The 60,948-nt window shown below is 48.0% G+C and overlaps 4 protein-coding genes across 5 annotated transcripts; all 4 read right to left on the bottom strand.

Moving 5' to 3' along the window:
• Positions 1-439: 439 nt before the first annotated feature.
• On the bottom strand, positions 440-7,087 carry LOC144496847 (zinc-binding protein A33-like). The gene is made up of 6 exons (XM_078217413.1): positions 6,641-7,087; positions 6,129-6,224; positions 4,438-4,671; positions 3,199-3,221; positions 2,996-3,114; positions 440-2,007 (listed from the first exon to the last, which is right to left on the bottom strand). The coding sequence occupies exons 1-6, from the start codon at positions 7,034-7,036 to the stop codon at positions 1,475-1,477; spliced, it is 1,401 nt and encodes a 466-aa protein (XP_078073539.1). The 5' UTR covers positions 7,037-7,087; the 3' UTR covers positions 440-1,474.
• Positions 7,088-11,533: 4,446 nt separating this feature from the next.
• Positions 11,534-22,832, bottom strand: LOC144496846 (zinc-binding protein A33-like). The gene is made up of 5 exons (XM_078217412.1): positions 22,672-22,832; positions 17,598-17,831; positions 16,067-16,089; positions 15,864-15,982; positions 11,534-14,511 (listed from the first exon to the last, which is right to left on the bottom strand). Exons 1-5 carry the CDS (start codon positions 22,726-22,728, stop codon positions 13,979-13,981), a joined length of 966 nt encoding a protein of 321 aa, XP_078073538.1. The 5' UTR covers positions 22,729-22,832; the 3' UTR covers positions 11,534-13,978.
• Positions 22,833-26,785: 3,953 nt separating this feature from the next.
• On the bottom strand, positions 26,786-35,771 carry LOC144496844 (zinc-binding protein A33-like). The gene is made up of 6 exons (XM_078217411.1): positions 35,105-35,771; positions 34,631-34,726; positions 32,927-33,160; positions 31,700-31,722; positions 31,497-31,615; positions 26,786-29,531 (listed from the first exon to the last, which is right to left on the bottom strand). The coding sequence occupies exons 1-6, from the start codon at positions 35,498-35,500 to the stop codon at positions 28,996-28,998; spliced, it is 1,404 nt and encodes a 467-aa protein (XP_078073537.1). The 5' UTR covers positions 35,501-35,771; the 3' UTR covers positions 26,786-28,995.
• A 4,398-nt stretch (positions 35,772-40,169) lies between these two features.
• On the bottom strand, positions 40,170-48,410 carry LOC144496843 (zinc-binding protein A33-like). Of its 2 annotated transcripts, XR_013498448.1 has the most exons (7): positions 47,959-48,410; positions 47,466-47,561; positions 46,243-46,476; positions 44,712-44,734; positions 44,509-44,627; positions 41,921-43,156; positions 40,170-41,682 (listed from the first exon to the last, which is right to left on the bottom strand). XR_013498448.1 is itself a non-coding variant. In XM_078217410.1 (6 exons), the coding sequence occupies exons 1-6, from the start codon at positions 48,352-48,354 to the stop codon at positions 42,624-42,626; spliced, it is 1,401 nt and encodes a 466-aa protein (XP_078073536.1). In that variant the 5' UTR covers positions 48,355-48,410; the 3' UTR covers positions 40,170-42,623. The 2 variants fall into 2 exon arrangements, 1 of the variants encoding a protein (XP_078073536.1); XM_078217410.1 differs by having other exon boundaries at positions 40,170-43,156.
• Between the last annotated feature and the right edge of the window lie 12,538 nt (positions 48,411-60,948).

The raw sequence follows: 60,948 nt of genomic DNA, 5'->3' as shown, positions 1-60,948 counted from the left end.
CAGGTCTCCCCTCAGCCTCTGCCGCTCCAGAGAAAACAATCCGAGTTCGTCCAGCCTCTCCTTACAGCTTCTTCCCTCTAATCCAGGCAGCATCCTGGGAATTTCTACAGAAACTGCGGGGTATGTTTGGTAGTTCCTATATGTAACTGTCTTAGATCATTATAGTCCTGTTTGTGTCTATGTGTCTTTTCTTTATTGGAATAATCTTTAGTAAGTGTTATACTACAACTGGTCTGGTTACTTTCTCACTGGGTCTCCATAAGACCATAAGACCATAAGACATAGGAGCGGAAGTAAGGCCATTCGGCCCATCGAGTCCACTCCACCATTCAATCACACGAGGTTCCTCACACCGTTCTCATCAACAAGATTATACACAACCGTAAACCGTGTTCCAGATTGGCACACTCTCGCAGTTAACATCAGCCAGGTCCATGATAACAGTTTAGAAATAAAATATTTATTCAAGGGCGCAAACAAAATAAAGATTCACAATGAATTGTTTGAGAGTAGGGCACAGTTTCCACAATTCAGAAAATTATGCTTCATTCTATTCTTGTTCAGTGCTTCTGGGTCCCTTTAGATTGGGATAGGGACAGTGAGATGGTGAGAGAATCTGAGTTAAAATGACAGAATAACACAAAGGGACTTGGGAGTCCTTGTTCAAGATTCTCTTAAGGTTAGCATGCAGGTTCAGTCGACAGGTAGGAAGGCAAATGCAATGTTAGCATTCATGTCGAGAGGGCTAGAATACAAGAGCAGGGATGTACTTCTGAGGCTGGATAAGGCTCTGGTCAGACCCCATTTGGAATATTGTGAGCAGTTTTGGTTCTCGTATCTAAGGAAGGATGTGCTGACCTTGGAAAGGGTCCAGAGGAGGTTCACAAGAATGACCCCTGGAATGAAGAGCTTGTCATATGAAGAATGGTTGAGGACTCTGGGTCTGTACTCATTGGAGTTTCGAAGGATGAGTGGGAATCTTATTGAAACTTCAGAATACTGCGAGGCCTGGATAGAGTGGACATGGAGGATGTTTCCGCCAGTAGGAAAAACTAGAGCCAGAGGGCACAACCTCAGACTAAAGGGACGATCCTTTAAAACTGAGATGAGGAGGAATTTCTTCAGCCAGAGAGTGGTGAATCTGTGGAACTCTTTGCTGCAGAAGGCTGTGGAGGCCAGGTCACAGAGATAGATAGGTTCTTGATGAATAAGGGGATCAGGGGTTATCGGGAAAAGGCAGGAGAATGGGGATGAGAAAAATATCAGCCATGATTGAATGGCGGAGCAGACTCGGTGGGCCAAGTGGTCTAATTCTGCTCTGATGCCTCATGGTCTTGTGGTCTAATAAACTGCTAATTCAAACACACTCACCCCCTGACAGCACACAGCAGAGAATCAGGGCAATGTGAGCAGTTTGCACGGTGAATCAGCCTTCTCCCCAAAGCCCTGACCTCAGAAAGTGCGTTCCACTATGTTAACACGTGACCAGTGTGAGTGGCTCAGTGTTGTTACCAGATTTATTATTACAAGGATTAAAGATGGGGTAGAGTTTCTCGGTGAATGTGTCAGTGAATGTGTACAGGTGAGACATGTCCTCAGCATCGCAAAATGACACCTGTCCCCCCTCATAATCCAGGGAAATTCCTAACTTCTGGGGTTTCACTTTCAGCTGGGAGATTACATCCGGGATTTTCTCTGATTTGCAGTCACGAAGCCGGGCGATGACCCAGAATCCATTCTCAGTTGAAGCAATGATCTTTCCTTTCCTGTTGACAGACTCTCTGCAGACACCCACTACCCAGTCAGTCTTGTTTCCAAGCCCCACCTCCCAGTAATGTCTCCCTGATGTGAAACTCTGGCAGCTCAAGACATAATATCCATTATCAAATCTTTTTGGGTCATCAGGAAGATGTTTATTCTCATTTCCGAACCTCACATGACTCAGATCCTGGGAAATGATGAGTCGGTTGTTTGCTGTATCTGGATCCAGGGTTAGAGATGCTGGAACTGGGAGGGAACATAAATGGGAAGCTGTTACTATAAGAAAAGCAGAGTGAATCACGAGACGTGTACAAACAGCATTGGATTCTGACCCAGAATTGTTTGCTGTTGTTTATCATTCTGCACCAGTTCTGGGCACCACACTTCAGGGAGGATGTGAAGGTATTAGAGAGAGTGCAGAAAAGATTCACCAGAATGGTTCCTGGGATAGGAACTTCAGGTATGTAGATAGATCGGTGAAACTGGGGTGGTTCTACTCAGAGAGGAGACGACTGAGAGGAGATTAGACAGAGATGTTCAACATCATGAGGGGTCTGGACTGAGTAGATCGGGAGAAACTGTTCCCATTGGTGGAAGGATGGAGAACCAGAGGAGACAGAATTATAAGTGATTGACAAAGGAAGCCACAGTAACGCGAGGAAAAACCTTTTCACACAGCCAGTGTTTAGGATGTGGAACGCACTGTGGTGGAATCAGATTCAACCACAGCTTTCGAAGAGAATGGGATCATTATCTGAAGAGGAACTAGGTGCAGAGCGAGATCTTCTTGAAACATGTGAGATTCTGAGGGGGTCCCTTTGACAGGGTAGATGCTGGGAGGGTGTTTCATCTCCTGGGGAAATCTAGATCGAGGCAGCAAAGCTTCAATAAAAGGGTGATATAAGATGGTGATGAGGAGGAATTTCTCCTCTGAGAGGGTCATGAGTCTTTGGAATTCTCTTCCACAGAGAGAGCAGTGGAGGCTGCCTCATTGACTACAAGGCGGAGTTGGATAGATTTTTGATCAACAAGGGGGTTAAGGGTTATGTGGGGTGGGGAGTGAAGTAGAGTGAAGGCCACAAGCAGATCAGTCATAATCTTATCCAAAAACAGAGCAGGTTCACTGGGCTGGATCACTGCTGCTCTTCTTTCTTATGGTCATTCCACCAGTGTGTCAAAGCCCATTAGTCACGTGGATAACAGTACGGAGATGGCAATATACAGAGAATGATACCTGGTGAAATCACTGCTCTCATTTCCCTCCACACATTGATGTATTTGAATGGTCCACCATCGATACCCACAGGTAACTGAGTGGAGACAGTTCCAGCCTCGTGAAACTCCATCTGACTCCTGTAAAAACAGGTCCACAAATCAGTCCGTGTGAGAGAGACAGCAGCGATCACATCGCAAAACTGTTCCTTTACATCTGCTTACCTCTTCACAAGGTCTTGTATATCCTGAGGGGACAGAAACAGAATGGATATTATTGAGTCTGATTAGAACAAGGGGTCACAGGTATAGGTTGAGAGGCGGTAGATTTAAAACTGAGATGAGGAGGAACGACTTCTCGCCGAGGGGGGTAAATCTGTGGAACTCGCTGCCCCGCGACGTGGTGGAGTCAGAATCATTAAATAGTTTCAAGAAGGAGATGGATATATTTCTGATAAAAAAAACAGGTTAAAGGGATATGGGGAACAGGTGGGGAGGTGGATTTGGGACCAGGGAGAGATCAGCCATGATCTGATTGAATGGCGGAGCAGGATCGAAGGGCTGAATTGCCGACTCCTGCTCCTAATTCCTCTGTTCCTGAGCTCAGATTAAAGATCTGTTGCTGTAAATCTCAGGGAGAAATTATGAGGGGGGAACAGAATGGAGACACCGAGGAATCATTGAGAAAATAACTTTTCCATTTTCCTTTCATTCCCACTCTGAGCTCATTATCTCCATGTGACCCATCTCTTGTGTCCCTCTATCCTATTCCCAAATATTCCTGATCACCCAACCACCCCTCCCGGTGCCCATGTCCAGCTGGATGTTCTGTCCTCAGCAGCTTACATTCTTATCTATCTGATCGTAGCCCCCATCACCCCGGTGCTTGGTGACCTCCACTGGCTCCCAGCTCAACAACGTATTCATTGAAAACATTCTCAACCTTGTTTTCAAATTCCTCCCTGGCCTCACTCCTCTCTGTCTCTGTGATCTCCTCCAGCTCCACAAAGCTCGGAGACATCTGCACTCCTCTAATTTGTGTCTTCTCTGAATCCTCGATTTCAATCCCAACCCCATTGCTGGCTGTGTCTTCAGTTGAATCAAGCGTTTGCAGGGTCAGGAACAGCAGAACCCGCAGCACAATAAAGATCTACCTTCTACACTTCAACAATGCCCCTTAACCCCATCCTCAGAACAGCCCCATCTGCCCCAGTGTAAATCCCTCCAGCTCCCAGCCCAGTTCTCTCTGAATCCAAGCATCACTCAGTGCTGTGGTTACACTGTGTATAGGAATCACACTGAGATTACCTCACCCCATCTCCCACTGCACCCTCACTGACAGCAGCAAGAGATAATCATCCAACCAATCAGACTGAGGCCAAACCCAGGCCCAGAGGTTAAAGGTCAGTATGTCAGCCCTCAGTCCCGCAATGTTCTCCTGGACAAGGCAAAGAGGTTTTGTACCTTGAGGAACTCTGGAGCCTCTTGTATCTCCAGCCTGGATTGAAGATCTCTTATTGCTCCTTCAACAGAAGACATTTCATCCAAGGTTTTCTTTAAATTGTTCTCCATTTCCTCAAATATTTTATTGCTTTTTCGCTCCAACTCTGTTTTCATCAGCTCTTCCTTCTCAAACAGGAACTTGTGCATCTTTTCAAATTCACTGCGGATTTCATTTCTCAGTCTCTCAACTTCAGTCTGGAACAGATTTAATACAGAACGGAATAAACAATGTCTGTAATCCCAGTGTCCCTGGTCTCTGTCCATTCACTGCACGATCAGCTGTTTGATGGAATATTCGGCGTGTGGGAGTGAGTTACAGCTGAACACAGTAAAATTATACCAATGGTTTATGATAAAATATAAGAGAGCAAGGAGTGAGTTACTGAGAGAAAACTAATCGAGAGGTTCAAATTTATACATGGATCAATGTTTACCTGGGAGTTAATTACAGACTGGAATCTAATCAAGGGTTCAAATGGTTAGATATAGAAAAATGAATAACTGGGAGTCACTGACAGACTGGAATCTAATCGAGGGGTTCAGATGGTTTATATATAGAATAATGGATACCTGGGAGTGAGTTACAGACTGGAATCTAATCGAGGGGTTCAGATGGTTTATATATAGAATAATGGATACCTGGGAGTGAGTTACAGACTGGAATCTAATCGAGGGGTTCAGATGGTTTATATATAGAATAATGGATACCTGGGAGTGAGTTCCAGACTGGAATCTAATCGAGGGGTTCAGATGGTTTATATATAGAATAATGGATGCCTGGGAGTGAGTTACAGCCTGGAATCTAATCGAGAGGTTCAGATAGTTTGACATATAAAAGAATGGATACCTGGGAATGAGTTACAGACTGGAATCAAATCAAGCGGTTATAATGGTTTATATATAGAATAATGCATACCTGGGAGAGAGAAATAGGCTGGAATCTAATTGAGGGGTTCAGATGATTTATATGTAGAATAATGGATACCTGGGAGTGAGTTACACACTGGAATCTAATCAAGAGGTTCAGATGGTTTATATCTGGAATAATGGCATGGGGTCTGTGTTACAGACTGGAATCTAATCGAGGGGTTCAGATGGTTTATATATAGAATAATGGATACCTGGGAATGAGTTACAGACTGGATTCTAACCAAGAGGTTATGATGGATCATACATAGAATAATGCATACCTGGGAGTGGGTTACAGACTGGAATCCAGTCGAGGGGTTCAGATGGTTTATATATCGAAAATGAATCCCTGGGAGTGAGTTATAGACTGGAATCGAATCGAGGGGTTCAGATGGTTTATATACAGAATAATGGATACCTGAGAGTGAGTTACAGACGGGAATCTAATTGAGAGGTTCAGATGGTTTATATGTCGAATAATGGATATCAGGGAGTGAGTTACTGACGAGATTTATTTTGTCAATCGTTGAAATTGGGTGCAGCGGTAAAATTAGACCTTTATACATTGTTACCATATTTTGCAATTTACAGACGCTCCCTTATATTCCAGCTGCAATGTGATTTGGACCCCAGCATTTTATTCAGTAAAACTCTCTCTCTCTCTCTCACTGTGTGAGAAGCTCACTCACTCTCAATGACAAACACAGGGAACATTACACAAAGCCTAAAGGACACTCTCCTACCTTCATCTGTGAAATGCCATCCTCTCCTTCTCTTTTCCTGTGAAGACTGAGGTCCATTTGCTTCTGCAGAGTCTCCAACGATGTTTCTAACTTGTTCTGGCAGACAGAAAGGACACAAAGAGGGTTGTGAAAGGGAACACCCGCTAACGGCACCTTCTGGAGGAGTTTGCTGTTTTTAAATCCACTCACACTGGTGAAGGAGGGAAGGAGATATTCCCAGGATTGGTCACTCTCAATGTTTGGAATGAAAGGATGAAGAAATTTAGGAGGAACTTTGTGTTAATTCCGCCTGTTGCAATTATCCTCCTCCAGGTCCATTCCCCTCCTCCCCTCAACCCTCTCCTCCCCTCAACCTTCCCCTCCCCTCAACCCTCTCCACCTCCTTCTCCCCATCCCTCCCCCACTCCCTGCAGCACTCCCCTCCCTCATCCAACAAGCCCCCCTCTCACTCTGTTACTTACCCCCCTGTCCCTCTTCCCTCCCTGTCTGTGTCAGTGGCAGTGATCCAGTACCTTGTATATCTGGGCTGCCTCCTTTATTGGGATCACACTGTGCATCTTGTGAGCACTGGACATGCCACACACCAGACAGATGGCTCTCTCTTCATCTTCACAGAACAGTTTCAGCTTCTCCTCGTGTTCCTGACAGTAAAACTCCTCCCCTGGCTGTGTCACCTTCAGCACTCTGAGCTTCTCCACGATGTTAGCCAGGGTGCGAGCGGGCCTGATGTTCCTCTGGGTGAAGACCTGTCGACACTGGGGACAGGAAACATCTCCCCGGACCTTCTCCCAACTCTGGGAGATGCAGCTCCTGCAGAAGTGATGTTCACATTCCAGAGACACGGGCTGGGTGAATATCTCCAGGCAGATGGGACAGGTTAGTTCCTGGGTGAGATCCGGAGATGCCATCCCAGTGCTCAGAGTCTCTCTCTGTCTCTCTTCCCTGTTCCACCTCTTTCACTTTCAATTCTTGTTCCGAGCTGCACTTCCTGGATCTGACTTCACGTGATCAGAGACACTCTCAGTGCCAGGAATTCTGTAATCCAATCAAACTGAGCCCCGTTATTGTGTCTGGAGCCTTTTTCACTTTATAAAGTCAGTTTTAGAACATTCTCCCTTTCCCCTCGACAAACACACTCCTTAAAACCCCCTCTCCCCCCTCAATCCCAACACTTGTGAGGAACTCAGCAATTTCTCAGTTAAGATTGAGACCATTCTTTCAGCTGTCTCTGCTCCTGACCTCCTGCCCCCTCCCACAGCCCCCTGACCCAATCCCCCCTCCCCCAGCCCGGTGACCCAATCCCCCCTCCCCCAGCCCACTGACCCAATCCCCCCTCCCCCAGCCCCCTGACCCAATCCCCCCTCCCCCTGACCCGATCCCCCCTCCCCCAGCCCACTGACCCGATCCCCCCTCCCCCAGCCCACTGACCCGATCCCCCCTCCCCCAGCCCACTGACCCGATCCCCCCTCCCCCAGCCCACTGACCCGATCCCCCCTCCCCCAGCCCACTGACCCGATCCCCCCTCCCCCAGCCCACTGACCCGAACCCCCTCCCCCAGCCCCCTGACCCGATCCCCCCTCCCCCAGCCCCCTGACCCGATCCCCCCCTCCCCCAGCCCCCTGACCCGATCCCCCCTCCCCCAGCCCCCTGACCCGATCCCCCCTCCCCCAGCCCACTGACCCGATCCCCCCTCCCCCAGCCCACTGACCCGATCCCCCCTCCCCCAGCCCATTGACCCGATCCCCCCTCCCCCAGCCCACTGACCCGATCCCCCCTCCCCCAGCCCCCTGACCCGATCCCCCCACCCCCAGCCCACTGACCCGATTCCCCCTCCCCCGGCCCCCTCACCCGATCCCACCTCCCCCGGCCCCCTGACCCGATCCCCCCTCCCCCGGCCCCCTGACCCGATCCCCCCTCCCCCGGCCCACTGACCCGATCCCCCCTCCCCCGGCCCACTGACCCGATCCCCCCTCCCCCGGCCCACTGACCCGATCCCCCCTCCCCCGGCCCCCTGACCCGATCCCCCCTCCCCCGGCCCCCTGACCCGATCCCCCCTCCCCCGGCCCCCTGACCCGATCCCCCCTCCCCCGGCCCCCTGACCCAATCCCCCCTCCCCCGGCCCACTGACCCAATCCCCCCTCCCCCGGCCCACTGACCCAATCCCCCCTCCCCCAGCCCACTGACCCAATCCCCCCTCCCCCACCCCCTGACCCAATCCCCCCCCCCCAGCCCACTGACCCAATCCCCCCTCCCCCAGCCCACTGACCCAATCCCTCCTCCCCCAGCCCACTGACCCAATCCCTCCTCCCCCCAGCGCACTGACCCAATCCCCCCAGACCACTGACCCAATACCCGCCTCCCCCAGCCCACTGACCCAATCCACCCTCCCCCAGCCCACTGACCCAATCCCCCCTCCCCCAGCCCCCTGACCCAATCCCCCCTCCCCCAGCCCACTGACCCAATCCCCCCTCCCCCAGCCCACTGACCCAATCCCCCCTCCCCCAGCCCCCTGACCCAATCCCCCCTCCCCCAGCCCACTGATCAAATACTGCCCCTCCACCCCCACATCTTTCTCTGGTTTCTCTCCTCTTTCTCATCCCCAAAACCTTTTCAATTCCATCTCATCTCTGAGACCCTCCCTATCCTCACTCCACGCCCGTCACAATCTGACCATAAGACATAGGAGCAGAATTAGGCCACTCGGCCCATCGAGTCTGCTCCGCCATTCAATCATGTCTGATACTTTTCTCATCCCCATTCTCCTGCCTTTTCCCCATAATCCCTGATCCCCTTATTAATCAACAACTTGTCTACCTCTGTCTTAAAGACACTCAATGACCTGGCCTCCACAGCCTTCTGCGGCAAAGAGTTCCACAGATTCACCACCCTCTGGCTGAAGAAATTCCTCCTCATCTCTGCTTTAAAGGATCGTCCCTTTAGCCTGAGGTTCTGCTCTCTGTTCTAGTTTTTCCTACTGGTGGAAACATCTTTTCCACGTCCACTCTATCCAGGCCTCGCAACATCCTGTAAGTTTCAATAAGATCCCCCCTCATCCTTCTAAACTCCAATGAGTACAGAGCCCTCAACCGTTCCTCATACGACAAGCTCTTCATTCCAGGGATCATTCTTGTGAACCTCCTCTGGACCCTTTCCAAGACCAGCACATCCTTCCTTAGGTATGGGGCCCAAAAATGCTCACAATACTCCAAATGGGGTCTGATCAGAGCCTTATGCAGCCTCAGAAGTCCATCCCTGCTCTTGTATTCTAGCCCTCTCGACATGAATGCTGGCATTGCATTTGCTTTCCAAACTGCCGACTGAACCTGCACGTTAACCTTAAGAGAATCTTGAACAAGGACTCCCAAGTCCCTTTGTGTTTCTGATTTCCGAAGCATTTTCCCATTTAGAAAATAGTCTGTGCCTCCATTCCTCCTTCCAAGGTGTGTAACCTCACACTTTTCCACATTGTATTCCATCTGCCACTTCTTTGCCCACTCTCCGAACCTGTCCAAGTCCTTCTACAGCCTCCCTGCTTCCTCAATACGACCTGTCCCTCTGCATATCTTTGTATCATCTGCAAACTTAGCAACAGTGCCTTCAATTCCTTCCTCCAAATTGTTCCTGTATATTGTGAAAAGATGGAGTCCCAGCTCTGACCCCTGAGGCACACCACTAGTCACCGGCTGCCATCCTGAGAAAGACCCCTTTATCCCCACTCTCTGCCTTCTGTCAGTCAGCCAATCCTCTCTCCATGCCAGGATCTTGCCCTTAACACCATGGGCTCTTGACTGATTTAAGTCTCCTACGTGGCTCCTTGTCAAAGGCCTTCTGGAAATCTAAATAAATCACGTCCACTGGTTCTCCTTTATCCAACTTCCATGTTAACCCCCACACCCCCGTCAATTCTTCAATAAATAACTTTTGATGCCTCTGACTTTGCAAATTCCTTCGCCCCTTTACTCTGCAAATTGGGATCAGAATCCAGGATCCGGGATGCTGAAACTGGGACATCAGTGGAGAGCGGGGAGGAAGGTTTCTCCTCCGGCTCCCAGGACTGATCTCCCTCCACAATCCAGGCACCCTCCCCGGTTAAAGATTGGATTTGTTTCTATCTGGGCTTTGGGGTTATCATTAACTCGATGAACAGGAACAATCCTGTGTTCCAGCTTCTCATTCCTCAGCTGCTGCACAGTATCTCACTGTGGGGAGATTGGCTCTGGAAGATCACATTCAGGCTCAATTATTTTTGTCTGATTTCCGTCCCTGTCCCTCTGGATGTTTCACTGCATGAAAGGCGCTATATAAATGTAATTTGTTTGTTGGCTCAGACTGAATCAAAGTGTCTCTGTTGCAAAGCGTCCTGACGGGAGTCCTACGGGTGGTACAGTGGTTAGCACGGCTACCTCACAGTGCCAGGGACCTGGGTTCAATTCCCAGCTCGGGTCACTGTCTGTGTGGAGTTTGCACATTCTCCCCGTGATTGCGGGGTTTTCCTACAAGTGCTGCGGTTTCCTCCCACACTCCAAAGCTGTGTGGACCAGGGGGATTTGCCCTGTTAAATTGCACCTTAGTGTCAGGGGGATTATCAGGGTAAATATGCGGCGTCCTGCGGATCAGGCCTGGATGGGATTGTTGCTGGTGCAGGCTCGATGGGCCAAATGGCCTCATTCTGCACTGTAGGGATTGTATGTATGAATCTTCAGTCCCAGTCAGAGACCTACTCACAGACACACACACACACACACTCACGCTCACTCTCACACACACTCACTCTCACTCACACACACACACACACACACACACTCACTCTCACACACACACCCTACCTGGGCTGAGCCTCCAGTTACTGGAGAGTGTTGAATGGACAGCCTCTGTCAGCTCACTGGATCACATTAACACACCAGGAACTGGGACATCGACTGCACAATAACATCTTTAAATTCCTGCTCACCTCCTGCTCCATCAGTTTGTTCATGTTCCGTTTAAACAAATCGTGATGCTGAATCTGCTATTGTCTCCCCCACAGTCTGCAATCATCTTGTGAGACATGTTACTGAGACAGTAATGCTGGTGAGAAGGATATTCGACTGGGGTGGCAGCACGCAATGGGAGGTAGTGAATCAGCCTCTTGTTGAACACTCTGCGCAATGTGCCTTTCCATTGCCTGCCACTGGGTGTCACTGTGAGCACATATACTGCCATCCAGCCCCCACTTTAAAATATTGCTTCAGCTGAAACAAGGGTCTGGAACCCCTCACCAAACCCAGTCACAGTGAGTACAGCACTGAACTGCTGGCCACGGAGCCTCTCTCTCTATTTTAAGACTGTTGTGAGGGACCCGAGGTGACCAGAACTGTCAGGAAAACTTAGACAATCCAAGACTCACGGAGACAGTGTTTCTGAACCAAAGATGTAACTTTATTTAATTAGCAGCTGCTAGGAGATCATCAGAGGGTGGAGTCAGCTCTCGGATCGAGCAGCCAGAACTCTCCGAATAGATCTGACCTTTACAATTCTGAACAGAACAGTTATAGGTTTTCCTATCAATCATTCCCGCCGTATCTTAGCTTAAAATCAATCATCTTTAATGTACACATATCAATAATAATACCTGTCATGTACCTCAGCCAATTGCATCTCACCATCCAGCATAATGATATCTCATTTGTCCATGAAATCCAGACACTATCTCCCATCTTGGCTAAAGCCACTTCCCCGTTGCCAGGTTACCCAAGACACTCACTATAGGGGTCAAAGTGAATGTTCCCACCCAATCATTGCCAAACTGGATTGACAGGTGATCCCGCATCCGGGCACATTTCCATCTTGAGTCTGGACAAGGAAAACACCTATTCATAAAATTGCAACATGTGTTGCTGCATAAGAAACTTCCGGAGATGAATTTTGCAAAGTGCAGGATTCCCAGGCCTTTGGTTCTGAACTATTCACCTTTCCCATCATACCTTGCGGTAACCTGCCTTCGGCTGAAGTGAATAATTCATACAACACTTAAAATACATTTAATATATCAGCATATATGTTTAAATCATAATTACTTGTTTAATTCTTTTACTACATTCACATGTGTGTAATCTACTCTCTCATTAGCCGACAATCTGGTTTTCAGAATCGTTTAACCCTTTGCTATTAACCCTCTCAGTGTCTGAGTCTCGACTATCGTAAAACCGGATTGATTTGTGAGAAATTTCCCACATCAAACCCCTTCCCCATTCCTGATCTCCTTGAATGGGAGGGAGTTCCTCATTCTAACCACTCTCTGGGTAAAGATGTTGGTCTCGAATTCCCGATTGGATTTGTTAATGACTATCTTATATTGACGGCCTCACTAAATCCAGCCTCCAGTTTAAAGGCAGCTGACAGAGCAAGTGGCCATTCACAGCGCTGCCAGCAGATGGCGGGGCTGCTCCATGTAAAGCCCTTCCTGCCAACATGGGAAAAGTGCCCATCAGGATGAGGGTAATCGGGACGAGCTGAGTGGTTAAAAACTGGGCGGCATGGACAAGTTGGGCCGAAGGGCCTGTTTCCATGCTGTAAACCACTATGACTCGATGAGGATATCAGGATAATTTATTTGAAAGATGGGAGACTTGTAAATGTTGGGAGTCAGAGGGATTTGGGGTGAAGCAGAGAAAGTTAACAAGCAGATACAGTGAACAATTAGGACGGTAAATGTTATGTTAGCCTTTATTACAATGGGGCTGATGTATAAGAGTATAAGTCTTGCTGCAATGAAACAGCGACTGGGTGTGGTCACAGTTGGGGGACTGGGCACAGTTTTAGTCTCCTTACCTAAGGAAACCTAGACTTACCTCAAAGGCTGCAATGAAGGTTCACTGAATAGATTCTTGGGGTGAAAGGGTTGTTCTATATGAGGAGAGAGTCATAGAAACCCTACAGTGCAGAAGGAGGCCATTCGGCCCATCGACTCCGCACCGACCACAATCCCACCCAGGCCCTACCCCCACACATTTTACCCGCTAATCCCTCGAACCTATGCATCCCAGGACTCTAAGGGGCAATTTTTAACCTGGCCAATCAACCTAACCCGCACATCTTTGGGCTGTGGGAGGAAACCGGAGCACCCGGAGGAAACCCACGCAGACACGAGGAGAATAGAGAGAGTGAGTACAATGGATCTGTAATCTTTAAAGTTTAGAAGAATGAGGGGTGATCTTATTGAGACAGACCCAATTGTTCGGGATCCTGACAGAGTCGATGCTGAGACTGCTCTAGAACTCGGAGTCACAGAATCAGGATAAGGGGTCGGCCATTTAAGACTGAGACGAGGAGAAATGTCTTCACTCAGAGAGAGTTGTGAATCTTTGGGATTCTCTACCTCGGTGAGCTGTCAGCGAGAATATTCAACCCAGAGATCGATATCTTCTTGTCTACAAAGGGAGTGAAGGGATAGGGTGGGAAAGTGGAGTTGATGTTGATGTCTCCTCCTCCAGAACCTATTCTGATATTCTTATTCCTAATTCATTCTACACATTCTCTGAATCAACAATCTGCACAGTCCAGTCTGCAAATAAAACCTTAATTAAATGGAGCAAATGGAAATGGCTTTACAATGAATTGTTCGAGACTGGGCACAGTTATCAAATTCATTTCATTACAGCCCAATGTGTCTGGGTTGTCACAGATTGAGAACGGGACAGTTTGAGAAGCTGAGTTAACTTTACAGTAAACTCCAAACTGCAAACACACTCAAACACCCGGCCACACCCCCAATATCGCGCAGCAGAGAATTGGGACAATGTGACTTGCTTGGGCAGTGGGTTAGACAGCACACAGCACCATCCTGACATCAAAAACCATGTCTGAGTGTGTTAGCGAGTGAGCAGTGTGAGTGGCTGAGAGTTATCACCATAGGCATTCCTACAAGGATTAAAGATGGGGTAGAGTTTCTCGGTGAATGTGTCAGTGAATGTGTACAGGTGAGACATGTCCTCAGCATCGTAAAATGACACCTGTCCCCCCTCATAATCCAGGGAAATTCCTAACTTCCGGGGTTTCACTTTCAGCTGGGAGATGACATCCGGGATTTTCAATGATTTGCAGTCAGGATACCGGGCGATGACCCAGAATCCATTCTCAGTTGAAAGAATGATGTTTCCTTTCCTGTTGACAGACTCTCTGCAGACACCCACAATCCAGGCAGTCTTGTTTCCAAGTCCCACCTCCCAGTAATGTCTCCCTGATGTGAAACTCTGGCAGCTCAAAACATAACAGTATAATTCAAATCTTTCTGGATTATCAGGAAGATCTTTATTCACATTTCCGAACCTCACACTGCTCAGATCCTGGGAAATGATGAGTTGCTTGTAAGCTGTGTCTGGATCCAGGGTGAGAGATGCTGGAACTGGGAGGGAACATAAACGGGAAGCTGTTACTATAAGAAAAATCGGAGTGAATCAGAGACGTGTACAGACAGTATCGGATTCTGACCCAGCAATGTTTGTTGTTTCTGTACCGAGTCACTCGGTCTGTCACCAGGGGCTTATAGCTCCAGGGGCACATCAAGTGTGGCTGACCAGGATTCTCTCCCACTCTTACTGCCAGCTGTAGGTGGGATTTTGCAAATTGAGACTCTACCTGTGTCGGCCACATTATGAACGCACCTTCCATGGCCACTATGTCCTGAATTGGGACTCAAATCCGGAGCTGCTGGCTCACAGGCAGGGATGCTACCCACTGCGCCACAACACTTCCTTGGTACAGGAATGCTTCAAATTAAAATTCTCAATCCCGTGTCTCCACAGACTCCCCTCTCTGTATCTCTGGAAACTCCTCCAGCCATACCACCACCTCGGAGATCTCAGGCAGGACAAGGGGGGAGAGCTCTCCAACTCTTCTTCAAACCCATGCCACGGAATCATTGACCTCCAACTGAGAAGGTGTGAAGTCTCAGCTGAAAGACGGCTCCTCCAACACTGCCGCACTTCCTCAGTGCGGCGCTGGGTGTGTCAGTCTGGAAATCCCACTCCAGATTCTGGAATGACACATAAATCTACAGCATTCTACAGTGAGCTAGCAGGAACACAATGGGCCGAATGATCTCCTCCTGTGTTCACTGGTGAAACTGCAGCTTGAGTATTGTGTACAGATTTGGTCACCTTACATCAGGAGGGAGATACTTTCATTGGACGCAGTTCAGAGAAGCTTCACGAGGTTGATTCCTAAGATGAAGGGATTGTCTCCTGAGGAAAGGTTGAGCAAGTTGGGTCAAAACTCATTGAAGTTTAGAAGAATAAGAGGTGATCTTCTCGAAACATGTGAGATTCTGAGGGGGTCCCTTTGACAGGGTAGATGCTGGGAGGGTGTTTCATCTCCTGGGGAAATCTAGATCGAGGCAGCAAAGCTTCAATAAAAGGGTGATATAAGATGGTGATGAGGAGGAATTTCTCCTCTGAGAGGGTCATTAGTCTTTGGAATTCTCTTCCACAGAGAGAGCAGTGGAGGCTGCCTCATTGACTACAAGGCTGAGTTGGATAGATTTTTGATCAACAAGGGGGTTAAGGGTTATGTGGGGTACGGAGGGTAAGTAGAGTGAAGGCCACAAGCAGATCAGTCATAATCTGATCCAAAAACAGAGCAGGTTCACTGGGCTGGATCACTGCTGCTCTTCTTTCTTATGGTCATTCCATCAGTGTGTCAAAGCCCATTAGTCACGTGGATAACAGTACGGAGATGGCAATATACAGAGAATGATACCTGGTGAAATCACTGCTCTCATTTCCCTCCACACATTGATGTATTTGAATGGTCCACCATCGATACCCACAGGTAACTGAGTGGAGACAGTTCCAGCCTCGTGAAACTCCATCTGACTCCTGTAAAAACAGGTCCACAAATCAGTCTGTGTGAGAGAGACAGCAGCGATCACATCGCAAAACTGTTCCTTTAAATCTGCTTACCTCTTCACAAGGTCTTGTATATCCTGAGGGGACAGAAACAGAATAGATATTATTGAGTCTGATTAGAACAAGGGGTCACAGGTATAGGTTGAGTGGCGGTAGATTTAAAACTGAGATGAGGAGGAACGACTTCTCGCAGAGGGGGGTAAATCTGTGTAACTCGCTGCCCCGTGGCGCGGTGGAGTCGGAATCATTAAAGTAAAAGTTTTAAAGTATATTTGCATCATAAGTAAGCTTACATTGCGATGAAGTTACTGTGAAAATCCTCTCATCGCCACACTCCTGCATCAGTTTATGTACACTGAGGGAGTATTTAGCGTAGCCAATTCACCAAACCAGCACATCTTTCGGACTGTGGGGGGAAACCGGAGAACCTGGAGGAAACCCATATGGACACGGGGAGAACAAGCAGACTCCACACAGACAGTCACCCAAGTCAGGAATCAAACCCGGGTCCCTGGCACTGTGAGGCAGCAGTGCTAACTATTGTGCCACCATGCTGACCCAAATGGTTTCAAGAAGGAGATAGACATATTTCTGATACAAAATGAGTTCAGGGGATATGGGGAACAGATCGGGAGGTGGATTTCAGACCAGGAAGTGTTTGAATGGGCGAAGCAGCTCGAAGGGTTGAATTGCCGACTTCTGCTCCAAATCCACTGTTTCTATGTTCCTGTTCAAGATCTGTTGCTGTCGAACTCAGGGAGAAATTATCAGGAGGAACAGAATGGAGACACCGAGGAATCATTGAGAAAATAACATTTCCATTTTCCTTTCATTCCCACTCTGAGCTCATTATCTCCATGTGACCCATCTCTTGTGTCCCTCTATCCCATTCCCAAAAATTCCTGATCACCCAACCACCCCTCCCGGTGCCCATGTCCAGCTGGATGTCCTGTCCTCAGCAGCTTACATTCTTATCTATCTGATCGTAGCCCCCATCACCCCGGTGCTTGGTGACCTCCACTGGCTCCCAGCTCAACAACGTATTCATTGAAAACATTCTCAACCTTGTTTTCAAATTCCTCCCTGGCCTCACTCCTCTCTGTCTCTGTGATCTCCTCCAGCTCCACAACGCTCGGAGACATCTGCACTCCTCTAATTTGTGTCTTCTCTGAATCCTCGATTTCAATCCCAACCCCATTGCTGGCTGTGTCTTCAGTTGAATCAAGCGTTTGCAGGGTCAGGAACAGCAGAACCCGCAGCACAATAAAGATCTACCTTCTACACTTCAACAATGCCCCTTAACCCCATCCTCAGAACAGCCCCATCTGCCCCAGAGTAAATCCCTCCAGCTCACAGCCCAGTGCTCTCTGAATCCAAACATCACTCAGTGCTGTGGTTACACTGTGTATAGGAATCACACTGAGATTACCTCACCCCATCTCCCACTGCACCCTCACTGACAGCAGCAAGAGATAATCATCCACCCAATCAGACTGAGGCCAAACCCAGGCCCAGAGGTTAAAGGTCAGTGTGTCAGCCCTCAGTCCCGCAATATTCTCCTGGACAAGGCAAAGAGGTTTTGTACCTTGAGGAACTCTGGAGCCTCTTGTATCTCCAGCCTGGATTGAAGATCTCTTATTGCTCCTTCAACAGAAGACATTTCATCCAAGGTTTTCTTTAAATTGTTCTCCACTTCCTCAAATATTTTATTGCTTTTTCGCTCCAACTCTGTTTTCATCAGCTCTTCCTTCTCAAACAGGAACTTGTGCATCTTTTCAAATTCACTGCGGATTTCATTTCTCAGTCTCTCAACTTCAGTCTGGAACAGATTGAATACAGAGCGGAATAAACAACGTCTCTAATCCCACTGTCCCTGGTCTCTGCCCGCTGGGTTACAGGATTAAAAATGTCTCCAATTCTGATAACAAATAATAACAGCTCACTGCAGGTTCAACTGTCTGATGGAACACTGGGTGCACTGGAGTGAGTTACAGACTGGAATCTAATCGAGGGGTTCAGATGGTTTATATATAGAATAAGGGATACCTGGGAGTGAGTTACAGACTGGAATCTAATCGAGGGGTTCAGATGGTTTATGTATAGAATAATGGATACCTGGGAGAGTGAAGACGGGAATGGGTTAATGAATTCTAACACTCAAAGTGACAAAGTGAACTCTGTGCTATTTCGAGATTGTGTGAGAAACACTGTAGAACTCATGTTTACGTTAGGGTGTTTTCATGCTCATGTACCAAGAACAGATAAGACCAGCAGCTGGTCCCGGCTAATCTGTTCAAGAATGTGGCTAACCATTTTGTATTCTTTAATTATGTATTGCTGTGTAACTGTAGAAGCCTACATGTAGGCCTTCTGTGATTGTATAATGATGCATTCGTATATACTCATCATAACACCTTTGTGTATATGTCTTATCTGTATGCATCACAATCGTATCTGAGCAAGTGCTGGGTCTGTTCACACATTCCCACGCACGGAGGAAAGGGAGGAATTCCTTTATTCCCTATCCCTTTATCAGCTCCGGAAGTAATTGAATGGGTTTTAAATCAGAAAGGGACAAGGAAACTGAGATTCAAAACCCCATTGGGTACCACTATGCAGGGTACGTTTAATATCAGCAACAGTGATGTTGTGTTAAAGCGAGGGGGCGGAGGGTGCACTTTATCGACCTTTAAGAAACATTACCAGCCCAGCTATGACAGATCAGGATCCCCACCCTACTTCATTGTGGAAAATAAACAGAGGGAATCTATCTGACTGATAAGAAATGGAACCCATACCTGTTGGCCGTAGCTACTGTATATAGCAGATTGATATCACTGATGACGCTCGGGCCATGATACAGATCACAATCCAGTGACCCACAGCCACCGTCCCGGTTAGCCTCTCCGCCGCTTATGTAAGCGAGATGACTGCATATAATGGGACCTATTTTATCTGTGGAAACAATGCCTATCCGTGGCTTCCCTGTGATTGGGCAGGATCGTGTTATTTGGCATATGTGGTGCCCTATATTCACCATTACACTGACTTACGGGACCACCCCGAGATACACCTGCTTCGGGCTAAGTGAGCCATTAGTGAGACAGAACGGTTCTTCATGATAGCCTACCCACTTTACGGGACGGCAAAGGCAGCTCAGGAACGTATACGGATGGCCTCGACCCGAGAAAGAATTGCGAATGAGACTAAGGATGGGTTCGAGGAGGTGAGCACGGCCGTCTCTGAAATATCAGCAGAGGTCGTAGCTATTCCGATTGTGGCGTTACAGAACCAATTGGCACTCGATTATGCGCCAGCCTCCCAAGGAGGAACATGTGCCATAGTTGGCTCGGAATGCTGTACATATATTCCCGATGCTTCGGAGAATATAACTTGCTTAGCAGATCATATTAAACACGTGGCGAAAAGAAGACAGGATGAGGGGAACTAATATCACAATTATAACCCTCTGGGATGGCTGGGGCAATGGTTCGGGTCGTGGGGTGCAGACCTGATGCGTGGATGGATTGCATTAATTGTAATTGTAATTACTTGCTGTGTTTGCACGGCATTATTGAAGGCCTGTTGTAAAACAGTAACAGCGCGGATTATGCCAGGTGCAAGTTTACAGGCAGAGGGGGCAGACCTCCTGACAAAGGAGATGGGCCCATATGCTGGTAACCTTTGGTTCTGAATTGGTCATGGGGCCATGTGCGGACCACCTGGCACCCAACCAAAAGGGGGGATTGAAGACAGGAATGGGTTAATGAATTCTAATACTCAAAGTGAACTCTGTGATATTTCGAGATTGTGTGAGAAACACTGTTGATCTCATGTTTACGTTAGGGTGTTTTCATGCTCATGTACCAAGAACAGATAAGACCAGCAGCTGTTCCTGGCTAATCTGTTCAAGAATGTGGCTAACCCGCCATTTTGCATTCTTTAATTATGTATTGCTGTGCAACAGTAGAAGCCTACATGGAGGCCTTCTGTGATTGTATAATGATGCATTCATATATACTCATCGTAACCTGTACCGATATACATTATACAAGTACCTACGAACATATATAAATTGTTGTATGCCAGTTAACTTGTTTGTACGAGACTGTAACCTTGTACGTTAGTCAGATACCCCACCTGTGATCAGAGAACAACAGTCACGGCCTTGAGACAACCGTGAAGAAACCGCCAAGGCAGCAAGGTTCACACGATGGAAGACAAGCCACAGCCTGGGAACCTGTGAGGCCTGGGAACCAGTGAGGCCTGGGAACCAGTGAGGCCTGGGAACCAGTGAGGCCTGGGAACCAGTGAGGCCTGGGAACCTGTGAGGCCTGGGAACCTGGGAGGCCTGGGAACCTGTGAGGCCTGGGAACCTGGGAGGCCTGGGAACCTGGGAGGCCTGGGAACCTGGGAGGCCTGGGAACCTGGGAGGCCTGGGAACCTGGGAGGCCTGGGAACCTGGGAGGCCTGGGAACCTGGGAGGCCTGGGAACCTGGGAGGCCTGGGAACCTGGGAGGCCTGGGAACCTGAACGTGACAGGGGGGGGGTATAAATATATGTTTTTAACCTGTATTTGCTGAGAGGTTTGAGTCCGTGTTAAGCATCGGACGGTCTCCCACAATTGTGCAAATAACCCAATGTATTTTGCCCTACGAATAGACTCAGAGGTATCTTCACCTTCAACAAATGGTGCCGAAACCCGGGAAATCTGATTGCGGTCTGGTCGAATGGCCACGACCGGGACACCGGAATAGATTACTGAACTTGATGAAATGGGTCAAAATATAGTGGGTGATCATCTGTGATGAGAGAGTGTCTGAACTGCTGAAAGACGTCTGAACTGAGCACAGACGGACAAGGAGGCAATTGACTCTGGCACCCTGCCTTAAACTGACTGTTAAGAGGAGAAATCTCCCACGCTGATGTTAGGAACTGGAAATGGGTGTCAGGGGTGCCTGAGGTGTGATGTTCAGATGTGAGTGATAGATAGAGACTGTCTGAGTGACCGGCAGAGTTGAAGGACAAGTCTTCATGTGAAAGCCGGCTTCATAAAAATATTGTGTAAGTGGTGGTAGGGAGGGATCTGATCACCCCTGACAGGTATCACCGAACTCGGATAAGAGAAACCGAGGAGGGGGAGAGTGAGAAAGGAGAATAGCAGACTCCAGGGTGGTGAGTATAACCTTATCAATGATATGGCGGGACAAGGACAGTGGGGCCCGGGGTCCCTGATACATGAATATATGGCGAAGAGGGACAAACTCATTAAACAGATGAACAAAGGGGGGTGGAATTTACATAAAACAGAGTGAGTTACAGAGTGGAATCTAATCGAGGGGTTCAGATGGTTTATGTATAGAATAAGGGATACCTGGGAGTGAGTTACAGACTGGAATCAAATCAAGGGGTTCAGATGCTTTATATATAGAATAATGGATACCTGCGAAGTGATGCATTTTGGAAGAAATAATGCGAAGTGATGCATTTTGGAAGAAATAATGTAGGGAGGAGTTATACAATAAATGGCAGAGTCATCAGGAGTATAGAAACACAGAGGGACCTAGGTGTGCAAGTCCACAAATCCTTGAAGGTGGCAACACAGGTGGAGAAGGTGGTGAAGAAGGCATATGGTATGCTTGCCTTTATAGGACGGGGTATAGAGTATAAAAGCTGGAGTCTGATGATGCAGCTGTATAGAACGCTGGTTAGACCACATTTGGAGTACTGCGTCCAGTTCTGGTCGCCGCACTACCAGAAGGACGTGGAGGCATTGGAGAGAGTGCAGAGAAGGTTTACCAGGATGTTGCCTGGTATGGAGGGTCTTAGCTATGAGGAGAGATTGGTTAGACTGGGGTTGTTCTCCTTGGAAAGACGGAGAATGAGGGGAGATCTAATAGAGGTATACAAGATTATGAAGGGTATAGATAGGGTGAACAGTGGGAAGCTTTTTCCCAGGTCGGAGGTGACGATCACGAGGGGTCACGGGCTCAAGCTGAGAGGGGCGAAGTATAACTCAGACATCAGAGGGACGTTTTTTACACAGAGGGTGGTGGGGGCCTGGAATGTGCTGCCAAGTAGGGTGGTGGAGGCAGGCACGCTGACATCGTTTAAGACTTACCTGGATAGTCACATGAGCAGCCTGGGAATGGAGGGATACAAACGATCGGTCTCGTTGGACCAAGGAGCGGCACAGGCTTGGAGGGCAGAAGGGCCTGTTTCCTGTGCTGTACTGTTCTTTGCTCTTTGTTCTTTGGGAGTGAGTTACAGGCTGGAATCTAATTGAGGGGTTCAGATGGTTTATATAGAGAACAATGGATACCTGGGAGTGAGTTGCAGACTGGAATCTAATTGAGGGGTTCAGATAGTTTACACATAGGATAATGGATATCAGGGAATTAGTTACAGACTAGATTTATTTTATCAATTGTTGAGATTGGGTGCAGTGATAAAATTAGACCTTTATACATTGTTGCCATGTTTTGCAATTTACAGACGCTCCCTTACAGTCCAGTTCAGGGAGCAGCTGCAATGTGATTTGGACCCCAGCATTTTATTCAGTAAAACTCTCTCCCTCTCTCTCACTGTGTGAGAAGCTCACTCACTCTCAATGACAAACACAGGGAACATTACACAAAGCCTAAAGGACACTCTCCTACCTTCATCTGTGAAATGCCATCCTCTCCTTCTCTTTTACTGTGAAGACTGAGGTCCATTTGCTTCTGCAGAGTCTCCAATGATGTTTCTAACTTGTTCTGGCAGACAGAAAGGACACAAAGAGGGTTGTGAAAGGGAACACCCGCTAACGGCACCTTCTGGCGGAGTTTGCTGTTTTTAAATCCACTCACACTGGTGAAGGAGGGAAGGAGATATTCCCAGGATTGGTCCCTCTCAATGTTTGGGATGAAAGGATATAGAAATTAAGTGGAAACTTTGTGTTAATTCCGCCTGTTGCAATTATCCTCCTCCAGGTCCATTCCCCTCCTCCAACAACATTCTCCCAATGATCTCCCCTTCCCAACACTCTCCACCTCCTCAAACATCCCCAGCCCAGTCTCTCCTGCCCCCCTCCTGATGTTCCTCTGGGTGAAGACCTGTCGACACTGGGGACAGGAAACATCTCCCGGGACCTTCTCCCAACTCTGGGAGATGCAGCTCCTGCAGAAGTGATGTTCACATTCCAGAGACACGGGCTGGGTGAATATCTCCAGGCAGATGGGACAGGTTAGTTCCTGGGTGAGATCCGGAGATGCCATCCCAGTGCTCAGAGTCTCTCTCTGTCTCTCTTCCCTGTTCCACCTCTTTCACTCTCAACTCTTGTTCCGAGCTGCACTTCCTGGATCTGACTTCACGTGATCAGAGACACTCTCAGTGCCAGGAATTCTGTAATCCAATCAAACTGAGCCCTTTATTGTGTCTGGAGCCTTTTTCACTTTATAAAGTCAGTTTTAGAACATTCTCCCTTTCCCCTCTATAAACACACTCCTTAAAACCCCCCTCTCCCCCCTCAATCCCAACACTTGTGAGGAACTCAGCAATTTCTCAGTTAAGATTGAGGCCATTCTTGCAGCTGTCTCTGCTCCTGACCTCCTGCCCCCTCCCCCAGCCCCCTGACCCAATCCCCCCTCCCCCAGCCCACTGACCCAATCCCCCCTCCCCCAGCCCCCTGACCCGATCCCCCCTCCCCCAGACCACTGACCCGATCCCCCCTCCCCCAGCCCACTGACCCGATCCCCCCTCCCCCAGCCCACTGACCCGATCCCCCCTCCCCCAGCCCACTGACCCGATCCCTCCTCCCCCCAGCCCACTGACCCGATCCCTCCTCCCCCCAGCCCACTGACCCAATCCCCCCTCCCCCAGCCCACTGACCCAATCCCCCCTCCCCCAGCCCACTGACCCAGTCCCCCCTCCCCCTGCCCACTGACCGAATCCCCCCTCCCCCAGCCCACTGATCAAATACTGCCCTTCCACCCCCACATACTTCTCTAGTTTCTCTCCTCTTTCTCATCCCCAAAACCTTTTCAATTCCATCTCATCTCTGAGACCCTCCCTATCCTCACTCCACGCCCGTCACATTCTGACCATAAGACATAGGAGCAGAATTAGGCCACTCGGCCCATCGAGTCTGCTCCGCCATTCAATCATGACTGATACTTTTCTCATCCCCATTCTCCTGCCTTTTCCCCATAATCCCTGATCCCCTTATTAATCAACAACTTGTCTACCTCTGTCTTAAAGACACTCAATGACCCGGCCTCCACGGCCTTCTGTGGCAAAGAGTTCCACAGATTCACCACTCTCTGGCTGAAGAAATTCCTCCTCATCTCTGTTTTAAAGGATCGTCCCTTTAGCCTGAGGTTCTGCTCTCTGTTCTAGTTTTTCCTCCTGGTGGAAACATCTTTTCCACGTCCACTCTATCCAGGCCTCGCAATATCCTGTAAGTTTCTATAAGATCCCCCCTCATCCTTCTAAACTCCAATGAGTACAGAGCCCTCAACCGTTCCTCAGACGACAAGCTCTTCATTCCAGGGATCATTCTTGTGAACCTCCTCTGGACCCTTTCCAAGACCAGCACATCCTTCCTTAGGTGTGGGGCCCAAAACTGCTCACAATACTCCAAATGGGGTCTGACCAGAGCCTTATACAGCTTCAGAAGTCCATCCCTGCTCTTGTATTCCAGCCCTCTCGACATGAATGCTAACATTGCATTTGCCTTCCTAACTGCCGATTGAACCTGCACATTAACCTTAAGAGAATCTTGAACAAGAACTCCCAAGTCCCTTTGTGTTTCTGATTTCCGAAGCATTTTCCCATTTAGAGAATAGTCTGTGCCTCCATTCCTCCTTCCAAGGTGTGTAACCTTACACTTTTCCACATTGTATTCCATCTGCCACTTCTTTGCCCACTCTCCTAACCTGTCCAAGTCCTTCTGCAGCCTCCCTGCTTTCTCAATACGACCTGTCCCTCTGCATATCTTTGTATCATCTGCAAACTTAGCAACAGTGCCTTCAATTCCTTCCTCCAAGTTGTTCCTGTATATTGTGAAAAGTTGTGGTCCCAGCACTGACCCCTGAGGCACACCACTAGTCACCTGCTGCCTTCCTGAGAAAGACCCCTTTATCCCCACTCTCTGCCTTCTGCCAGTCAGCCAATCCTCTCTCCATGCCAGGATCTTGCCCTTAACACCATGGGCTCTTAACTCACTTAACAGTCTCCTATGCGGCATTTTGTCAAAGGCCTTCTGCAAATGTAAATAAAACATGTCCTTTATCCAACTTCCTTCTTACCCCCATCCCCATCAATTCTTCAATAAATAACTTTTGATGCCTCTCACTTTGGAAATTCCCACCCCCATCTCCCCTCCCCGCCTCCACCCCCCACCCCCCTTTCCTCTGCAAACTGGGATCAGAATCCGGGATCCGGGATGCTGAAACTGGGACATCAGTGGAGAGCGGTGAGGAAGGTTTCTCCTCCGGCTCCCAGGACTGATCTCCCTCCACAATCCAGGCACCCTCCCCGGTTAAAGATTGGATTTGTTTCTATCTGGGCTTTGGGGTTATCATTAACTCGATGAACAGGAACAATCCTGTGTTCCAGCTTCTCATTCCTCAGTTGCTGCACATTATCTCGCTGTGGGGAGATTGGCTCTGGAAGATCACATTCAGCCTCAATTATTTTTGTCTGATTTTCATCCCTGTCCCTCTGGATGTTTCACTGCATGAAAGGCGCTATATAAATGTAATTTGTTTGTTGGCTCAGACTGAATCAAAGTGTCTCTGTTGCAAAGCGTCCTGACGGGAGTCCTACGGGTGGTACAGTGGTTAGCACGGCTACCTCACAGTGCCAGGGACCTGGGTTCAATTCCCAGCTCGGGTCACTGTCTGTGTGGAGTTTGCACATTCTCCCCGTGATTGCAGGGTTTTCCTGCAAGTGCTGCGGTTTCCTCCCACACTCCAAAGCTGTGTGGATCAGGGGGATTTGCCCTGTTAAATTGCACCTTAGTGTCAGGGGGATTATCAGGGTAAATATGCGGCGTCCTGCGGATCAGGCCTGGATGGGATTGTTGCTGGTGCAGGCTCGATGGGCCAAATGGCCTCATTCTGCACTGCAGGGATTGTATGTATGAATCATCAGTCCCAGTCAGAGACCTACTCACAGACACATACACACACACACTCACTCTCACACACACACCCTAACTGGGCTGAGCCTCCAGTTACTGGAGAGTGTTGAATGGACAGCCTCTGTCAGCTCACTGGATCACATTAACACACCAGGAACTGGGACATCGACTGCACAATAACATCTTTAAATTCCTGTTCACCACCTGCTCCATCAGTTTGTTCATGTTCCGTTTAAACAAATCGTGATGCTGAATCTGCTATTGTCTCCCCGTCAGTCTGCAATCATCTTGCGAGACATGTTACTGAGACAGTAATGCTGGTGAGATGGATATTCGACTGGGGTGGCAGCACTCAATGGGAGGTAGTGAATCAGCCTCTTGTTGAATACTCTGTGCAATGTGCCTTTCCATTGCCTGCCACTGGGTGTCACTGTGAGCACATATACTGCCATCCAGCCCCCACTTTAAAATATTGCTTCAGCTGAAACAAGGGTTTGGAACCCCTCACCAAACCCAGTCACAGTGAGTACAGCACTGAACTGCTGGCCACGGAGCCTCTCTCTCTATTTTAAGACTGTTGTGGGGGACCCGAGGTGACCAGAACTGTCAGGAAAACTTAAGACAATCCAAGACTCACGGAGACAGTGTTTCTGAACCAAAGATGTAACTTTATTTAATTAGCAGCTGCTCGGAGATCATCAGAGGGTGGAGTCAGCTCTCGGATCGAGCAGCCAGAACTCTCCGAATAGATCTGACCTTTACAATTCTAAACAGAACAATTATAGGTTTTCTTATCAATCATTCTTGCCTTACATTAGCTTAAAATTAATCATATTTAAGATACACATATCAATAATAATACCTGTCATGTACCTCAGCCAATTGCATCTCACCATCCAGCAGAATGATGTCTTATTTGTCCATGAAATCCAGACACTAACTCCTATCTTGGCTAAAGCCACCTCCCCATTGCCAGGTTACCCGAGACACTCACTATAGGGGTCAAAGTTAATGTTTCCACCCAATCATTGCCAAACTGGATAGACAGGTGTGCCGGCATCCGGGCACATTTCCATCTCGAGTCTGGACAAGGAAAACACCGATTCATAAAATTGCAACATGTGTTGCGACATAAGAAACTTCCGGAGATGAATTTTGCAAAGTACAGGATTCCCAGGCCTTTGGTTCTGAACTATTCACCTTTCCCATCATACCTTGCGGTTACCTGCCTTCGGCTGAAGTGAATAATTCATACAACACTTAAAATACATTTAAAATATCAGCATATATGTTTAAATCATAATTACTTGTTTAACTCTCCTACTACATTCACATGTGTGTAATCTATTCTCTCATTAGCCTACAATCTTGTTTCCAGAATCATTTAACCCTTTGCTATTAACCCTCTCAGTGTCTGAGTCTCGACTATCGTGAAACTGGATTGATTTGTGAGAAATTTCCCACATCAAACCCCTTCCCCATTCCTGATCTCCTTGAATGGGAGGGAGTTCCTCATTCTAACCGCTCTCTGGGTAAAGATGTTGGTCTCGAATTCCCGATTGGATTTGTTAATGACTATCTTATATTGACGGCCTCACTAAATCCAGCCTCCAGTTTAAAGGCAGCTGACAGAGCAAGTGGCCATTCACAGCACTGCCAGCAGATGGCGGGGCTGCTCCATGTAAAGCCCATCCAGCCAACATGGGGAAAGTGCCAATCAGGATGAGGGTAATTGGGACTAGGTGAGTGGTTAAAATCTGGACGGCATGGACAAGTTGGGCCGAAGGGCCTGTTTCCATGCTGTAAACCTCTATGACTCAATGAGGATATCAGGATAATTTATTTGAAAGATGGGAGACTTGTAAATGTTGGGAGTCAGAGGGATTTGGGGTGAAGCAGAGAAAGTTAACAAGCAGATACAGTGAACAATTAGGATGGTAAATGTTATGTTCGCCTTGATTACAATGGGGCTGATGTATAAGAGTATAAGTCTTGCTGCAATGAAACAGCAACTGGGTGTGGTCACAGTTGGGGGACTGGGCACAGTTTTAGTCTCCTTACCTAAGGAAACCTAGACTTACCTCAAAGGCTGCAATGAAGGTTCACTGAATAGATTCTTGGGGTGAAAGGGTTGTTCGATATGAGGAGAGAGTGAGTACAATGGATCTGTAATCTTTAAAGTTTAGAAGAATAAGGGGTGATCTTATTGAGACAGACACAATTGTTCGGGACCCTGACAGGGTTGATGCTGAGACTGCTCTAGAACTCGGAGTCACAGAATCAGGATAAGGGGTCGGCCATTTAAGACTGAGACGAGGAGAAATGTCTTCACTCAGAGAGAGTTGTGAATCTTTGGGATTCTCTACCTCGGTGAGCTGTCAGCGAGAATATTCAACCCAGATATCGATATCTTCTTGTCTACAAAGGGAGTGAAGGGATAGGGTGGGAAAGTGGAGTTGATGTTGATGTCTCCTCCTCCAGAACCTATTCTGATATTCTTATTCCTAATTCATTCTGCACATTCTCTGAATCAACAATCTGCACAGTCCAGTCTGCAAATAAAACCTTTATTAAATGGAGCAAATGGAAATGGCTTTACAATGAATTGTTCGGGACTGGGCACAGTTACCACAATTCATTTTATTACAGCCCAATGTGTCTGGGTTGTTACAGATTGAGAACGGGACAGTTTTAGAAGCTGAGTTAACTTTACAGTAAACTCCAACTGCAAACACACTCAAACACCCGGCCACACCCTCCAATATCGCGCAGCAGAGAATTGGGACAATGTGACTTGCTTGGGCAGTGGGTTAGACAGCACACAGCACCATCCTGACATCAAAAACCATGTCTGAGTGTGTTAGCGAGTGAGCAGTGTGAGTGGCTCAGAGTTATCACCAGAGGCATTATTACAAGGATTAAAGATGGGGTAGAGTTTCTCGGTGAATGTGTCAGTGAATGTGTACAGGTGAGACATGTCCTCAGCATCGTAAAATGACACCTGTCCCCCCTCATAATCCAGGTAAATTCCTAACTTCCGGGGTTTCACTTTCAGCTGGGAGATGACATCCGGGATTTTCTCTGATTTGCACTGAGGATACCGGCCGATGACCCAGAATCCATTCTCAGTTGAAGGAATGATCTTTCCTTTCCTGTTGACAGACTCTCTGCAGACACCCACAATCCAGGCAGTCTTGTTTCCAAGTCCCACCTCCCAGTAATGTCTCCCTGATGTGAAACTCTGGCAGCTCAAAACATACAATTTTTCATTAAATCTTTTTGGTTGATCTGGAACAATAAGAAGCACCCTGTCCCCAAACCTCACACTGATCTGATCCTGGGAAATGATGAGTCGGTTGTTTGCTGTGATTGGATCCAGGGTGAGAGATGCTGGAACTGGAAGAGAACATAAATGGGAAGCTGTTACTATAAGAAAAACAGAGTGAATCACGAGACGTGTACAGAAGGTGATAGGACATCCCCACTTTCCTCAGCCCAGGAACTGGAGAACCTCCGGGACAGAGCATCTGAAGGAATTTCTCTCCATTCGCTCAAGGCCCATTCACCCATTCCCCCTCCCATACTCCCAGACCCACATCACGTTCTGGCCCTGCAACTTCTCAAACTTAATATTCTGACTCCCGTGTCTCCACATCCTCCCCTCTCTGTATCTCTGTCACCTCCTCCAGCCCTGCAACCCCTCTGAGATCTCAGGCCAGAGGGGAGATCTCTCCAACTCTTCTTCAACTCCTATGTGGAATTATTGGTATTCACTCAAAACCAGTGGAACTCACTCGGAACCAGTTTGTGAGGAATATTGACGAACAGAACTCTGACCTGCCGCTAACAGACAGAAAGATAGAAAATGTACAGAATAATGAGGACAGCAGCAACATGGATCTGAAACTGATCGAGAGACAGCGAACTGAGAGAAGTGGTGGACAGCTGTTTCTTCAGAGAGGGGGAGATATACAGTGGGGGGGGTTCCACAGGATCAGTGTTAGGATCCTGCCTCTTCCCGATGTATATTAATGACTAAACCTTGATGTACAGGGCATCGTTTCACAATCTGCGGATTACAGGGCAGGTTGAGAGCACGGTTAATAAAGCAAGAGCATCCTGAGCTGTATTAATAGGGAATAGGGAGTAAAAAGCAAGAAGATTATACTATATCTGTACAAAACACTGGTTCAGTCCGAACTGGAGTATTGTGTCCAGTTCTGGGAGCCACACTTTGGGAATGTGAAGTTATGAAATGCAGTGCAGAAAAGATTTACCAGAACGGTCCCTGGGATAGGAACTTCAGGTATGTAGATAAATTGGTGAAACTGAGGCAGTTCTACATGGAGCTGAGATGGCTAAGAGGAGATTAGAAAGAGATGTTGAAATTCATGAGGGGGCTGGACAGAGTAGATCAGGAGAAACTGTTCCCATTGGTGGAAGGATGGAGAACCAGAGGAGAGAGAATTAGACGTGATTGACAAAGGAAGCCACAGTAACGCGAGGAGAAACCTTTTCACACAGCCAGTGTTTAGGGTGTGGAACGCACTGTGGTGGAATCAGATTCAAACTCAGCTTTCGAAGAGAATGGGATCAAAATCTGAAGAGGAAATATCTGCAGAGTGAGAGAGAGAAGGTGGAGGAGTGCGAGCAGGTGAGTTGTCTTGCAGCGAGCTAGCAGGAACACAATGGGCCGAATGATCTCCTCCTGTATTCACTGGTGAAACTGCAGCTTGAGTATTGTGTACAGATTTGGTCACCTTACATCAGGAGGGAGATATTTTTATTGGACGCAGTTCAGAGAAGCTTCACTAGGTTGATTCCTAAGATGAAGGGATTGTCTTCTGAGGAAAGGTTGAGCAAGTTGGTCAAAACTCATTGAAGTTTAGAAGAATAAGAGGTGATCTTCTTGAAACATGTGAGATTCTGAGGGGGTCCCTTTGACAGGGTAGATGCTGGGAGGGTGTTTCATCTCCTGGGGAAATCTAGATCTAGGCAGCAAAGCTTCAATAAAAGGGTGATATAAGATGGTGATGAGGAGGAATTTCTCCTCTGAGAGGGTCATTAGTCTTTCGAATTCTCTTCCACAGAGAGAGCAGTGGAGGCTGCCTCATTGACTACAAGGCTGAGTTGGATAGATTTTTGATCAACAAGGGGGTTAAGGGTTATGTGGGGTGGGGAGGGGGGGTAAGTAGAGTGAAGGCCACAAACAGATCAGTCATAATCTTATCCAAAAACAGAGCAGGTTCACTGGGCTGGATCACTGCTGCTCTTCTTTCTTATGGTCATTCCATCAGTGTGTCAAAGCCCATTAGTCACGTGGATAACAGTACGGAGATGGCAATATACAGAGAATGATACCTGGTGAAATCACTGCTCTCATTTCCCTCCACACATTGATGTATTTGAATGGTCCACCATCGATACCCACAGGTAACTGAGTGGAGACAGTTCCAGCCTCGTGAAACTCCATCTGACTCCTGTAAAAACAGGTCCACAAATCAGTCCGTGTGAGAGAGACAGCAGCGATCACATCGCAAAACTGTTCCTTTAAATCTGCTTACCTCTTCACAAGGTCTTGTATATCCTGAGGGGACAGAAACAGAATGGATATTATTGAGTCAGATTAGAACAAGGGGTCACAGGTATAGGTTGAGAGGCGGTAGATTTAAAACTGAGATGAGGAGGAACGGCTTCTCGCCGAGGGGGGTAAATTTGTGTAACTCGCTGCCCCGTGGCGCGGTGGAGTCGGAATCATTAAATAGTTTCAAGAAGGAGATGGATATATTTCTGATAAAAAAACAGGTTAAAGGGATACGGGGATCAGGTGGGGAGGTGGATTTGGGACCAGGGAGAGATCAGCCATGATCTGATTGAATGGCGGAGCAGGATCGAAGGGCTGAATTGCCGACTCCTGCTCCTAATTCCTCTGTTCCTGAGCTCAGGTTAAAGATCTGTTGCTGTAAATCTCAGGGAGAAATTATGAGGGGGGAACAGAATGGAGACACCGAGGAAATAGCTTTTCCATTTTCCTTTCATTCCCACTCTGAGCTCATTATCTCCATGTGACCCATCTCTTGTGTCCCTCTATCCTATTCCCAAATATTCCTGATCACCCAACCACCCCTCCCGGTGCCCATGTCCAGCTGGATGTCCTGTCCTCAGCAGCTTACATTCTTATCTATCTGATTGTAGCCCCCATCACCCCGGTGCTTGGTGACCTCCACTGGCTCCCAGCTCAACAACGTATTCATTGAAAACATTCTCAACCTTGTTTTCAAATTCCTCCCTGGCCTCACTCCTCTCTGTCTCTGTGATCTCCTCCAGCTCCACAACGCTCGGAGACATCTGCATTCCTCTAATTTGTGTCTTCTCTGAATCCTCGATTTCAATCCCAACACCATTGCTGGCTGTGTCTTCAGTTGAAACAAGCGTTTGCAGGGTCAGGAACAGCAGAACCCGCAGCACAATAAAGATCTACCTTCTACACTTCAACAATGCCCCTTAACCCCATCCTCAGAACAGCCCCATCTGCCCCAGTGTAAATCCCTCCAGCTCACAGCCCAGTTCTCTCTGAATCCAAGCATCACTCAGTGCTGTGGTTACACTGTGTATAGGAATCACACTGAGATTACCTCACCCCATCTCCCACTGCACCCTCACTGACAGCAGCAAGAGATAATCATCCAACCAATCAGACTGAGGCCAAACCCAGGCCCAGAGGTTAAAGGTCAGTGTGTCAGCCCTCAGTCCCGCAATGTTCTCCTGGACAAGGCAAAGAGGTTTTGTACCTTGAGGAACTCTGGAGCCTCTTGTATCTCCAGCCTGGATTGAAGATCTCTTATTGCTCCTTCAACAGAAGACATTTCATCCAAGGTTTTCTTTAAATTGTTCTCCATTTCCTCAAATATTTTATTGCTTTTTCGCTCCAACTCTATTTTCATCAGCTCTTCCTTCTCAAACAGGAACTTGTGCATCTTTTCAAATTCACTGCGGATTTCATTTCTCAGTCTCTCAACTTCAGTCTGGAACAGATTGAATACAGAGCGGAATAAACAATGTCTGTAATCCCAGTGTCCCTGGCCTCTGCCCATTCACTGCACGATCAGCTGTTTGATGGAATATTCGGCGTGTGGGAGTGAGTTACAGCTGAACACAGTAAAATTATACCAATGGTTTATGATAAAATATAAGAGAGCAAGGAGTGAGTTACTGAGAGAAAACTAATCGAGGGGTTCAAATTTATACATGGATCAATGTTTACCTGGGAGTTAATTACAGACTGGAATCTCATCAAGGGTTCAAATGGTTTATATATAGAAAAATGAATAACCGGGAATCACTGACAGACTGGAATCTAATCGAGGGGTTCAGATGGTTTTTATAAAGAATAATGGATACCTTGGATTGGGTTACAGACTGGAATCTATTTGAGGGGTTCAGATGTTTATATATAGAATAATGGATACCTGGGAGTGGCTTACAGACTAGAATCCAACCGAGGGGTTCGGATCGTTTATATATAGAATAATGGATACCTGGGAGTGAGTTACAGACTGGAATCTAATCAAGGGGTTCAGATGGTTTATATATAGAATAATGGATACCTGGGAGTGAGTTACAGACCAGAATCTAACCGAGGGGTTTGGATGGTTTATATATAGAATAATGGATACCTGGGAATGAGTTACAGACTGCAATCTAATTGAGGGGTTCAGACGATTTATATGTAGAATAATGTATACCTGGGAGTGAGTTATAAATTGAAATCTAATCGAGGGGTCCAGATGGTTTATATATAGAATAATGGATACCTGGGAGTGAATTACAGACTGGAATCTAATCGAGGGGTTCAGATGGTTTATATATAGAATAATGGATACCAGGGAATGGGTTACAGACTGGAATCTAATCGAGAGGTTTAGATGGTTATATATAGAATGATGGAAATCTGGGAGTGGGTTACAGACTAGAATATAACCGAGGGTTTTGGATGGTTTACATAAAGAACAATGGATACCTGGGAATGAGTTACAGACTGGAATCAAATCAAGACATTCTGATGGTTTATATATAGAATAATGCATACCTGGGAGAGAGAAACAGACTGGAATCTAATTGAGGGGTTCAGATGGTTTATATGTAGAATAATGGATACCTGGGAGTGAGTTACAGGCTGGAATCTAATGGAGGGGTTCAGATGGTTTATATATAGGATAATGAATTTCAGGGAATGAGTTACTGACTGGATTTATTTTGTCAATCGTTGAGATTGGGTGCAGTGATAAAATTAGACCTTTATACATTGTTGCCATATTTCGCAATTGACAGACGCTCCCTTACAGTCCAGTTCAGGCAGCAGCTGCAATGTGATTTGGACCCCAGCATTTTATTCAGTAAAACTCTCTCCCTCTCTCTCACTGTGTGAGAAGCTCACTCACTCTCAATGACAAACACAGGGAACATTACACAAAGCCTAAAGGACACTCTCCTACCTTCATCTGTGAAATGCCATCCTCTCCTTCTCTTTTCCTGTGAAGACTGAGGTCCATTTGCTTCTGCAGAGTCTCCAATGATGTTTCTAACTTGTTCTGGCAGACAGAAAGGACACAAAGAGGGTTGTGAAAGGGAACACCCGCTAACGGCACCTTCTGGAGGAGTTTGCTGTGTTTAAATCCACTCACACTGGTGAAGGAGGGAAGGAGATATTCCCAGGATTGGTCCCTCTCAATGTTTGGGATGAAAGGATGAAGAAATTTAGGAGGAACTTTGTGTTAATTCCGCCTGTTGCAATTATCCTCCTCCAGGTCCATTCCCCTCCTCCATCAACCTTCCCCTCCCCTCAACCCTCTCCACCTCCCTCTCCCCATCCCTCCCCTCCCTCATCCAACAAGCCCCCCTCTCACTCTGTTACTTACTCCCCTGTCCCTCTTCCCTCCCTGTCTGTGTCAGTGGCACTGATCCAGTACCTTGTATATCTGGGCTGCCTCCTTTATTGGGATCACACTGTGCATCCTGTGAGCTCTGGACATGCCACACACCAGACAGATGGCTCTCTCTTCATCTTCACAGAACAGTTTCAGCTTCTCCTCGTGTTCCTGACAGTAAAACCCCTCCTCTGGCTGTGTCACCTTCAGCACTCTGAGCTTCTCCACGATGTTAGCCAGGGTGCGAGCGGGCCTGATGTTCCTCTGGGTGAAGACCTGTCGACACTGGGGGCAGGAAACATCTCCCGGGACCTTCTCCCAACTCTGGGAGATGCAGCTCCTGCAGAAGTGATGTTCACATTCCAGAGACACGGGCTGGGTGAATATCTCCAGGCAGATGGGGCAGGTTAGTTCCTGGGTGAGATCCGGAGATGCCATCCCAGTGCTCAGAGTCTCTCTCTGTCTCTCTTCCCTGTTCCACCTCTTTCACTTTCAGTTCTTGTTCCGAGCTGCACTTCCTGGATTTGACTTCACGTGATCAGAGACACTCTCAGTGCCAGGAATTCTGTAATCCAATCAAACTGAGCCCTTTATTGTATCTGGAGCCTTTTTCACTTTATAAAGTCAGCTTTAGAACATTCTCCCTTTCCCCTCTACAAACACATTCCTTAAAACCCCCCTCTCCCCCCTCAATCCCAACACTTGTGAGGAACTCAGCAATTTCTCAGTTAAGATTGAGACCATTCTTTCAGCTGTCTCTGCTCCTGACCGCCTGCCCCCTCCCCCAGCCCCCTGACCCAATCCCCCCTCCCCCAGCCCCCTGACCCAATCCCCCCTCCCCCAGCCCCCTGACCCATTCCCCCCTCCCCCAGCCCACTGACCCAATCCCCCCTCCCCCAGCCCCCTGACCCAATCCCCCCTCCCCCAGCCCACTGACCCAATCCCCCCTCCCCCAGCCCACTGACCCGATCCCCCCTCCACCAGCCCCGATCCCCCCTCCCCCAGCCCCCTGACCCGATCCCCCCTCCCCCAGCCCCGATCCCCCCTCCCCCAGCCCCCTGACCCAATCCCCCCTCCTCCAGCCCACTGACCCAATCCCCCCTCCCCCAGCCCACTGACCCAATCCCCCCTCCCCCGGCCCACCGACCCAAACCCCCTCCCCCGGCCCACCGACCCGATCCACCCTCCCCCGGCCCACCGACCCGATCCCCCCTCCCCCGGCCCACCGACCCGATCCCCCCTCCCCCAGCCCCCTGACCCGATCCCCCCTCCCGCAGCCCACTGAGCCGATCCCCCCTCCCCCAGCCCCCTGACCCGATCCCCCCTCCCCCACCCCATTGACCCAATCCCCCCTCCCCCAGCCCCCGGACCCAATCCCCCCTCCCCCAGCCCCCGGACCCAATCCCCCCTCCCCTTGCCCCCGGACCCAATCCCCCCTCCCCCAGCCCCCGGACCCAATCCCCCCTCCCCCAACCCCCGGACCCAATCCCCCCTCCCCCAACCCACTGACCCAATCCCCCCTACCCCAGCCCACTGACCCTATCCCCCCTCCCCCAGCCCCCTGACCCAATCCCCCCTCCCCCAGCCCACTGACCCACTCCCCCCACCCCCAGCCCCCTGACCCAATCCCCCCTCCCCCAGCCCCCTGACCCAATCCCCCCTCCCCCAACCCACTGACCCAATCCCCCCTCCCCCAGCCCCCTGATCCAATCCCCCCTCCCCCAGTCCACTGACCCAATCCCCCCTCCCCCAGCCCACTGACCCAATCCCCCCTCCCCCAGCCCCCTGACCCAATCCCCCCCCCCCCAGCCCACTGACCCAATCCCCCCTCCCCCGGCCCACTGACCCAATCCCCCCTCCCCCAGCCCACTGACCCAATCCCCCCTCCCCCAGCCCCCTGACCCAATCCCCCCCCCCCCAGCCCACTGACCCAATCCCCCCTCCCCCAGCCCACTGACCCAATCCCTCCTCCCTCAGCCCACTGACCCAATCCCTCCTCCCCCCAGCGCACTGACCCAATCCCCCCAGACCACTGACCCAATCCCCCCTCCTCCAGCCCACTGACCCAATCCCCCCTCCCCCAGCCCACTGACCCAATCCCCCCTCCCCCAGCCCCCTGACCCAATCCCCCCTCCCCCAGCCCACTGACCCAATCCCCCCTCCCCCAGCCCACTGACCCAATCCCCCCTCCCCCAGCCCCCTGACCCAATCCCCCCTCCCCCAGCCCCCTGACCCAATCCCCCCTCCCCCAGCCCCCTGACCCAATCCCCCCCCTCCCCCAGCCCACTGATCAAATACTGCCCCTCCACCCCCACATCTTTCTCTGGTTTCTCTCCTCTTTCTCATCCCCAAAACCTTTTCAATTCCATCTCATCTCTGAGACCCTCCCTATCCTCACTCCACGCCCGTCACAATCTGACCATAAGACATAGGAGCAGAATTAGGCCACTCGGCCCATCGAGTCTGCTCCGCCATTCAATCATGACTGATACTTTTCTCATCCCCATTCTCCTGCCTTTTCCCCATAATCCCTGATTCCCTTATTAATCAACAACTTGTCTACCTCTGTCTTAAAGACACTCAATGACCCGGCCTCCACGGCCTTCTGCGGCAAAGAGTTCCACAGATTCACCACCCTCTGGCTGAAGAAATTCCTCCTCATCTCTGCTTTAAAGGATCGTCCCTTTAGCCTGAGGTTCTGCTCTCTGTTCTAGTTTTTCCTACTGGTGGAAACATCTTTTCCACGTCCACTCTATCCAGGCCTCGCAACATCCTGTAAGTTTCAATAAGATCCCCCCTCATCCTTCTAAACTCCAATGAGTACAGAGCCCTCAACCGTTCCTCATACGACAAGCTCTTCATTCCAGGGATCATTCTTGTGAACCTCCTCTGGACCCTTTCCAAGACCAGCACATCCTTCCTTAGGTATGGGGCCCAAAAATGCTCACAATACTCCAAATGGGGTCTGATCAGAGCCTTATACAGCTTCAGAAGTCCATCCCTGCTCTTGTATTCTAGCCCTCTCGACATGAATGCTAACATTGCACTTGCTTTCCAAACTGCCGACTGAACCTGCACGTTAACCTTAAGAGAATCTTGAACAAGGACTCCCAAGTCCCTTTGTGTTTCTGATTTCCGAAGCATTTTCCCATTTAGAAAATAGTCTGTGCCTCCATTCCTCCTTCCAAAGTGCGTAACCTCACACTTTTCCACATTGTATTCCATCTGCCACTTCTTTGCCCACTCTCCTAACCTGTCCAAGTCCTTCTACAGCCTCCCTGCTTCCTCAATACGACCTGTCCCTCTGCATATCTTTGTATCATCTGCAAACTTAGCAACAGTGCCTTCAATTCCTTCCTCCAAATTGTTCCTGTATATTGTGAAAAGTTGGATTCCCAGCACTGACCCCTGAGGCACACCACTAGTCACCGGCTGCCATCCTGAGAAAGACCCCTTTATCCCCACTCTCTGCCTTCTGTCAGTCAGCCAATCCTCTCTCCATGCCAGGATCTTGCCCTTAACACCATGGGCTCTTGACTGATTTAAGTCTCCTACGTGGCTCCTTGTCAAAGGCCTTCTGGAAATCTAAATAAATCACGTCCACTGGTTCTCCTTTATCCAACTTCCATGTTAACCCCCACACCCCCGTCAATTCTTCAATAAATAACTTTTGATGCCTCTGACTTTGCAAATTCCTTCGCCCCTTTACTCTGCAAACTGGGATCAGAATCCAGGATCCGGGATGCTGAAACTGGGACATCAGTGGAGAGCGGTGAGGAAGGTTTCTCCTCCGGCTCCCAGGACTGATCTCCCTCCACAATCCAGGCACCCTCCCCGGTTAAAGATTGGATTTGTTTCTATCTGGGCTTTGGGGTTATCATTAACTCAATGAACAGGAACAATCCTGTGTTCCAGCTTCTCATTCCTCAGTTGCTGCACATTATCTCGCTGTGGGGAGATTGGCTCTGGAAGATCACATTCAGCCTCAATTATTTTTGTCTGATTTCCGTCCCTGTCCCTCTGGATGTTTCACTGCATGAAAGGCGCTATATAAATGTAATTTGTTTGTTGGCTCAGACTGAATCAAAGTGTCTCTGTTGCAAAGCGTCCTGACGGGAGTCCTACGGGTGGTACAGTGGTTAGCACGGCTGCCTCACAGCGCCAGGGACCTGGGTTCAATTCCCAGCTCGGGTCACTGTCTGTGTGGAGTTTGCACATTCTCCCCGTGATTGCGGGGTTTTCCTACAAGTGCTGCGGTTTCCTCCCACACTCCAAAGCTGTGTGGACCAGGGGGATTTGCCCTGTTAAATTGCACCTTAGTGTCAGGGGGATTATCAGGGTAAATATGCGGCGTCCTGCGGATCAGGCCTGGATGGGATTGTTGCTGGTGCAGGCTCGATGGGCCAAATGGCCTCATTCTGCACTGCAGGGATTGTATGTATGAATCATCAGTCCCAGTCAGAGACCTACTCACAGACACACACACACACACACACACACACTCACTCTCACACACACACTCTCACACCCTACCTGGGCTGAGCCTCCAGTTACTGGAGAGTGTTGAATGGACAGCCTCTGTCAGCTCACTGGATCACATTAACACACCAGGAACTGGGACATCGACTGCACAATAACATCTTTAAATTCCTGCTCACCTCCTGCTCCATCAGTTTGTTCATGTTCCGTTTCAACAAATCGTGATGCTGAATCTGCTATTGTCTCCCCGACAGTCTGCAATCATCTTGTGAGACATGTTACTGAGACAGTAATGCTGGTGAGAAGGATATTCGACTGGGGTGGCAGCACGCAATGGGAGGTAGTGAATCAGCCTCTTGTTGAACACTCTGTGCAATGTGCCTTTCCATTGCCTGCCACTGGGTGTCACTGTGAGCACATATACTGCCATCCAGCCCCCACTTTAAAATATTGCTTCAGCTGAAACAAGGGTCTGGAACCCCTCACCAAACCCAGTCACAGTGAGTACAGCACTGAACTGCTGGGCACGGAGCCTCTCTCTCTATTTTAAGACTGTTGTGAGGGACCCGAGGTGACCAGAACTGTCAGGAAAACTTAAGACAATCCAAGACTCACGGAGACAGTGTTTCTGAACCAAAGATGTAACTTTATTTAATTAGCAGCTGCTCGGAGATCATCAGAGGGTGGAGTCAGCTCTCGGATCGAGCAGCCAGAACTCTCCGAATAGATCTGACCTTTACAATTCTAAACAGAACAATTATAGGTTTTCTTATCAATCATTCTTGCCTTACATTAGCTTAAAATTAATCATATTTAAGATACACATATCAATAATAATACCTGTCATGTACCTCAGCCAATTGCATCTCACCATCCAGCAGAATGATGTCTTATTTGTCCATGAAATCCAGACACTAACTCCTATCTTGGCTAAAGCCACCTCCCCATTGCCAGGTTACCCGAGACACTCACTATAGGGGTCAAAGTTAATGTTTCCACCCAATCATTGCCAAACTGGATAGACAGGTGTGCCGGCATCCGGGCACATTTCCATCTCGAGTCTGGACAAGGAAAACACCGATTCATAAAATTGCAACATGTGTTGCGACATAAGAAACTTCCGGAGATGAATTTTGCAAAGTGCAGGATTCCCAGGCCTTTGGTTCTGAACTATTCACCTTTCCCATCATACCTTGCGGTTACCTGCCTTCGGCTGAAGTGAATAATTCATACAACACTTAAAATACATTTAAAATATCAGCATATATGTTTAAATCATAATTACTTGTTTAACTCTCCTACTACATTCACATGTGTGTAATCTATTCTCTCATTAGCCTACAATCTTGTTTCCAGAATCATTTAACCCTTTGCTATTAACCCTCTCAGTGTCTAAGTCTCGACTATCGTGAAACTGGATTGATTTGTGAGAAATTTCCCACATCAAACCCCTTCCCCATTCCTGATCTCCTTGAATGGGAGGGAGTTCCTCATTCTAACCACTCTCTGGGTAAAGATGTTGGTCTCGAATTCCCGATTGGATTTGTTAATGACTATCTTATATTGACGGCCTCACTAAATCCAGCCTCCAGTTTAAAGGCAGCTGACAGAGCAAGTGGCCATTCACAGCACTGCCAGCAGATGGCGGGGCTGCTCCATGTAAAGCCCATCCAGCCAACATGGGGAAAGTGCCCATCAGGATGAGGGTAATTGGGACTAGGTGAGTGGTTAAAATCTGGACGGCATGGACAAGTTGGGCCGAAGGGCCTGTTTCCATGCTGTAAACCACTATGACTCGATGAGGATATCAGGATAATTTATTTGAAAGATGGGAGACTTGTAAATGTTGGGAGTCAGAGGGATTTGGGGTGAAGCAGAGAAAGTTAACAAGCAGATACAGTGAGCAATTAGGACGGTAAATGTTATGTTCGCCTTTATTACAATGGGGCTGATGTATAAGAGTATAAGTCTTGCTGCAATGAAACAGCGACTGGGTGTGGTCACAGTTGGGGGACTGGGCACAGTTTTAGTCTCCTTACCTAAGGAAACCTAGACTTACCTCAAAGGCTGCAATGAAGGTTCACTGAATAGATTCTTGGGGTGAAAGGGTTGTTCTATATGAGGAGAGAGTCATAGAAACCCTACAGTGCAGAAGGAGGCCATTCGGCCCATCGAGTCCGCACCGACCACAATCCCACCCAGGCCCTACCCCCACACATTTTACCCGCTAATCCCTCGAACCTATGCATCCCAGGACTCTAAGGGGCAATTTTTAACCTGGCCAATCAACCTAACCCGCACATCTTTGGGCTGTGGGAGGAAACCGGAGCACCCGGAGGAAACCCACGCAGACACGAGGAGAATAGAGAGAGTGAGTACAATGGATCTGTAATCTTTAAAGTTTAGAAGAATAAGGGGTGATCTTATTGAGACAGACACAATTGTTCGGGATCCTGACAGAGTCGATGCTGAGACTGCTCTAGAACTCGGAGTCACAGAATCAGGATAAGGGGGCAGCCATTTAAGACTGAGACGAGGAGAAATGTCTTCACTCAGAGAGAGTTGTGAATCTTTGGGATTCTCTACCTCGGTGAGCTGTCAGCGAGAATATTCAACCCAGAGATCGATATCTTCTTGTCTACAAAGGGAGTGAAGGGATAGGGTGGGAAAGTGGAGTTGATGTTGATGTGTCCTCCTCCAGAACCTATTCTGATATTCTTATTCCTAATTCATTCTACATATTCTCTGAATCAACAATCTGCACAGTCCAGTCTGCAAATAAAACCTTTATTAAATGGAGCAAATGGAAATGGCTTTACAATGAACTGTTCGGGACTGGGCACAGTTACCACAATTCATTTTATTACAGCCCAATGTGTCTGGGTTTGTCACAGATTGAGAACGGGACAGTTTGAGAAGCTGAGTTAACTTTACAGTAAACTCCAAACTGCAAACACACTCAAACACCCGGCCACACCCCCCAATATCGCGCAGCAGAGAATTGGGACAATGTGACTTGCTTGGGCAGTGGGTTAGACAGCACACAGCACCATCCTGACATCAAAAACCATGTCTGAGTGTGTTAGCGAGTGAGCAGTGTGAGTGGCTGAGAGTTATCACCATAGTCATTCCTACAAGGATTAAAGATGGGGTAGAGTTTCTCGGTGAATGTGTCAGTGAATGTGTACAGGTGAGACATGTCCTCAGCATCGTAAAATGACACCTGGCCCCCCTCATAATCCAGGTAAATTCCTAACTTCCGGGGTTTCACTTTCAGCTGGGAGATGACATCCGGGATTTTCAATGATTTGCACTGAGGATACCGGCCGATGACCCAGAATCCATTCTCAGGTGAACGTGTGATATTTGCTTTCCTGTTGACAGACTCTCTGCAGACACCCACAATCCAGTGTATCTTGTTTCCAAGTCCCACCTCCCAGTAATGTCTCCCTGATGTGAAACTCTGGCAGCTCAAAACATAACAGTATAATTCAAATCTTTCTGGATTATCAGGAAGATCTTTATTCTCATTTCCGAACCTCACACTGCTCAGATCCTGGGAAATGATGAGTTGCTCGTAAGCTGTGTCTGGATCCAGGGTGAGAGATGCTGGAACTGGGAGGGAACATAAATGGGAAGCTGTTACTATAAGAAAAATCGGAGTGAATCAGAGACGTGTACAGACAGTATCGGATTCTGACCCAGCAATGTTTGTTGTTTCTGTACCGAGTCACTCGGTCTGTCACCAGGGGCTTATAGCTCCAGGGGCACATCAAGTGTGGCTGACCAGGATTCTCTCCCACTCTTACTGCCAGCTGTAGGTGGGATTTTGCAAATTGAGACTCTACCTGTGTCGGCCACATTATGAACGCACCTTCCATGGCCACTATGTCCTGAATTGGGACTCAAATCCGGAGCTGCTGGCTCACAGGCAGGGATGCTACCCACTGCGCCACAACACTTCCTTGGTACAGGAATGCTTCAAATTAAAATTCTCAATCCCGTGTCTCCACAGACTCCCCTCTCTGTATCTCTGGAAACTCCTCCAGCCATACCACCACCTCGGAGATCTCAGGCAGGACAAGGGGGGAGAGCTCTCCAACTCTTCTTCAAACCCATGCCACGGAATCATTGACCTCCAACTGAGAAGGTGTGAAGTCTCAGCTGAAAGACGGCTCCTCCAACACTGCCGCACTTCCTCAGTGCGGCGCTGGGTGTGTCAGTCTGGAAATCCCACTCCAGATTCTGGAATGACACATAAATCTACAGCATTCTACAGTGAGCTAGCAGGAACACAATGGGCCGAATGATCTCCTCCTGTGTTCACTGGTGAAACTGCAGCTTGAGTATTGTGTACAGATTTGGTCACCTTACATCAGGAGGGAGATACTTTCATTGGACGCAGTTCAGAGAAGCTTCACGAGGTTGATTCCTAAGATGAAGGGATTGTCTCCTGAGGAAAGGTTGAGCAAGTTGGGTCAAAACTCATTGAAGTTTAGAAGAATAAGAGGTGATCTTCTCGAAACATGTGAGATTCTGAGGGGGTCCCTTTGACAGGGTAGATGCTGGGAGGGTGTTTCATCTCCTGGGGAAATCTAGATCGAGGCAGCAAAGCTTCAATAAAAGGGTGATATAAGACGGCGATGAGGAGGAATTTCTCCTCTGAGAGGGTCATTAGTCTTTGGAATTCTCTTCCACAGAGAGAGCAGTGGAGGCTGCCTCATTGACTACAAGGCTGAGTTGGATAGATTTTTGATCAACAAGGGGGTTAAGGGTTATGTGGGGTACGGAGGGTAAGTAGAGTGAAGGCCACAAGCAGATCAGTCATAATCTGATCCAAAAACAGAGCAGGTTCACTGGGCTGGATCACTGCTGCTCTTCTTTCTTATGGTCATTCCATCAGTGTGTCAAAGCCCATTAGTCACGTGGATAACAGTACGGAGATGGCAATATACAGAGAATGATACCTGGTGAAATCACTGCTCTCATTTCCCTCCACACATTGATGTATTTGAATGGTCCACCATCGATACCCACAGGTAACTGAGTGGAGACAGTTCCAGCCTCGTGAAACTCCATCTGACTCCTGTAAAAACAGGTCCACAAATCAGTCTGTGTGAGAGAGACAGCAGCGATCACATCGCAAAACTGTTCCTTTAAATCTGCTCACCTCTTCACAAGGTCTTGTATATCCTGAGGGGACAGAAACAGAATAGATATTATTGAGTCTGATTAGAACAAGGGGTCACAGGTATAGGTTGAGTGGCGGTAGATTTAAAACTGAGATGAGGAGGAACGACTTCTCGCAGAGGGGGGTAAATCTGTGTAACTCGCTGCCCCGTGGCGCGGTGGAGTCGGAATCATTAAAGTAAAAGTTTTAAAGTATATTTGCATCATAAGTAAGCTTACATTGCGATGAAGTTACTGTGAAAATCCTCTCATCGCCACACTCCTGCATCAGTTTATGTACACTGAGGGAGTATTTAGCGTAGCCAATTCACCAAACCAGCACATCTTTCGGACTGTGGGGGGAAACCGGAGAACCTGGAGGAAACCCATATGGACACGGGGAGAACAAGCAGACTCCACACAGACAGTCACCCAAGTCAGGAATCAAACCCGGGTCCCTGGCACTGTGAGGCAGCAGTGCTAACTATTGTGCCACCATGCTGACCCAAATGGTTTCAAGAAGGAGATAGACATATTTCTGATACAAAATGAGTTCAGGGGATATGGGGAACAGATCGGGAGGTGGATTTCAGACCAGGAAGTGTTTGAATGGGCGAAGCAGCTCGAAGGGTTGAATTGCCGACTTCTGCTCCAAATCCACTGTTTCTATGTTCCTGTTCAAGATCTGTTGCTGTCGAACTCAGGGAGAAATTATCAGGAGGAACAGAATGGAGACACCGAGGAATCATTGAGAAAATAACATTTCCATTTTCCTTTCATTCCCACTCTGAGCTCATTATCTCCATGTGACCCATCTCTTGTGTCCCTCTATCCTATTCCCAAATATTCCTGATCACCCAACCACCCCTCCCGGTGCCCATGTCCAGCTGGATGTCCTGTCCTCAGCAGCTTACATTCTTATCTATCTGATTGTAGCCCCCATCACCCCGGTGCTTGGTGACCTCCACTGGCTCCCAGCTCAACAACGTATTCATTGAAAACATTCTCATCCTGGTTTTCAAATTCCTCCCTGGCCTCACTCCTCTCTGTCTCTGTGATCTCCTCCAGCTCCACAACGCTCGGAGACATCTGCACTCCTCTAATTTGTGTCTTCTCTGAATCCTCGATTTCAATCCCAACCCCATTGCTGGCTGTGTCTTCAGTTGAATCAAGCGTTTGCAGGGTCAGGAACAGCAGAACCCGCAGCACAATAAAGATCTACCTTCTACACTTCAACAATGCCCCTTAACCCCATCCTCAGAACAGCCCCATCTGCCCCAGTGTAAATCCCTCCAGCTCCCAGCCCAGTTCTCTCTGAATCCAAACATCACTCAGTGCTGTGGTTACACTGTGTATAGGAATCACACTGAGATTACCTCACCCCATCTCCCACTGCACCCTCACTGACAGCAGCAAGAGATAATCATCCACCCAATCAGACTGAGGCCAAACCCAGGCCCAGAGGTTAAAGGTCAGTGTGTCAGCCCTCAGTCCCGCAATGTTCTCCTGGACAAGGCAAAGAGGTTTTGTACCTTGAGGAACTCTGGAGCCTCTTGTATCTCCAGCCTGGATTGAAGATCTCTTATTGCTCCTTCAACAGAAGACATTTCATCCAAGGTTTTCTTTAAATTGTTCTCCATTTCCTCAAATATTTTATTGCTTTTTCGCTCCAACTCTGTTTTCATCAGCTCTTCCTTCTCAAACAGGAACTTGTGCATCTTTTCAAATTCACTGCGGATTTCATTTCTCAGTCTCTCAACTTCAGTCTGGAACAGATTGAATACAGAGCGGAATAAACAATGTCTGTAATCCCAGTGTCCCTGGCCTCTGCCCATTCACTGCACGATCAGCTGTTTGATGGAATATTCGGTGTGTGGGAGTGAGTTACAGCTGAACACAGTAAAATTATACCAATGGTTTCTGATAAAATATAAGAGAGCAAGGAGTGAGTTACTGAGAGAAAACTAATTGAGGGGTTCAAATTTATACATGGATCAATGTTTACCTGGGAGTTAATTACAGACTGGAATCTAATCAAGGGCTCAAATGTTTTATATACAGAAAAATGAATAACCGGGAGTCACTGACAGACTGGAATCTAATCGAGGGGTTCAGATGGTTTTTATATAGAGTAATGCATACCTGGGAGTGGGTTACAGACTGGAATCTAATTGAGGGGTTCAGATGGTTTTTATATAGAGTAATGCATACCTGGGAGTGGGTTACAGCCTGGAATCTAATCGAGAGGTTCAGCTGGTTTTTATACAGAATACTGGATACCTGGGAGTGAGTTACAGACGAGAATCTAATCGAGGGGTTCAGATGGTTTATATATAGAATAATGGATACCTGGGAGTGAGTTACCGACTGGAATCCAACCGAGGGGTTCGGATGGTTTATGTATAGAATAATGGATACCTGGGAGTGAGTTACAGACTGGAATCCAATCGAGGGGTTCAGATGGTTTATATATAGGATAATGGATGTCAGGGAATGAGTTACTGACTGGATTCATTTTGTCAATTGTTGAGATTGGGTGCAGTGATAAAATTAGACCTTTATACATTGTTGCCATATTTTGCAATTTACAGACGCTCCCTTACAGTCCAGTTCAGGGAGCAGCTGCAATGTGATTTGGACCCCAGCATTTTATTCAGTAAAACTCTCTCCCTCTCTCTCACTGTGTGAGAAGCTCACTCACTCTCAATGACAAACACAGGGAACATTACACAAAGCCTAAAGGACACTCTCCTACCTTCATCTGTGAAATGCCATCCTCTCCTTCTCTTTTCCTGTGAAGACTGAGGTCCATTTGCTTCTGCAGAGTCTCCAATGATGTTTCTAACTTGTTCTGGCAGACAGAAAGGACACAAAGAGGGTTGTGAAAGGGAACACCCGCTAACGGCACCTTCTGGAGGAGTTTGCTGTTTTTAAATCCACTCACACTGGTGAAGGAGGGAAGGAGATATTCCCAGGATTGGTCACTCTCAATGTTTGGGATGAAAGGATTAAGAAATTTAGGAGAAACTTTGTGTTAATTCCGCCTGTTGCAATTATCCTCCTCCAGGTCCATTCCCCTCCTCCATCAACCTTCCCCTCCCCTCAACCCTCTCCACCTCCCTCTCCCCATCCCTCCCCCACTCCCTGCAGCCCTCCCCTTCCTCATCCAACAAGCCCCCCTCTCACTCTGTTACTTACCCCCTGTCCCTCTTCCCTCCCTGTCTGTGTCAGTGGCAGTGATCCAGTACCTTGTATATCTGGGCTGCCTCCTTTATTGGGATCACACTGTGCATCTTGTGAGCTCTGGACATGCCACACACCAGACAAATGGCTCTCTCTTCATCTTCACAGAACAGTTTCAGCTTCTCCTCGTGTTCCTGACAGTAAAACCCCTCCTCTGGCTGTGTCACCTTCAGCGCTCTGAGCTTCTCCACGATGTTAGCCAGGGTGCGAGCGGGCCTGATGTTCCTCTGGGTGAAGACCTGTCGACACTGGGGGCAGGAAACATCTCCCGGGACCTTCTCCCAACTCTGGGAGATGCAGCTCCTGCAGAAGTGATGTTCACATTCCAGAGACACGGGCTGGGTGAATATCTCCAGGCAGATGGGACAGGTTAGTTCCTGGGTGAGATCCGGAGATGCCATCCCAGTGCTCAGAGTCTCTCTCTGTCTCTCTTCCCTGTTCCACCTCTTTCACTTTCAACTCTTGTTCCGAGCTGCACTTCCTGGATCTGACTTCACGTGATCAGAGACACTCTCAGTGCCAGGAAGTCTGTAAACCAATCAAACTGAGCCCCGTTATTGTGTCTGGAGCCTTTTTCACTTTATAAAGTCAGCTTTAGAACATTCTCTCTTTCCTCTCTACAAAGTAACTTCATTGTAGTGTTCATGTAAGCCTACTTGTGACACTAATAAATAAACTCTAATTTTAACTCCTTAAAAGCTCTCACAGCCCCTGCTCCCTGCTTTGATTCCTGGGTTGAAAAGTAGGGGTCTCCCTTTCCAGACCCAGGATGGAGAGAAATTTCTCTGGTCCCTACAGTTCAGAAGGAGGCCATTCGGCCCATTGACTTTGCACCAACTCTCTGACAGATCATCTTACCCAGACCCTCTCCCTGTTATCCCACACATTTACCCTGGCTCATCCATCTAACCTACACATCTTGAGACACTAAGTGGCAATTTTGCATGGCCAATCCCCCTAATCTGCACATCTTTGGACTATGGGCCGAAACCGGAGCATCCGGAAGAAACCCACACAGATACGGGGGCAGAACATGCAGACTCCGCACAGACAGTCACCCAAGCCGGGAATCGAACCTAGGTCCCTGGCGCTGTGAGGCAGCAGTGCTAACCACTGTGCCACCAGCTCTCGGAGGGTGATTAGCCGCGGTGGGCTCTGGAGCCTAGCTCACATTCAAGGTCTGAGTTGGACAATTTTTTGATGGACAATAGTCAATGTTTGAAGGGGCAGCAGGGCAGGGAGGAGGGGGAACAGGCAGGAAAGTGGAGTTGAGGCAACACTCAGGTCAGCCATGATGTTGTTGAGTGGTGAGGCAGCCTCGAAGGCTGAATGGCCTACTCCTGCACTTATTTCTTAGAATACGTTCTCAAGTTCTATGTGGAAGATTGTGAGATGATGCATTTTGGTAAGAGGGACATGCAGAGACAATATAGAATAAGAGGTAAAATTCTTAAAGGGGTGCAGGAGTAAAGGGACCTGGGTGTATATGGAAACATAGAAACATAGAAAGTCAGAGCAGGAGGAGGCCATTCGGCCCTTCGAGCCTGCTCTGCCATTCATTACAATCGTGACTGATCATCCAACTCAATAGCCTCATCCTGCTTTCTCCCCATAACCTTTGATCCCATTCACCCCAAGTGCTATATCCAGCCACCTCTTGGACACATTCAATGTTTTGGCATCAACTACTTCCTGTGGTAATGAATTCCACAGGCTCACCACTCTTTGGGTGAAGAAATGTCTCCTCACCTCCGTCCTAAATGGTCTACCCCGAATCCTCAGACTGTTATCCCTGGTTCTGGACTCCCCCACGATCGGAAATATCCCCCCCGCTTCTACCCTATCTAGTCCTGTTAGAATTTTATAAGTCTCCAATAAAATCCCCCCTCATTCGTCTGAACTCCAGTGAAAACAATCCTAAACTCGCCAACATGGATAATACATGGAAGGTGGCAGGACAGTTGGAAGAAGCGGTTAATGAAGCATATAATATTCTGGGCCTCATTAATAGGAGTACAGAGTACAAGAGCAAGGAGATTTTGCTGAACTTATACAAGACACTAGTTAGACCTCAGCTGGAATACATTTCCTCTTTATTATTTATTAGTGTCACAAGTCGGCTTGCATTAACACTGCATTGAAGTTACTGTGAAATTCCCCCAGTCGCCACACTCCTGTTCAGGTACACTGAGGGAGAATTTAGCATGGCCAATGCACCCTAACCAGCACATCTTTCAGACTGTGAGAGGAAACCGGAGCACCCGGAGGAAACCCACGCAAACACGGGGAGAGCGCGTTCTGGGCACCACGCTATAGGAAGGATATGAAGACATCATAAAGAGTGCAGAAGAGATTAATAAGAATGGTTCCAGGGATAACCTCAGTTATGAGGATAGATTGGAGAGGTTGGGACTGTTCTCCTTGGAGAGAAGAAGGCTGAGAGGAGATTTGATGGAGATATTCAAAATCACGAGGGGGCTGGGACAGAGCAGATAGAGAGAAACTGTTTCTCGTAAAAGGACATTAGACAATTATTTGAATAGAAACAATGTGCAGGGGTACGGGGAAAGGGCAGGGGAATGGCACTAAGTCCTCGTGCTTGTTTGGAGAGAGTTAGTGCAGACACGATGAGTCAAATGGCCTCTTCCGCCCCGGAACAATGCTATGACTCTGCGTTATACACTGAAACTATTAGAGCTACTTCCCAGACATGATTTTACACATTTACAATGCTGTTGTTTCTAACAGCAGATTAAGAAGAACGAGTGCTGAGAGAGCCATGCTTGTATATGTATTAGTGTCACAAGTAGGCAAACATTAACAAAGCAGTGTGAAAACCCCCTTGTCACCACTGTGGACGGAGAAAGAACGGCTACAACAATGATTAACAATAATGGCAATAATTTAAAATGGCTAATCTGGCTGAGAGACATTGAGGGAGAATTATTGCCGTCGCACTGGTTCACCAGATTCTCTCTTTCCTGCACTGAGTCTCATCATTGTTTTTTGTCTTGACCAGGTGTGCACCATGGGAATTTCTGGCCACGGACAAAAGTACCCAATTGAAACGGTTTGTTGAAAGAAGCTGGAATCTTTTGGAACGAAATCACGAGAACAGAAGGAATAGGAGCAGGAGTTGGCCATTCAGCCCCTTGAGCCTGCTCTGCCATTCAATACTACCAACATGGCCAATCTTGGGCTTCAATTCCACTCTCCCGCTCTCTTCCCATATCCCATCATTCCCAGAAATCTCTGTCCCAGCTTAAATCATTTTAAGAACGGAGCATCAACAACTCTCTTGGGTAGAGAATTCCAAAGATTCACCTTCCTCTGAGTGAAGAAATTTCTCCTTATCTCGGTCTTAAATGATTGGCTTCCTTATCCTGAGACCATGTTTGAGATTCCCCGATCAGCGGAAACAATCTTTCACCTATCAAACCCCTTCAGAATCTTGTAGGTTTCAATGAGATCACCTCTAATTCTTCCAAACCTCAGAGAATGTAGGCCTGATGTTAGCCGCTCTGATCCTAGGGAGAGACTAAGTCAGTTAGGATTGAAGACTTGCGTTTAGAAGAGGGAGAGGGGATCGCATAGAAACTTAGAAAATTCTAACAGGGTTCGACAGGGTAGATTCGGAAAGAATGATCCCAGGGGAGTCCAGAAGTCCAGGATAAGGGGTAAACCTTTTAGGACTGAGGTGAGGAGAAATTTCTTCACCCAGAGGGTGATGAATGTATGGAATTCACTACCACAGAAAGTAGTTGAGGCCAAAAAGTTGTGTGATTTCAAGAAGAAATTAGATATAGATCTTGGGGCTAAAGGGATCAAGGGATATGGGGAGGGAAAGGGGGGAATCAGGATATTGAATTTGATGATCAGCCATGATCAAAATGAATGGCAGAGCAGGCTCAAAGGACCGAATGGCCTACTCCTGATATAAGTTTCTATGCTTCTATGTTTCATCCCATGCACCAATTTCTTTTAAAATTTGTTCTTGAGATTTTTTTTATTGAATTCAAATTCCACCATCTGCCGTGGCGGGATTCGAACCCGGGTTCCCAGAACATTAGCTGAGTTTCTGGATGAATTGTCCAGCGATAAGACCACTAGGCCGCCACCTCACCATATTACCCTGCTTCTCTGGATTACTAGTCCAGCGGCAATACTATTACTCCACCACCTCCCCCAGTGAACCCCCTTCACAATACTGACTCCAATACTAGTATATCCTTCGAAATATAAGGAGGCCATTGTGACAAATATATATCATCAATTTCTATTGACTCCCTCTCGCTGTCTTCCCCCCGCACCCCTCCCAGGTATGACAGGGGGTTCAAAAGCCGCAACCAAGCCACCATTTTAAAGTATTACTTCACTTGGAGCAAAGGCTTGGGACCATTTTCCAAACATGAGAACATAAGAACTGGGAGCAGGAGTGGGCCATCTGGTCCCTCGAGCCTGCTCCGCCATTCAATAAGATCATGGCTGATCTTTTTGTGGACTCAGCTCCACTTACCCGCCTGCTCACCATAACCCTTAATTCCTTTACTGTTCAAAAATGTATCTATCCTTGCCTTAAAAACATTCAATGAGGTAGCCTCAACTGCTTCACTGGGCAGGGAATTCCACAGATTCACAACCCTTTGTGTGAAGAAGTTCCCCCTCAACTCTGTCCTAAATCTGCTTCCCCTTATTTTGAGCCTATGCCCCCTAGTTCTAGTTTCACCCACCAGTGGAAACAACTTCGCTGCTTCTATCTTATCTATTCCCTTCATAATCTTATATGTTTCTATAAGGTCTCCCCTCATTCTTCTGAATTCCAATGAGTATAGCCCCAGTCTATTCAGTCTCTCCTCATAATCCAACCCTCTCAACACCGGAATCAACCTAGTGAATCTCCTCTGCACCCCCTCCAGTGCCAGTATATCCTTTCTCAAGTAAGGAGACCAAAACTGTACACAGTACTCAAGGTGTGGCCTCACCAGCACCTTATACAGCTGCAACATAACCTCGCTGTTTTTAAACTCCATCCCTCTCGCAATGAAGGACAAAATTCCATTTGCCTTCTTAATTACCTGCTGCACCTGCAAACCAACTCCTTGAGATTCCTGCACAAGGACACCCAGGTCCCTCTGCACAGCAGCATGCTGCAATTTTTTACTATTTAAATAATAGTCCATTTTTCTGTTATTCCTACCAAAATGGAAGACCTTACATTTACCAACATTGTACTCCATCTGCCAGACCCTCGCCCACTCACTTAGATTATCTATATCCCTTTGCAGACTTTCAGCGTCCTCTGCACACTTTGCTCTTCCACCCATTTTAGTGTCATCTGCGAATTTTGACACACTACACTTGGTCCCCAACTCCAAATCATCTATGTAAATCGTAAACAATTGCGGTCCCAACACTGACCCCTGAGGCACACCACTCACTAGTCACTGATCGCCAACCAGAAAAACACCCATTTACCCCCACTCTTTGCTTTCTGTTAGTTAACCAATCCTATATCCATGCTAATACATTACCCGTAACACTGTGCACCTTTATCTTATGCAGCAGTCTTTGGTGCGGAACCTTGTCAAATGCCTTCTGGAAATCCAGATACACCATAGAAATCATAGAAATCATAGAAACCCTACAGTGCAGAAGGAGGCCATTCGGCCCATCGAGTCTGCACCGACCACAATCCCACCCAGGCCCTACGCCCATATCCCTACATATTTACCCGCTAATCCCTCTAACCTACACATCTCAGGACACTAAGGGGCAATTTTAGCATGGCCAATCAACCTAACCCGCACATCTTTGGACTGTGGGAGGAAACCGGAGCACCCGGAGGAAACCCACGCAGACACGAGGAGAATGTGCAAACTCCGCACAGACAGTGACCCAAGCCGGGAATCGAACCCAGGTCCCTGGCGCTGTGAGGCAGCAGTGCTAACCACTGTGCTACTGTGCCGCCCAAGGCCCACCACATCCACAGGTTCCCCATTGTCCACTGCACATGTAATGTTCTCAAAGAATTCCACCAAATTAGTCAAACATGACCTGCCCTTCATTAACCCATGCTGCGTCTTACCAATGGGACAATTTATATCCAGATGTCTCGCTATTTCTTCCTTGATGATAGATTCAAGCATTTTCCCTACTACAGAAGTTAAGCTAACCGGCCTATAGTTACCTGCCTTTTGTCTACCTCCTTTTTTAAACAGTGGCGTCACATTTGCTGTTTTCCAATCTGTGGGAACCACCCCAGAGTCCAGCGAATTTTGGTAAATTACCACTAGTGCATTTGCTATTTCCCCTGCCATCTCTTTTAGTACCCTGGGATGCATTCCACCAGGACCAGGAGACTTGTCTACCTTTAGCCCCATTAACTTGCCCAACACTACCTCTGTCATGATAATGATAGTTTCTAGGTTCTCACCTGCCATAGCCGCCTTGTCCTCAATTTTTGGCATGTTATTTGTGTCTTCCACTGTGAAGACCGACACAAAATACCTGTTCAATGCCTCAGCCATTTTCTCATTTCCAGTTATTACATCCCCCTTCTCATCCTCTAAAGGACCAATGTTTACTTTAGCCACTCTTTTTCGGTTTATATAATTGTAGAAACTTTTGCTGTCTGTTTTTATATTCTGAGCCAGTTTACTCTCATAATCCATCTCACTTTTCTTTATAGCTTTTTCCGTGGCTTTCTGCTGACCTTTAAAGATTTCCCAATCCTCTTTGCCACTTTATATGCATTTTCTTTCAATTTGATACCCTCCTTTATTTCCTTAGATATCCATGGCTGATTATTTCTCTTTCTACAGTCCTTCCTTATCACTGGTATATACTTTTGCTGAGCACTGTGAAAGATCGCTTTGAAAGTCCTCCACTGTTCCTCAATTGTCCCACCATAAAGTTTTTGCCCCCAGTCTACCTTAGCCAACTCCTCCCTCATCCCTTTATCGTCTCTTTTGTTTAAGCACAAGACGCTGGTATTGGATTTTACCTTCTCACGCTCCATCTGTATTTTAAATTCAACCATCCTGTGGTCGCTCCTTCCAAGAGGATCCGGGTAAGAATAATCCATAGAATCCATGGAATTCCTACAGTGCAGACTGAGGCCATTCGGCCAGCGAGTCTGCACCAACCACAATCCCACCCAGGCCCTTTCCCTGTAACCCCACATAATTACCCCGCTAATCCCCCTGACATTAAGGGGCAATTTAGCATGGCCAATCAACTAACCCGCACAACTTTGCACTGTGGGAGGATACCGGAGCACCCGGAGGAAACCCATGCAGACACGGGGAGAATGTGCAATAATAAGGAAACCTGCTCCCGCTGTTTTAAACCCTTCACCCTCCCACTCTTACTGTGAGGCAGGGAGGAGGAGAGGGGCTTAGGGTTGACCCTCAATAATGCGATTAGACCCGAGATGCCAACTTTCCAGATGAAACTTCTATCCCCATCTCCCAATCCATCACGCAAACCAGCCTCCCATCCATTGACTCTGTCTACACTTCCCGCTGCCTCGGCAAAGCAGCCAGCATAATTAAGGACCCCACGCACCCCATTCTCTCTTCCACCTTCTTCCGTTGGGAAAAAGATACAAAAGTCTGAGGTCACGTACCAACCTCAGATGTGACCTCTCTGAGGTCAAGAACAACTTCTTCCCTGCTGCCATCAGACTTCTGAATGGACCTACCTTGCATTAAGCTGATTTTTCTCTCCACCCTAGCTATGACTGTAGCATTACATTCTGCACTCTCTCATTTCCTTCTCTATGAGCAGTATGCTTTGTCTTTGTAGCACGCAAGAAACAATACTTTTCACTATATCCCAATACATGTGACAATAATAAACCAAATAGAGTCATAGAGTCACAGAGTCATAGAGGTTTACAGCATGGAAACAGGCCCTTCGGCCCAACTTGTCCATGCCGCCCTTTTTAAAAAGAAAACCCCAAAGCTAATCCCAATTGCCCGCATGTGGCCCATGTCCCTCTATACCCATTGTACCCATGTAACTATCTAAATGCTTTTTAAAAGATAAAATTGTACCCGCCTCGACTACTACCTCTGGCAGATTGTTCCAGACACTTACCACCCTCTGTGTGAAAGAAATTGCCCCTCTGGACACTTTTGTATCTCTCCCCTCTCACCTTAAACCTATGCCCTCTAGTTTTAGACTCCCCTACCTTTGGGAAAAGATTTTGACTATCTACCTTGTCTATGCCCCTCATTATTTTATAGAACTCTATAAGGTCACTCCTTAGCCTCCTACGCTCCAGAGAAAAAACTCCCCGTCTATCCAGCCTCTCGTTATAACTCAATCCAACAAGTCCAGGTAGCATCCTAGCAAATCTTTTCTGCACTCTTTCTAGTTTAATAATATCCTTTCTATAATAGGGTGACCAGAACTGTACACAGTATTCCAAGTGTGGCCTTACCAATGTCTTGTACAACTTCAACAAGACGTCCCAACTCCTGTCTTCAATGTTCTGACCAATGAAACCAAGCATGCTGAATGCCTTCTTCACCACTCTGTCCACCTGTGACTCCACTTTCAAGGAGCTATGAACATGTGTCCCTAGATCTCTTTGTTCTGTAACTCTCCCCAACGCCCTACCATTAACTGAGTAAGTTCTGCCCTGGTTCAATCTACCAAAATGCATCACCTCGCATTTATCTAAATTAAACTCTGTCTGCCATTCGTCAGCCCACTGGCCCAATTGATCAAGATCCCGTTGCAATTGGAGATAACTTTCTTCACTGTCCACTATGCCACCAATCTTGGTGTCATCTGCAAACTTACTAACCATGCCTCCTATATTCTCATCCAAATCATTCATATAAATGACAAATAACAGTGGGCCCAGCACTGATCCCTGAGGCACACCGCTGGTCACAGGCCTCCAGTTTGAAAAACAACTCTCTACAACCACCCTCTGGCTTCTGTCAAGAAGACAGTCAGAGTTTTAAGACAGTAAGAGACTGTGTTCAACCCAGTCCAACGCCGGCATCTCCACATTCTGTCAAGAAGCCAATTCTGTATCAAATCAAATCAAAAAGGGCTTATCTCACTTCCGGTTAAATACATCTACACCGTTCCTCTCCATCACTTCCCGTGGCAGCGAGTTCCACCTTCCAACCATTTCCGGGGTAAGAGATGTTTCTGCAGACTTCTCAATTGGATTAGTCAGTGAGTGTGTTATAATCACAGCCCTGGTTTCGCCAGCTCCATCATCAGGTAGCAGGCGGCTGTCAATGTTTTTACTCAGCACAGCCAGCAGAGGGTGATCCTGCTTCATCAGAATCTCACCCTGCCTACACCGGGACCCAGCAAAAGCTAAAACTCTGCGGAATGCTGGAATCGCTGACGGAAAGTGCCGGAAATGCTCTGTGGAGAGGGAGAGAGAGCGAGGGGAGAAACAGAGATGACGGGCTGGACTTTACAACCCTCAAGCCCAGAGTTGGCACAATTGCCAAATCGCATACTCCCCAGTTTGAGTGAAGAGGGGGGAGAAGGGGAGGAATGGGCGGCACGGTGGCCCAGTGGTTAGCACTGCTGCCCCACAGTGCCAGCGACCCGGGTTCGATTCCCGGCTCAGGTCACTGCCTGTGCGGAGTCTGTACCTTCTCCCCGTGTCTGCGTGGGTTTCCTCCGGGTGCTCCGGTTTCCTCCCACACTCCAAAGATGTGTGGGTTAGGTGGATTGGCCATGCTAAAATTGTCCCTTAGTGTCGGGGGGATTAGCAGGGTAAATATGTGGGGTTACGGGGATAGGGTCTGGCTGGGATTGTTGTCGGTGCAGGCTCGATGTGCCGAATACAGCATGGGGATCGATATAGACTAAAGCTCTCTCTACACTGTCCCATCAAACATTGTAAGGAGTCTCACAACACCAGGTTAAAGTACAACAGGTTTATTTGGTAGCAAACGCCACTAGCTTTCGGAGCGCTGCTCCTTCGTCAGATGAGTGGAAGATCTGCTCATAAACAGCAAACAGAGCATATAAAGACACAAACTCAATTTACAGAATAATGAACAATGATTGGAATGTGAGTCTTTACAGCTAATCAAGTCTTAAAGGTACAGACAATGTGAATGGAGGGAGCATTAAGCACAGGTTAAAGAGATAAATTAGATACAGAGTAAAGCTCGCTCTACACTGTCCTCATCAAACACTCCCAGGACAGGTACAGCACGGGGTTAGATACAGAGTAAAGCTCCCTCTACACTGTCCTGATCAAACACTCCCAGGACAGGTACAGCATGGGGTTAGATACAGAATAAAGCTCCCTCTACACTGTCCCCATCAAACACTCCCAGGACAGGTACAGCACGGGGTTAGATACAGAGTAAAGCTCCCTCTACACTGTCCTGATCAAACACTCCCAGGACAGGTACAGCATGGGGTTAGATACAGAGTAAAGCTCCCTCTACACTGTCCTGATCAAACACTCCCAGGACAGGTACAGCACGGGGTTAGATACAGAGAGTAAAGGGGCAATGGCCGGCCTTGTGTTGGCCATGGGGAACTGGGTTGTACACGAGCCTATCTCAGCCCAGGTGACATTCCAGTTTACCTCAGTATACCTGTATAGGGCAGAGGGTAGGGGCAGGAAAAATTGTCCAGTCCTGAGCCCGATTCACTAACCCCAGGATAGGAAGTGTTGACATCATGGCCATGCATAGCTGCTGAACATCTGGACAAGACTTGGCAAGGAGTCACACATGCAAACCGAAGCATCCTGTATGATAGCACAGCAGTGAGTACGAGCGTTCAGGAGGAGTGAATGGGAAGCAGGCACTGGTGAAGTGATGCAGCTGTGAGGGAAGCCTCCCCTCTGGATGTTAAAGTCCCCTGGCTTTTTATTAATTAATTTGTGGGAATGGGTGTCACTGGCTGGCCAGCATTTACTACCATCCCTAGTTGCCCTTGGAGGGCAGTTGAAAGTCAACCACATTGTTCTGGCTCTGGAGTCACATGTAGGCCAGACCGGATAAGGATGGCAGAGTCCCTTCCCTAAAGGACATTAGTGAACCAGATGGGTTTTTCCGACAATGGTCATCAGTAGATTCTTAATTATAGATTTTTTTTTACTGAATTCAAATTCCACCATCTGCCGTGACAGGATTCGAACCCGGGTCCCCAGAACATTAGCTGAGTTTCTGGATCAATAGTCCGGCGATAATGCCACCAGGCCATTGCCTCTCCCTCTTGACTGCCATTTGTATTCCTCCATTTGTCCCTTTCCCACGCTCTGACTGAGGGCGTCAACCAAACGCCGCGGGGGACTGAGCAGGCAGCATTGGAGAAGGTTCTGGAAGGAAGGAGCATGACATGAGTCGAGGAATCTCTTGGCTGTCGAAGCCGTTTTTCTAGTTTTTGCCGTGCAATATGAATTGTTAACCACAGTTGTGCAATGTTATGCATCCAACGGGTGCAACCGCCAGTTGAACTGCTCATTACCATGCCCCGCTCATGACTTTATCCATTCCCCTCACCTCCCCCCCACCTCTCCACCATCCCCACCTCTCCCCCTCCCCCGCTCTCCAATCCCCCACAGGAATCCGTGACCCGCAGCAGTCGCACACACCTCCCTCCACTTACAACCTCCTCCCTCCACTTACAACCTCCTCCCCAGACAGACAGAACAAGTGACGGCGCCAAAGAGATTCAGTCAGCCCAAACAACGACAACAGCAATATTTATATTTATATAACACTTTTTAGGGATGATAAGACATTTGATTTTATTTTATTTATTATTGTCACATGTATTAACATGTACAACAAAAATATTGTTTTTTGCACGCTATACAGCCAAAGCATACCGTTCATAGAGAAGGAAAAGAGAGAGTGCAGAATGTAGTGTTACAGTCATAGCTAGGGTGTAGACATAGATCAACTTAATGCAAGATAGGTCCATTCAAAAGTCTGACGGCAGCAGGGAAGAAGCTGTTCTTGAGTCGGTTGGTACGTGACCTCAGACTTTTGTATCTTTTTCTCGAAGGAAGAAAGTGGAAGAGAGAATGTCCAGGGTGCGTGGGGGTCCTTAGTTATGCTGGCTGCTTTTCAGAGGCAGCGGGAAGTGTAGACAGAGTCAGTGGATGGGAGGCTGGTTTGCGTGATGGACTGAGCCACATTCACGACCTTTTGTAGTTTCTTGCGGTCTTGGGCAGAGCAGGAGCCATACCAAGCTGTGATGCAACCAGAAAGGATGCTTTCTATGGTGCATCTGTGAAAGTTGATGAAAGTTGCAGCTGACATGCCAAATTTCCTTAGTCTTCTGAGAAAGTAGAGGCGTTGGTGGGCTTTTTTAACTATAGTGTCGGCATGGGGGGACCAGGACAGGTGATCTGGACACATCCCCAAATCTCTTCACCAAACACGTTGTGAAACAAAACTTGACACTCAAGCACGTATGTGTGTCAAAGGTTAGGGGTCAGAGTTTGGCTTTAAGGATTACCTTGGGCGCCATTCTACGATCTCGCCCCCCCCCCCACCCCGCCACCCCCCCCCCCCCCCCCCCCCGGCCCCCCGCCTCCCCCTCCCCCACATCGTTGCTGGCGAGAATGGAGAATTTAATGCTCAGCCAAAGCCCCATTCACTGCAGCGGGACTGGAGAATCCCAGCCACAGGCGAGGTGGGAGGTTTCTGCCGCTTAAGCAGGGAGGTGGAGAGGTGTAGGGTGGGAATTCCAAATTTCGGGGCTCCAACAGGCTGAAGTATTTTCCCACCACGGTGGAGCGATTAAAGTCGGGGTCAAGGTGCCAAAATTGGAGGAGCGCAAGATGTCTTGGAAGGTGGCGGATTGTAGAGGGGTTAAAAGAGATAGGGGAGGGAGGGGGGAGGGCACGAGGCCAAGGAGAGATTGGGATGACCAAAACAAGGGCTGGCACGATGGCACAGTGGTTAGTGCTGCTGCCTCAAAGCGCCAGGGGCCCGGGTTCGATTCCCAGCTTGGGTCACTGTCTGTGCGGAGTCTGCGCA

Source organism: Mustelus asterias, chromosome 8 (genome assembly GCF_964213995.1).
Source record: "Mustelus asterias chromosome 8, sMusAst1.hap1.1, whole genome shotgun sequence".
Lineage (NCBI taxonomy): Eukaryota > Metazoa > Chordata > Chondrichthyes > Carcharhiniformes > Triakidae > Mustelus > Mustelus asterias.
This window is presented reverse-complemented; position numbering and strand designations above follow the sequence as displayed.

Coding starts and splice junctions, on each gene's coding strand:
- LOC144496843 (XM_078217410.1), bottom strand. CDS start 48,354: ATGGCATCTCCGGATCTCACCCAGGAACTAACCTGTCCCATCTGCCTG. Junction 46,477..47,465: donor ATGGCATTTCACAGATGAAG/GTAGGAGAGTGT, acceptor AATCTGTTCCAG/ACTGAAGTTGAGAGACTGAG. Junction 44,628..44,711: donor ATACAAGACCTTGTGAAGAG/GTGAGCAGATTT, acceptor CTGTTTTTACAG/GAGTCAGATGGAGTTTCACG.
- LOC144496847 (XM_078217413.1), bottom strand. CDS start 7,036: ATGGCATCTCCGGATCTCACCCAGGAACTAACCTGTCCCATCTGCCTG. Junction 3,222..4,437: donor AGGCTCCAGAGTTCCTCAAG/GTACAAAACCTC, acceptor CTGTCCCCTCAG/GATATACAAGACCTTGTGAA. Junction 3,115..3,198: donor ATACAAGACCTTGTGAAGAG/GTAAGCAGATGT, acceptor CTGTTTTTACAG/GAGTCAGATGGAGTTTCACG.
- LOC144496844 (XM_078217411.1), bottom strand. CDS start 35,500: ATGGCATCTCCGGATCTCACCCAGGAACTAACCTGCCCCATCTGCCTG. Junction 31,723..32,926: donor AGGCTCCAGAGTTCCTCAAG/GTACAAAACCTC, acceptor CTGTCCCCTCAG/GATATACAAGACCTTGTGAA. Junction 31,616..31,699: donor ATACAAGACCTTGTGAAGAG/GTAAGCAGATTT, acceptor CTGTTTTTACAG/GAGTCAGATGGAGTTTCACG.
- LOC144496846 (XM_078217412.1), bottom strand. CDS start 22,728: ATGGACCTCAGTCTTCACAGTAAAAGAGAAGGAGAGGATGGCATTTCA. Junction 15,983..16,066: donor ATACAAGACCTTGTGAAGAG/GTAAGCAGATTT, acceptor CTGTTTTTACAG/GAGTCAGATGGAGTTTCACG. Junction 14,512..15,863: donor GAGAGCAGTGATTTCACCAG/GTATCATTCTCT, acceptor GTTCCCTCCCAG/TTCCAGCATCTCTCACCCTG.